Genomic DNA, 72,089 nt, shown 5'->3' on the forward strand with positions numbered 1-72,089 from the left:
TTGCTCGTTTATCGGAATCAGGCCATTCAAGAGCCTGGAGTTTCGTCTCGAAACCCTCTTTCCGGTTAATCAACTCAAACAAGTTTTTTCCACTATAAAATTTTACCTAAGTTCAGATTAGTAAACGAAGTGGTTTTCTTTCGCCGTTTGACTTTCGTTGCTTCGTTTGTTTTGATTCTTTTTGCGTACCGGAGTTCTTAAGTTGAACTTTCTGGTCAACCTCTCTTATTTGAGTTTTTCTTGTGCATCGTTGCCTATTACTTATGTATGTTATTGTTTGCTTGCGATAGAATTCCCGGAGTGCGAAGCGTGTTACTACGAGTCTCTAGGATTCACGGATCGTCAGCAAGGCAAGTACCACTTTGATCATATACCATTATTACCCAGTTTTTATGCATTAGTTCCAATCCTCAAACATTGCATGATTAGGATGTCATTAACTTGTGGGTTGGGAAGTAGTTGCTGGGGTAGAACCTATTGCCCTGTTATATTCAAACCCTTGGGAGTTACTTCTACGTATTGTTTATATTGCTATGCTATGCTCGTAGACGTGGTTTCGGTTTGAGTAAAATTCATGAAAAATGTGAGATTGTTACTTAATGGTTCAACTTAAGGTGGCAACTTAATCAAACAACTAGGTAGATTGAGGCACCTGGGGAACCCAGTGTTGTTTGTATTTTTTTGGAAATCCCGGGGTACCCGCGTGATCTTCCTATGGACCGCCACCCAGGCTCAAAGGGAACTAAGATGATTCATGCTAGAAACTTCCGTGTGCGGCCACAAGCTATTATGGGCTCTAGCTTAGTTGAGTAAGTTACGTGAAGCTCTTGAAGAGGTAGATCAGCAGGTAGTGGGTTTGGTAGGTTTGGTATGGTCTACCATGATAGCATGCCAAGTTTAATGAATTTCAGACGAGTTTTGAATTTACTAGAATTTAAAAACCAGGTATCTCGATGTTTGCGGCCGAGTGACGGTGGCACGGTGCTTGACATTCATTCCCATTTCTTGCATGGGACCTAAGCATGCACACAAGGACCAAAGATTTGATTTTTCCACCAATTTATATGCACCGGAGCATGTGCATGTAGTTCAAATTTGAATTATGCACATAAATGCACTGAAAAATCACTTAATGCATAAAAATGTCCAAACGAAGCCTGAAAAATCACAAAAAATAACACAACACTCCTGTTCTTCTATGTTGACACGAGAAATTTTTTGAAAGCAATTAGAGGCAATGGATACCGTTTCGCCCCAAAGTTGGGGCATTCCCTACCAAACCATCATGCTTGTTGTGAGAAGCTCCGGTTTGTGAGAAGCATATACCTAAACCTGCCTCAAATGGGACAAAAACTTTACCACGGCATGTCGATGCCGCTTAATGATAGCATGCCAAGTTTCATGAATTTTAGACGAGTTTTGGCTTTACTAGAATTTAAAAATCAGGTATATCAATGTTTGCGGCCTAGTGACGGTGGCACGGTGCTTGACATTCATTCCCATTTCTTGCATGGGACCTAAGTATGCACCCAAGGACAAAGATTTGATTTTTTAACCAATTTTAAGCACTGGAACATGTGCATGTAGTTCAAATTTGAATTATGCACATAAATGCATTGAAAACTCACTTAATGCATAAAAATGTCCAAACGAACCCCGAAAAATCACAAAAAATAACACAACACTCTTGTCGTTCTATGTTGACCCGAGAAAAAATTTGAAAGCAATTAGAGGCAATGGATATCATTTCGCCCCCAAAGTTGGGGCATGCCCTACCGAAACCATCATGCTTGTTGTGAGAAGCATATACCCAAACCTGCCCCAAATGGGACAAAAACTTTACCACACCATGTTGATGCTGCTCCATGATAGCATGCCAAGTTTCATGAATTTCAGACGAGTTTTGGATTTAGTTGAATTTAAAAATCAGGTATCTCAATGTTTGCGGCCGAGTGACAGTGGCACGGTGATTGACATTCATTCCCATTTATTGCATGGGACCTAAGCATGCACGCAAGGACCAAATATTTGTTTTTTCAACCAATTTATATGCACCAGACCATGTGCATGTAGTTCAAATTTGAATTATGCACATAAATGCATTAACACTCACTTAATGCATAAAAATGTCCAAATGAACCCCGAAAAATCACAAAAAATAACACAACACTCCTGTTGTTCTATGCTGACACGAGAAATTTTTCTGAAAGCAATTAGAGGCAATGGATACCATTTCGCCCCCAAAGTTGGGGCATTCCCTACCGAAACCATCATGCTTGTTGTGAGAAGCTCTGGTTTCTGAGAAGCATATACCCAAACCTGCCCCAAATGGGAAAAAAACTTTACCACGACATGTTGATGCCGCTCCATGATAGCATGCCAAGTTTCATGAATTTTAGACGTGTTTTGGATTTACTAGAATTTAAAAACCAGGTATCTCGATGTTTGCGGCCGAGTGACGGTGGCACGGTGCTTGACATTCATTCCCATTTCTTGCATGGGACCTAAGCATGCACCCAAGGACCAAAGATTTGATTTTTCCACCAATTTATATGCACCGGAGCATGTGCATGTAGTTCAAATTTTAATTATGCACATAAATGCATTGAAAACTCACTTAATGCATAAAAATGTCCAAACGAACCCTGAAAAATCACAAAAAATAACACAACACTCCTGTTCTTCTATGTTGGCACGAGAAATTTTTTGAAAGCAATTACAGGCAATGGATACCGTTTCGCCCCCAAAGTTGGGGCGTTCCCTACCAAACCAGCATGCTTGTTGTGTGAAGCTCCGGTTTTTGAGAAGCATATACCTAAACCTGCCCCAAATGGGACAAAAACTTTACCACGGCATGTCGATGCCGCTCCATGATAGCATGCCAAGTTTCATGAATCTCACACGAGTTTTCGATTTAGTTGAATTTAAAAACCAGGTATCTCAATATTTGCAGCCGAGTGACAGTGGCACGGTGATTGACATTCATTCCCATTTCTTGCATGGGGCCTAAGCATGCACCCAAGGACCAAATATTTGTTTTTTCAACCAATTTATATGCACCGGAGCATGTGGATGTAGTTCAAATTTGAATTATGCACATAAATGCATTCAAAACTCACTTAATGCATAAAAATGTCCAAACGAACCCCGAAAAATCACAAAAAATAACACAACACTCCTGTTGTTCTATGTTGACACGAGAAAAAAATTGAAAGCAATTAGAGGCAATGGATATCGTTTCGCCCCCAAATTTGGGGCGTTCCCTACCGAAACCATCATGCTTGTTGTGAGAAGCTCTGGTTTGTGAGAAGCATATACCCAAACCTGCCCCAAATGGGAAAAAAACTTTACCACGACATGTTGATGCCGCTCCATGATAGCATGCCAAGTTTCATGAATTTCAGACGAGTTTTGGATTTACTAGAATTTAAAAACCAGGTATCTCGATGTTTGCGGCCGAGTGACGGTGGCACGGTGCTTGACATTCATTCCCATTTCTTGCAAGGGACCTAAGCATGCACACAAGGACCAAAGATTTGATTTTCCATGAATTTATATGCACCGGAGCATGTGCATGTAGTTCAAATTTTAATTATGCACATAAATGCACTGAAAACTCACTTAATGCATAAAAATGTCCAAACGAACCCTGAAAAATCACAAAAAATAACACAACACTCCTGGTCTTCTATGTTGACACGAGAAATTTTTGAAAGCAATTAGAGGCAATGGATACCGTTTCGCCCCCAAAGTTGGGGCGTTCCCTACCGAAACCATTATGCTTGTTGTGAGAAGCTCTGGTTTGTGAGAAGCATATACCCAAACCTGCCCCAAATGGGACACAAACTTTACCACGAGGTGTTGATGCCGCTCCATGATAGCATGCCAAGTTTCATGAATTTCAGACGAGTTTTGGATTTACTAGAATTTAAAAAGCAGGTATCTCGATGTATGCGGCAGAGTGACGGTGGCACGGTGCTTGACATTCATTCGCATTTCTTGCATGGGACCTAAGCATGCACCCAAGGACCAAAGATTTGATTTTTCCAACAATTTATATGCCCCGTAGCATGTGCATGTAGTTCAAATTTGAATTATGCACATAAATGCATTGAAAACTCACTTAATGCATAAAAATGTCCAAACGAACCCCGAAAAATCACAAAAAATAACACAACACTCTTGTCGTTCTATGTTGTCCCAAGAAAAAATTTGAAAGCAATTAGAGGCAATGGATATCGTTTCGGCCCCAAAGTTGGGGCATGCCCTACCGAAACTATCATGCTTGTTGTGAGAAGCATATACCCAAACCTGCCCCAAATGGGACAAAAACTTTACCACGCCATGTTGATGCTGCTCCATGATAGCATGCCAAGTTTCATGAATTTCAGACGAGTTTTGGATTTAGTTGAATTTAAAAACCAGGTATCTCAATGTTTGCGGCCGAGTGACAGTGGCACGGTGATTGACATTCATTCCCATTTATTGCATGGGACCTAAGCATGCACGCAAGGACCAAATATTTGTTTTTTCAACCAATTTATATGCACCAGACCATGTGCATGTAGTTCAAATTTGAATTATGCACATAAATGCATTAACACTCACTTAATGCATAAAAATGTCCAAACGAACCCCGAAAAATCACAAAAAATAACACAACACTCCTGTTGTTCTATGCTGACACGAGAAATTTTTTTGAAAGCAATTAGAGGCAATGGATACCATTTCGCCCCCAAAGTTAGGGCGTTCCCTACCGAAACCATCATGCTTGTTGTGAGAAGCTCTGGTTTGTGAGAAGCATATATCCAAACCTGCCCCAAATGGGACAAAAACTTTACCACGAGATGTTGATGCCGCTCCATGATAGCATGCCAAGTTTCATGAATTTCAGACGAGTTTTGGATTTACTAGAATTTAAAAACCAGGTATCTCGATGTATGCGGCAGAGTGACGGTGGCACGGTGCTTGACATTCATTCGCATTTCTTGCATGGGACCTAAGCATGCACCCAAGGACCAAAGATTTGATTTTTCCAACAATTTATATGCCCCGTAGCATGTGCATGTAGTTCAAAATTTGAATTATGCACATAAATGCATTGAAAACTCACTTAATGCATAAAAATGTCCAAACGAACCCCGAAAAATCACAAAAAATAACACAAAACTCCTGTTCTTCTATGTTGACACGAGAAATTTTTTGAAAGCAATTAGAGGCAATGGATACCATTTCGCCCCCAAAGTTGGGGCGTTCCCTACCGAAACCATCATGCTTGTTGTGAGAAGCTCTGGTTTGTGAGGAGCATATACCCAAACCTGCCCCAAATGGGACAAAAACTTTACCACGCCATGTTGATGCTGCTCCATGATAGCATGCCAAGTTTCATGAATTTCAGACGAGTTTTGGATTTAGTTGAATTTAAAAACCAGGTATCTCAATGTTTGCGGCCGAGTGACAGTGGCACGGTGATTGACATTCATTCCCATTTATTGCATGGGACCTAAGCATGCACGCAAGGACCAAATATTTGTTTTTTCAACCAATTTATATGCACCAGACCATGTGCATGTAGTTCAAATTTGAATTATGCACATAAATGCATTAACACTCACTTAATGCATAAAAATGTCCAAACGAACCCCGAAAAATCACAAAAAATAACACAACACTCCTGTTGTTCTATGCTGACACGAGAAATTTTTTTGAAAGCAATTAGAGGCAATGGATACCATTTCGCCCCCAAAGTTAGGGCGTTCCCTACCGAAACCATCATGCTTGTTGTGAGAAGCTCTGGTTTGTGAGAAGCATATATCCAAACCTGCCCCAAATGGGACAAAAACTTTACCACGAGATGTTGATGCCGCTCCATGATAGCATGCCAAGTTTCATGAATTTCAGACGAGTTTTGGATTTACTAGAATTTAAAAACCAGGTATCTCGATGTATGCGGCAGAGTGACGGTGGCACGGTGCTTGACATTCATTCGCATTTCTTGCATGGGACCTAAGCATGCACCCAAGGACCAAAGATTTGATTTTTCCAACAATTTATATGCCCCGTAGCATGTGCATGTAGTTCAAAATTTGAATTATGCACATAAATGCATTGAAAACTCACTTAATGCATAAAAATGTCCAAACGAACCCCGAAAAATCACAAAAAATAACACAAAACTCCTGTTCTTCTATGTTGACACGAGAAATTTTTTGAAAGCAATTAGAGGCAATGGATACCATTTCGCCCCCAAAGTTGGGGCGTTCCCTACCGAAACCATCATGCTTGTTGTGAGAAGCTCTGGTTTGTGAGGAGCATATACCCAAACCTGCCCCAAATGGGACAAAAACTTTACCACGCCATGTTGATGCTGCTCCATGATAGCATGCCAAGTTTCATGAATTTCAGACGAGTTTTGGATTTAGTTGAATTTAAAAACCAGGTATCTCAATGTTTGCGGCCGAGTGACAGTGGCACGGTGATTGACATTCATTCCCATTTATTGCATGGGACCTAAGCATGCACGCAAGGACCAAATATTTGTTTTTTCAACCAATTTATATGCACCAGACCATGTGCATGTAGTTCAAATTTGAATTATGCACATAAATGCATTAACACTCACTTAATGCATAAAAATGTCCAAACGAACCCCGAAAAATCACAAAAAATAACACAACACTCCTGTTGTTCTATGCTGACACGAGAAATTTTTTTGAAAGCAATTAGAGGCAATGGATACCATTTCGCCCCCAAAGTTAGGGCGTTCCCTACCGAAACCATCATGCTTGTTGTGAGAAGCTCTGGTTTGTGAGAAGCATATATCCAAACCTGCCCCAAATGGGACAAAAACTTTACCACGAGATGTTGATGCCGCTCCATGATAGCATGCCAAGTTTCATGAATTTCAGACGAGTTTTGGATTTACTAGAATTTAAAAACCAGGTATCTCGATGTATGCGGCAGAGTGACGGTGGCACGGTGCTTGACATTCATTCGCATTTCTTGCATGGGACCTAAGCATGCACCCAAGGACCAAAGATTTGATTTTTCCAACAATTTATATGCCCCGTAGCATGTGCATGTAGTTCAAAATTTGAATTATGCACATAAATGCATTGAAAACTCACTTAATGCATAAAAATGTCCAAACGAACCCCGAAAAATCACAAAAAATAACACAAAACTCCTGTTCTTCTATGTTGACACGAGAAATTTTTTGAAAGCAATTAGAGGCAATGGATACCATTTCGCCCCCAAAGTTGGGGCGTTCCCTACCGAAACCATCATGCTTGTTGTGAGAAGCTCTGGTTTGTGAGGAGCATATACCCAAACCTGCCCCAAATGGGACAAAAACTTTACCACGGCATGTCGATGTCGCTCCATGATAGCATGCCAAGTTTCATGAATTTCAGATGAGTTTTGGCTTTACTAGAATTTAAAGATCAATTATATCAATGTTTGCCGCCTAGTGACGGTGGCACGGTGCTTGACATTCATTCCCATTTCTTGCACGGGACCTAAGCATGCACCCAAGGACAAAGATTTGATTTTTCAACCAATTTTAAGCACCGGAGCATGTGCATGTAGTTCAAATTTGAATTATGCACATAAATGCATTGAAAACTTACTTAATGCATAAAAATGTCCAAACGAACCCCGAAAAATCACAAAACATAACACAACACTCCTGTTGTTCTATGTCGACACTAGAAAAAATTTGAAAGCAATTAGAGGCAATGGATATCATTTCGTCCCCAAAGTTGGGGCGTTCTCTACCGAAACCATCATGCTTGTTGTGAGAAGCTCTGATTTGTGAGAAGCATATACCCAAACCTACACCAAACGGGACAAAACCTTTACCACACCATGTTGATGACGCTCTAGGATAGCATGCCAAGTTTCATGAATTTCAGACGAGTTTTGGATTTACTAGAATTCAAAAACCAAGATATCTTAATGTTTGCGGCCGAGTGACGATGGCGCGGTGCTTGACATTCATTCCCATTTCTAGCATGGGACCTAAGCATGCGCCCAAGGACCAAAGATTTGATTTTTCAACCAATTTATATGCACGGGAGCATGTGCATGTAGTTCAAATTTGAATTATGCACATAAATGCATTGAAAACTCGCTTAATGCATAAAAAATGTCCAAATAAACCTCGAAAAATCACAAAAGAATAACACAACACTCCTGTTGTTCTATGTTGACACGAGAATTTTTTTGAAAGCAATTAGAGGCAATGGATACCGTTTCGCCCCCAAAGTTGGAGCGTTCCCTATCGAAACCATCATGCTTGTTGTGAGAAGCTCTGTTTGTGAGAATCATATACCCAAACCTGCCCCAAATGGGACAAAAACTTTACCACGGCATGTCGATGCCGCTCCATGATAGCATGCCAAGTTTCATGAATTTCAGACGAGTTTTTGATTTACTAGAATTTAAAAACTAGGTATATCCATGTTTGCGGCCGAGTGACGGTGGCACGGTGCTTGACATTCATTCCCATTTCTTGCATGGGACATAAGCATGCACCCAAGGACCAAAGATTTGATTTTTCCACCAATTTATAAGCACTGGAGCATGTGCATGTAGTTCAAATTTGAATTATGCACATAAATGCATTGAAAACTCACTTAATGCATAAAAATGTCCAAACGAACCCCGAGAATTCACAAAAAATAACACAACACTCTTGTTGTTCTATGTTGACACGAGAAATTTTTTGAAAGAAATTAGGGGCAATGGATATCGTTTCGCCCCCAAAGTTGGGGCGTTCCCTACCGAAACCATCATGCTTATTGTGAGAAGCTCTGGTTTGTGAGAAGGATATACCCAAACCAGCCCCAAATGGGACAAAAACTTTACCACGCCGTGTTGATGCCGCTCCATGATAGCATGCCTAGTTTCATGAATTTTAGATGAGTTTTGGATTTAGTAGAATTTAAAAACCAGGTATCTCAATGTTTGCGGCCGAGTGACAGTGGCACGGTGATTGACATTCATTCCCATTTATTGCATGGGACCTAAGCATGCACCCAAGGACCAAATATTTGATTTTCAACCAATTTATATGCACCGGAGCGTGTGCATGTAGTTCAAATTTAAAGTATGCACATAAATATATTGAAAACTCACTTAATGCATAAAAATGTCCAAATGAACCCCAAAAAATCACAAAAAATAACACACACTCCTGTTGTTCTATGTTGACACATAAAAAATTTGAAAGCAACAAGAGGCAATGGATATTATTTCGCCCCCAAAGTTGGGGCGTTCACTACCGAAACCATCATGCTTGTTGTGAGAAGCTCTGGTTTGTGAGAAGCATATACCCAAACCTGCCCCAAATGGGATAAAAACTTTACCATGGCATGTTGATGCCGCTCCATGATAGCATGCCAAGTTTCATGAATTTCAGACGAGTTTTGGATTTACTAGAATTTAAAAACCAGGTATCTCAATGTTTGCGGCCGAGTGACGGTGGCACAGTGCCTGACATTCATTCCCATTTCTTGCATGGGACCTAAGCATGCACCCAACGACCAAATATTTGATTTTTCAACCAATTTATATGCACCGGAGCATGTGCATGTAGTTCAAATTTGAATTATGCACATAAATGCATTCAAAACTCACTTAATGCATAAAAATGTCCAAACGAACCCTGAAAAATCACAAAAAATAACAAAACACTCTTGTTGTTCTATGTTGACATGAGAAAAAAAATTGAAAGCAATTAGAGGCAATGGATATCGTTTCGCCCCCAAAGTTGGGGCGTTCCCTACCGAAACCATCATGCTTCTTGTTAGAAGCTCCGGTTTGTGAGAAGCATATACCCAAACCTACCCCAAATGGGACAAAAACTTTAGCACGACATGTTGATGCCGCTCCATGATAGCATGCCAAGTTTCATGAATTTCAGACGAGTTTTGGATTTACTAGAATTTAAAAACCAGGTATCTCGATGTTTGCGGCCGAGTGACGGTGGCACAGTGCTTGACATTCATTCCCATTTCTTGCATGGGACCTAAGCATGCACCCAAGGACCAAAGATTTGATTTTTTTTCCCACCAATTTATATGCACCGGAGCATGTTCATGTAGTTCTAATTTGAATTGTGCACATAAATGCATTGAAAACTCACTTAATGCATAAAAATGTCCAAACGAATCCCAAAAAATCACAAAAAATAACACAACACTCCCATTGTTCTATGTTGACACGAGAAAAAATTTGAAAGTAATTAGAGGCAATGGATATCGTTTCGTCCCCAAAGTTGGGGCGTTCCCTACCGAAACCATCATGCTTGTTGTGAGAAGCTCTGGTTTGTGAGAAGCATATACCCAAACCTACCCCAAATGAGACAAAAACTTTACCATGCCATGTTGATGCCGCTCGAGGATAGCATGCGAAGTTTCATGTATTTCAGACGAGTTTTGGATTTAGTAGAATTTAAAAACCAGGTATCTCAATGTTTGCGGCCGAGTGACGGTGGAATAGTGATTGACATTTATTCCCTTTTCTTCCATGGGACCTAAGCATGCACCCAAGGACCAAAGATTTGATATTTCAACCAATTTATATGCACCGAAGCATGTGCATGTAGTTCATATTTGAATTATGCACATAAATGCATTGAAAACTCACTTAATGCATAAAAAATGTCCAAACGAACCCCGAAAAATCACAAAAAATAAGACAACACTCCTGTTGTTCTATGTTGACACGATAAAAAATTTGAAACCAATTAGAGGCAATGGATATCGTTTCGCCCCCAAAGTTGGGGCGTTCCCTACCGAAACCATCATGCTTGTTGTGAGAAGCTCTGGTTTGTGAGAAGGATATACCCAAACCTGCCCCAAATGGGACAAAATTTTTACCATGACATGTTGATGCCGCTCCATGATAGCATGCCACGTTTGATGAATTTCAGACGAGTTTTAGATTTACTAGAATTTAAAAACCAAATATCTCAATGTTTGCGGCCGAGTGACGGTGGCACGGTGCTTGACATTCATTCCCATTTCTTGCATGGGACCTAAGCACGCACCCAAGGACCAAAGATTTGATTTTTCAACCAATTTATATGCACCGGAGCATTTGGATGTAGTTCAAATTTGAATTATGCACATAAATGCATTGAAAACACTCTTGATGCATAAAAAAAGTCCAAACGGACCCCGAAAAATCACAAAAAATAACACAAACTCATGTTGTTCTATGTTGACACGAGAAAAAATTGAAAGCAATTAGAGGCAATGGATATCGTTTCGTCCCCAAAGTTGGGGCGTTCCCTACCGAAACCATCATTATTGTTGTGAGAAGCTCTGGTTTGTGAGAAGCATATACCCAAACCTACCCCAAACGGGACAAAAACTTTAGCACTCCATGTTGATGCCGCTCGAGGATAGCATGCCAAGTTTCATGAATTTCAGACGAGTTTTGGATTTACTAGAATTTAAAAACCAGGTATCTCAATGTTTGCGGCCGAGTGACGGTGGCACGGTGCTTGACATTCATTCCCATTTCTTGCATGGGACCTAAGCATGCACCCAAGGACCAAAGATTTGATTTTTTTTAACCAATTTATATGCACCGGAGCATGTGCATGTAGTTCAAATTTGAGTTATGCACATAAATGCATTGAAAACTCACTTAATGCATAAAAATGTCCAAACAAACCCCGAAAAATCACAAAAAATAACACAACACTCCTGTTGTTCGATGTTGACACGAGAGAAAAATTTGAAACCAATTATAGGCAATGGATATCGTTTCGCCCCCAAAGTTGGGGCATTCCCTGCCGAAACCACCATTGTGCTTGTTGTGAGAAGCTCTGGTTTGTGAGAAGGATATACCCAAACTTGCCCCAAATGGGACAAAAACTTTACCACGCAATGTTGATTCCCCTCCATGATAGCATGCCAAGTTTCATGAATACCAGACGAGTTTTGGATTTACTAGAATTTAAAAACCAGGTATCTCAATGTTTGCGGCCGAGTGACATTGGCACGGTGCTTGACATTCATTCCCATTTTTTGCATGGGACCTAAGCATGCACCCAAGGACCAAAGGTTTGATTTTTCAACCAATTTATATGCACCGGAGCATGTTCATGTAGTTCAAATTTGAATTATGCACATAAATGCATTGAAAACTCACTTGACACATAAAAATGTCCAAACGAACCCCGAAAAATCACAAAAAATAACACAACACTCCTGTTGTTCTATGTTGACACGAGAAAATTTTGAAAGCAATTAGAGGCAATGGATATCGTTTCGTCCCCAAAGTTGGGGCATTCCCTACCAAAACCATCATTCTTGTTGTGAGAAGCTATGGTTTGTGAGAGGCATATACGCAAACCTACCCCAAACGGGACAAAAACTTTACCACTCCATGTTGATGCCGCTCGAGGATAGCATGCCAAGTTTCATGAATTTTAGGCGAGTTTTGGATTTACTAGAATTTAAAAACCAGGTATCTCAATGTTTGCGGCCGAGTGACGGTGGGAAGGTGTTTGACATTCATTCCCATTTCTTGCATGGGACCTAAGCATGTACCCAAGGACAAAGATTTGATTTTTCAACCAATTTATATGCACTGGAGCATGTGCATGTAGTTCAAATTTGAATTATGCACATAAATGCATTGAGAATTCACTTAATGCATAAAAATGTCCAAACGAACCCTGAATAATTCCAATTCATTTATGATCACTGCAGATAAACGGTCTAGTAATTTAGACATTGTGCATGGCCGCTGTGACCCCATTATGTAATTCAAATCAAGATGAAAAATCAAGTAGATGCCACTAAGTTTATTATAACCAACCGTGTGAGATGCAACGCAAAATATCTTCGGACCGTGTCTGAATAAGGGACCGTGTCTGATGACCCTTTGCGCGCCTATTTTTTGGCTGAAGTGATTCCAAATTTTTGGCTTCCGCGGAAATATCTACCTCCCCGCCCCCTCCCCCTTACCAAAAGCCACATTTCCCCCTTTCTGCCTTCCTTTCCAAGTTGAAACCTTCACTCCTTGCTTGTAGCGTCGCCACCTCCTCGCCCGTGACCCTCCTTCATGCTGCTCGGCCTCGCCTACCCAGGCAGGTAATCCACACCCGACCCCATCCTGCTCCTCCTTCCACAACCCACATGCCCCGACCGCCGGCACGAGTGCGACACCTTCCACCCAAATCACCGACCCCTCCACCAAATAAGCGTCGGCCTAAGCCATGGTGCACGCAGTGTAGCCAAGACCTCAAGGAGCATTTGGCAGCGGAGAAGCAAATCACGGGCGCACGCGCGGATGAGGTCGCAATGGCTTCCATTCGTGCCAACCCCTAGATCTTGGAGGAGCACCTCGCTGTCGAGGCCACCGTTGACGTCTCACGCGCCGACGCCGTGATGCGGTTGGCTGCTTTAAACGACAGTTCGTGGCGTTTTCTTGAGGCCACCGTCGGTGCCTTCGACAAAGACTACGAGGTGTTTTCTCAGCGTGCACGTGATTACCTCATCACGAGAGCTAGCAGGTTGGTGCCCGGAGCGGCTCAGGCAACTCACCACTACAACAAGGGCACCCACGATGCGGAGGCCTCGCCCTCTTCCATGTCCAAGGAGCCAATCGTCATTGATATCTCCGACAATGAGGAGTAGCTTGTATTATTAGCTCACTATAAGGACGCATGCTAAGTTTGCTAGCTACTGCATTTCCTTAACAAATTCTAGTGAATTGTGCTATCTACTTTCACCATGCAATCTTCTGCTATAGTGTATATGTTCTATATGTCTTGCAATGTGGTGTTCAATTAACTGCTTGGTTCAATTCTGCAAATGTGATGTTCAATTCTTCAGGGTGCAATATTTCCAAGTTGTTAAGTATGCTTGGTTTGGTTAACTGTCTGATCTTCTATTAGGAGTATGTTATATTGATCAATTGGTATTTAGTTAACTGCTTGGTTCATTTGTTGTGGCTTGGTTCACTTGTTGCGGTGTTTAGTTAACTGCTTGGTTCAATTCTGCAATGCGATGTTCAATTGCTGAGGCTGCATTCTCTTATTGTATACCTTGTGAGGAATAAATCAAATTTTGTTGTACTGAATACATGAGAAACAAATACAATTGCTACATTTCCAAGTTGTTAAGCATGCTTGGTTTGGTTAACTGTCTGATCTTCTATTAGGAGTATGTTATATTGTGCAATGTGGTGCTCGTTAATGTTTGGTTCATTTGTTGTGGTGTTTAGTTAACTGCTTGGTTCAATTCTGCAATGCGATGTTCAATTGATGTGGTTGCATTCTCTTATTGTATACCATGTGAGAGGAATAAATCGAATTTGGCTGTACTAAATACATGAGAAACAAATACAATTGCTATATTTCCAAGTTGTTAAGCATGCTTGGTTTGGTTAAATGTCTGATCTTCTATTAGGAGTATGTTATATTGTGCAATGTGGTGCTCAGTTAACATTCGGTTCATTTGTTGTGGTGTTTAGTTAACTGCTTGGTTCAATTTTGCAATGTGATGTTCAATTGTTGTGGCTGCATTCTCTTATTGTATACCATGTGAGACATAAATCAAATTTGGATGCACTTAATACATGAGAAACATATACAAGTGCTATATTTCCTAGTTCTTAATCATGCTTGGTTTGGATAAATGGGTTTTCCATGTGGCTTAAATTAATCTGATGAATCTGAAATGTGCTTATTTTTTATCAACATATTTTATTGATAGCATGCGAACCCTTACTTAACCTGATGACTAACTACCTTATATGTGTTGGAAGGAAACAATGGGAAGCACTGAGGTTTACAAGATGGTACTAACTATTATACCTTGCCTTTTTTATTCCTTTGCCCCGTTTCCAATATAGAGAAGATATTTATGCACATCCTCATTTTCAGGGTTCACTGATGATTACCTCTCAAACCACCTCTGTGGTCAGGATGCGAGGAAAGTTTTCATACAACACCCACAGTTCAATATTGAAGTGTTCCTGAAGAGATCGAAGGACGGACGGTCAATCATCCACGGGCACTGGCCTAAAGTTGCAAAGACCTTCAACATGAATGAAGGCTCAATATTCTCCTTCCTCTTCAGCAGTTTTCCAGATGAGATGCTTCTCTCTATGTACCGTCTATGATGCTAATTTCGAAAGGTTCTAGATGTTGCATGTGAAACTTGCTGCTGGTGCAGTTGTGTAATGGGGTAGCTGAGTGCTGAAGCTATATCATGTTGTACTCCGATGTATTTCAATTATGAAATCATGCTTCCTTAATATGGAAAAGGAGTATATTATGTGCTTAATATGAATGTCAATTAGATTAGTAAATTGATTATTAATAATAGGCCAATTAGCCCACTAATTGGCAAATTAGCTTGCTAATTGGGTTTTCTTATTGCAAACGGTTAATGAGAAACCACCATGGGTGATGACCTAAGGCAACGCACACAATTTCTAGGAATAAACCATGTTGGATCAATGAACAATGACACACGACATTCTCTTCAAAATTGTTTGTGTTACGCCACCTTGCGCAAAGGTTTTCCTTGTAGTGACTGTGTGGGATGTATATACGAACGGAAATGTTTAGTGGTGACTGACTGTGTGGGATGTATATACAAACGGAAATGTTTAGTGGTGACTGACTGTGTGGGATGTACTTACGACCAGAAATGCGTTTGCCTGTATAATTGTATTTTTTAGCACTACTGTACGTATTTCCGTATTTGAGCGCTTGCCGGTCGCACACGACCTCATTTTGCCGAGCGTGTGTGCCAGGAGGGCTTATCACCAACGGTTTCTAGGTCGTGTGGGAAGGACCCCCTATCGCCCACACTCACTTGGCAACGGTTCCAAATGCCGTCGCGGAAAGGGGTAAAATACCCTTTTTTAGGACTGACGCATACCGGTGATCCGTAACTACGAAAGAAGAATTAAGGTAAACCTAACCATAGCATGAAACATATGGATCCAAATCAGCCCCTTACGAAGCAATGCATAAACTAGGGTTTAAGCTTGTGTCACTCTAGAAACCCATCATCTACTTATTACTTCCCAATGCCTTCCCCTAGGCCCAAACAATGGTGAAATGTCATGTAGTCGACGTTCACATAACACCACTAGAGGAAAGACAACATACATCTCATCAAAATATCGAACAAATACCAAATTCACATGACTACTTATAGCAAGACTTCTCCCATGTCCTTAGGAACAAACGTAACTACTCACAAATCATATTCATGTTCATAATAAGAGGGGTATTAATGTGCATAAAGGATCTGAACATATAATATTCCACCAAGAAAACCAACTAGCATCAACTACAAGGAGTAATCAACACTACTAGCAACCCACAGGTACCAATCTGAGGTCTTGAGACAAAGATCGGATACAAGAGATGAACTAGGGTTTGAGAGGGGATGGTGCTGGTGAAAAATGTTGATGGATATTGACCCCCTCCCGATGAGAGGATCGATGGTGATGACGATGGTGACGATTTCCCCCTCCCGGAGGGATGTTTCCCTGGCAGAACAGCTCCGCCGGAGCCCTAGATTGGTTCCGCCAAGGTTCCGCCTCGAGACGGCGGCGCTTCGTCCCGAAAGCTTCCTTCTTATTTTTTCCAGGGAAAAAGACACCTTATAGCAGAAGATGGGCATCGGGGGCCTTCCAGGTGGCCCACGAGGCAGGGGGCGCGCCCATGGGGTAGGGTGCGCCCCCACCCTCGTGGACGGTGGCTGGCTCCCCTCTGCTGCTTTCTTCGCCCAATATTTTTAATATATTCCAAAACTGACTTTCATGGAGTTTCATGACTTTTGGAGTTGTGCAGAATGGGTCTCTAATATTTGCTCCTTTTCCAGCCCAGAATTCCAGCTGTCGGCATTCTCCCTCTTCATGTAAACCTTGTAAAATAAGAGAGAAAAGGCATAAGGATTGTGACATAATGTGTAATAATAGCCAATAATACAATAAATGTCGATATAAAAGTATGATGCAAAATGAACATATCAATCGCATTAAGTCCAGGGCCTCGTTTAAAGGTGAGGTTTGGACAGAGAAACGAGAGTCTGTGGGGCTGTTCGGAGTCGAAGTCTCCTGGCGGCGCCCGCTTGACACGGACCTCGAGAGTTCGGACCTAGAGTCCGGCGGAGTGTCCTGTGCTTCTCCGGCAGCAAGCTCCATAAGTGCAAAGAGTCCTGCGGGCTCTAGACTCCCGTCTTCGGACCTGTTGGCCTGCTCCGGATCTAAGGCTAGAGTGGCAATTGGGGCCACGAACCCTTCGAAGATCAAATCTCCTCGGATATCAGCGACATAGTTTAAGTTCCCAAAACCGATCTGATGACCAGGGGCGTAGCTGTCGATCTGATCAAGGTGACCAATCAAGTTGCCTCGCAACACGAAGCCGCCGAACACGAACATTTTGCTCGGGGGGAAATCTCCCTCGAAACAGCATCATTGTAGATGATCGAATGAGCCATCGAATCCTTCATCGACGACACAGAGGAACTCTCAATGAAAGCACCAATGGCGGTGTCATAACCGGCAGATCTTGGGTAGGGGGTCCCAAACTGTGCGTCTAAGGATCAGAGGAAATAGGAGGCAGGGGACACGATGTTTACCTAGGTTCGGGCCCTCTTGATGGAGGTAAAACCCTACGTCCTGCTTGATTGACTTTGATGAGTATAGGGGTTACAAGAGTTGATCTACCACGAGATCATAATGGCCAAACCCTAGATGTCTAGCATGTATGATTATAACTGCCTCTATGGACTAAACCCTCCAGTTTATATAGATACCGGAGGGGGCTAGGGTTTGTATAGAGCCGGTTTACAGAGAAAGGAATCTTCATATCCGAACGCTAAGCTTTCCTTCCACTCCAAGGAGAGTCCCATCGGACCCCCTAATCCAGGAATCCCTCAAATAGGAAACTAAAATTATAGATCACAAACTTATATGATGGAAAAATAGACCCGGGGGCCATAGGTTTCACTAGAGGCTTCTCTCAAGATAGAAAATATTACGGTGGGTGAACAAATTACTACCGAGAAATTGATAGAAAAGTGCAATGTTATGACGATATCTAAGGCAATGATCATGAATATAGGCATCATGTCCGTATCAAGTAGACTGAAACGATTCTGCATCTACTACTATTACTCCACACATCAACCGACTCCTGCCTGCATCTAGAGTATTAAGTTCATAAGAACAGAGTAACGCATTAAGTAAGATGACATGATGTAGCGGGATAAACTCAGGGAATATCATGAAAACCCCATCTTGTTATCCTCGATGGCAACAATACAATACGTGTTGGTTCCCCTTCTTTCACTAGGATCGAGCACCGCAAGATTGAACCCAAAGCTAAGAACTTCTCCCATTGCAAGAAAAAACAATCTAATTGGCCAAACCAAATCGATAGTTTGTAGAGACTTGCAAAGATATCAAATCATGCATAAAAGAATTCAGAGGAGATTCAAATAATATTCATATATAAGTTGATCATAAATCCACAATTCATCGGATCTTGGCAAACACACCGCAAAAAAGTATTACATCGAATAGATCTCCAAGAACATCGAGGAGAACATGGTATTGAGAATCAAAGAGAGAGAAGAAGCCATCTAGCTACTAGCTATGGACCCGTAGGTTTGTGGTAAACTACTCACACTTCATCGGAGAGGCAATGGTGTTGATGTAGAAGCCCTCCATGATCAAATCCCCCTTCGGCGGGATGCCAAAAAAGGCCCCTAGATGGGATTTCACGGGTACAGAAGTTTGCGGCAGTGGAAACGTGCTTTCGTGGCTCCCCTGGATGGTTTTGGGGTATTTGAGAATATATATAGGCGGAAGAAATAGGTCGGTGGAGTCACGAGGGGCCCAGAAGGGTGGGGGCATGCCCTCCGTCCTTGCGGGTGCCTCGTGGCTTCCCTGGCGTGTACTCCAAGTCCTCTGGATGTCTTCTGGTCCAAGAAAAATCATCGCGAAAGTTTCATTCCATTTGGACTCCGTTTGGTATTCCTTTTCTGCGAAACTCTAAAACAAGGAATAGACACGAACTGGCACTAGGCTCTCGGTTAATAGGTTAGTCCCAAAAATCATATAAAATAGCATATTAATGCATATAAAACATCCAAAACAGATAATATAATAGCACGGAATAATCAAAAATTATAGATACGTTGGAGATGTATCAAGCATCCCCAAGCTTAATTTCGGCTCGTCCTCGAGTAGGTAAATGATAAAAATATAATTTTTGATGTGGAATGCTACCTAACATATTTATCAATGTCATTCCCTTTACTGTGGCATGAATGTTCAGACCCGTAGGATTCAAAACAAAAGTTTAATATTGACATAAAACAATAATACTTCAAGCATACTAACAAAATAATTATGTCTTCTCAAAATAACATGGTCAAAGAAAGCTTATCCCTACAAAATCATATAGTCTGGCTATCCTCCATCTTCATCACACAAAATATTTAAATCATCCACAACCCCGATGACAAGCCAAGCAACTGTTTCATACTTTTGATGTTCTCAAACTTTTTCAACTTTCATGCAATACATGAGCGTGAGCCATGGACATAGCACTATAGGTGGAATAGAAGGTGGTTGTGGAGAAGACAAAAATAAGGAGATAGTCTCACATCAACTAGGCGTATCAACGGGCTATGGAGATGCCCATCAATAGATATCAATGTGAGTGAGTAAGGATTGACATGTAGCGGATGCACTAGAGCTATAAGTTTATGAAAGATCAAAAAGAAAACTAAGTGGGTGTGCATCCAACTCGCTTGCTCACGAAGACCTAGGGAAATTTCAGGAAGCCCATCACTGGAATATACAAGACAAGTTCTATAATGAAAATTCCAACTAGTATATGAAAGCGACAACAGAGGAGACTCTCTATCATCAAGATCATGGTGCTACTTTGAAGCACAAGTGTGGTAAAAGGATAGTAGCATTGCCCCTTCTCTCTTCTCTCATTTTATATTTGGACTTCTCTCATTTTTTGCCTCTTATTATTATTATTATTTTTTGTTCGGAGTCTCATCCCGACTTGTGGGGGAATCATAGTCTCCATCATCCTTTCTTCACATGAGACAATGCTCTAATAATGAAGATCATCACACTTTTATTTACTTACAACTCAAGAATTACAAATCGATACTTAGAACAAAATATGACTCTATATGAATGCCTCCGGTGGTGTACCGGGATGTGCAATGAATAAAGAGTGACATGTCTGAAAGAATTTATGAACAATGGCTTTGCCACAAATACGATGTCAATTGCGTGATCATGCAAAGCAATATGACAATGATGGAGCGTGTCATATAAACGGAATGGTGGAAAGTTGCATGGCAATTTATCTCGGAATGGCTATGGAAATGCCATACTAGGTAGGTATGGTGGTTGTTTTGAGGAAGGTATATGGTGGGTTTATGGTACCGGCGAAAGTTGCGCGGTACAAGAGAGGCTAGCAATGGTGGAAACGTGAGAGTGCGTATAATCCATGGACTCAACATTAGTCATAAAGAACTCACATACTTATTGTAAAAATCTATTAGTCATCGAAACAAAGTACTACGCGCATGCTCCTAGGGGGGTAGATTGGTAGGAAAAGACCATCGCTCGTCCCCGACCGCCACTCATAAGGAAGACAATCAATAAATAAATCGTGCTCCGACTTCATCACATAACGGTTCACCATACGTGCATGCTACGGGACTCACAAACTTTAACACAAGTATTTCTCAAATTCACAACTACTCACTAGCATGACTCTAATATCACCATCTTTATATCTCAAAACAATCATAAGGAACCAAACTTCTCATAGTATTCAATGCATTTTATATGAAAGTTTTTATTACATCCCTCTTGGATGCCTATCATATTAGGACGAATTTTATAACCAAAGCAAATTACCATGTTGTTTTTAAAGACTCTCAAAATAATATAAGTGAAGTGCGAGAGATCATCAATTCCTATAAAATAAAACCACCGACGTGCTCTGAAAAGATATAAGTGAATCACTAGAGCACATTTTCCTAGCTCAAAAGATATAAGTGAAGCATGATATGTCCATTTTGCATCATGTTTTCTTACTGTTATTACAATGTTTTTATCCATAATAATGATTTTTGGAGTAATTATAATGCCTTTTTCTCTCATAATATGCAAGGTATACACAAAGAGGGAGAATTCCAGTAGCTGGAAATCTGGACCTCGAAAAGCTATGTCAGGCTACCTATTCTGCACAACTCCAAACAATATGAAACATCAGAGGGGGCCCACCAAGTAAGCACAACCCACCTGGGCACGCTAGGGAGCCCAGGCGCACCCTTGTGGGTTGTGCTCACCCAGACCCACCTCCGGTGCCCATCTTCTGGTATATAGGTCGTTTTGACCTAGAAAAAATGAAGAGAGGACTTTCGGGACGAAGCATCACCGTCTCGAGGCGGAATTTGGGCAGGAGCACTTTTGCCCTCCGGCGGAGCGATTCCGCCGGGGGAACTTCCCCCTCGGAGGGGGAAATCATCGTCATCATCATCACCAACAACGCTCCCGTCTTGGGGATGGCAATCTCCATCAACATCTTCAACAGCACCATCTCATCTCAAACCCTAGTTCATCTCTTGTGTTCAATATTGTTAGATTACTGCTTTTGGGTGACTAGTAGTGTTGATTACATCTTGTAGTTGATTACTATATGGTTTATTTGGTGGAAGATTATATGTTCAGATCCGATATGCTATTTAATACCCCTCTGATCTTGAGCATGATTCTCATTTGTGAGTAGTTACTTTTGTTCTTGAGGTCACGGGAGAAATCATGTTGCAAGTAATCATGTGAACTTGATATGTGTTCGATATTTTGATAGTATGTATGTTGTGATTCCCTTAGTGGTGTCATGTGAACGTCGACTACATGACACTTCACCATATTTGGGCCTAAGGGAATGCATTGTGGAGTAGCAATTAGATGATGGGTTGCGAGAGTAACAGAACCTTAAACCCCAATTTATGAGCTATTCCGCAAGGGACCGATTGGATCCAAAAGTTTAATGCTATAGTTAGAATTTATTCTTAATACTTTTCTCGTAGTTGAGGATGCTTGTGGGAGGGTTAATCATAAGTAGGAGGTTTGTTCAACTAAGAACAACACCTAAGCAGTGGTCCACCCACATATCAAATTATCAAAGTACCGAACACGAATTAAACCAACATGATGAAAGTGACTAGATGAAATTCCTGTGTACCGTCAAGAACGCTTTGCTCATCATAAGAGACTGTTTTAGCCCGTCCTTTGCCTCAAAAGGATTGGTCTGCCTTGCTACACTTTTGTTACTACTATCATTACTTTCCTGTTACAAATTATCTTGCTATCAAACTATTCTGCTACTTACAATTTCAGCACTTGCAGACATTACCTTGTTGAAAACCTCTTGTCATTTCCTTCTGCCCCTCATTGGGTTCGACACTCTTACTTATCGAAAAGAGCTACAATTGATCCCCTATACTTGTGGGTCATCAAGGCTATTTTCTGGCGCCATTGCCGTGGAGTGAAGCGCCTTTGGTAAGTGGAATTTGGTAAGGAAACATCTATATAGTGTGCTAAAATTTATTGTCACTTGTTACTATGGAAATCAATCCTTTGAGGGGTTTGTTCGGGGTATATTCACCTCAACTGGAACCACAATTAGCTACCCCTCAACCTACTGCACCTACTAAAATTTTTGAATATGAAATTCCTTCAGGTATGATAGAACAACTGCTAGCTAATCCTTATGCAGGAGTTTGAACCGAACATCCTGATATACACTTGATATATATAGAACAAATTTGTGGATTGTTCAAGCTTGCAGGTTTACCCGGAGATGAGGTTATGAAGAAGGTTTTCCCTTTATCTTTGAAGGGAAAAGCATTGGCATGGTATAAGCTATGTGATGATATTGGATCTTGGAATTGGAATCGTTTGAAATTGGAGTTCCACAAAAAAAATATCCTATGCATCTAGTTCATCGAGATCGGAATTATATATATATAATTTTTGGCCTCGTGAAGAAGAATTATTATGTCAAAGTTATAGCTTGGGGGAGGCTTAAGTCAAAGTTATATTCATGCCCCAATCATGAGCTCTCAAGACAAATTATTATCCAGAATTTTTATGCTCGGCTTTCTCGTAATGATCAAACCATGCTTGATACTTCTTGTGCTGGTTCTTTTATGAAGAAGACTATTGAATTCTGGTGGGATCTTTTGGAAAGAATTAAACGCAACTCTGAAGATTGGTAACTCGACAAAGGTAAAGAGTTAGGTATTAAACTTAAGTATGATTGTGTTAAATCTTTTATGGATACCGATGCTTTTCAAAAGTTTAGCACTAAATATGGACTTGACCCTGAGATAGTAGCTTCTTTCTGTGAATCATTTGCTACTCATGTTGATCTGCCTAAAGAGAAGTGGTTTAAATATCACCCACATATTAAAGAAGAAATTAAAGAACCAGTACCAGTTAAAGAACAAACTATACTTTACAATGCTGATCCAGTTGTTCCTTCTGCTTATATTGAGAAACCACCTTTCCCTGTTAGGATAAAGGAACATGCTAAAGTTTCAACCATGGTTAACAAAAGCTATATTAGAACACCTAAACCCGATGAACAAATTAAAGTAGAACCTAGTATTTCTATGGTTAAAGATCTCTTGGCAGAAGATATGGATGGGCATGTTATTTACTTCTGTGAAGAAGCTGCTAGAATTGCCAAACCAGATAAAAAGGATGAACATAGACTTGTTGCTGGCATGCCCGTTATCTTAGTTAAAATAGGAGATCACTGTTATCATGGTTATGTGACATAGGTGCTAGTGTGAGTGCTATTCCTTACACCTTATATCAAGAAATTATGAATGACATAGCACCCGCAGAGATAGAAGACGTAGATGTTACTATTAAACTTGCTAATAGAGACACTATTTCACCAATTGGGATTGTTAGAGATGTTGAAGTCTTGTGTGGGAAAATAAAATACGCTACTGATTTTCTTGTTCTTGGTTCCCCACAAGATGATTTTTGACCCATTATCTTTGGTAGACCTTTCTTGAACACCGTTAATGCCAAGATAGATTGTGAGAAACAAATTGTCGGTGTTAGTTTTGGTGATGAGTCTCATGAGTTTAATTTTTCCAAGTTTAGTAGAAAGCTTCATGAAAAAGAACTGCCTAGTAACGATGAATTAATTAGTCTTGCTTCTATTGTTGTACCACCTACTGATCCTTTAGAACAATATTTGCTAGACCATGAAAATGATTTACATATGCGTGAAAGAAATGAAATAGATAAGATTTTTTCTTTGAACAACGCCCCCTACTTAAACACTACTTTCCTACTAAACCTCTAGGAGGTCCTCCTCCACCTAAAGGTGATCATGTGTTTGAACTAAAAAAATTGTCAGACACTTTGAAATATGCTTATCTTGATGAAAAGAAGATATATCCTATAATTATTAGTGCTAACCTTTCAGAACATGAAGAAGAAAGATTATTGAAAGTTCTAAGGAAGCACTGGGCTTCTATTGGATATACTCTTGATGATTTAAAGGGCATTAGTCCCACTCTATGTCAGCACAAAATTAATATGGAACCTGATGCTAAACCTGTTGTTGATCACCAACATCGGTTAAATCCGAAAATGAAAGAAGTGGTAAGAACGGAAATATTAAAGCTTCTGGAAGCAGGTATAATCTATCCTGTAGCTGATAGTAGATGGGTAAGTCATGTTCATTGTGTCCCTAAGAAAGTAGGTATTGCTGTTGTTCCTAATGATAAGAATGAACTTATTCCATAAAGAATTGTTACAGGCTATAGAATGGTAATAGATTTTAGAAAATTAAACAGAGCAACTGGAAAAGGTCATTACCCTTTGCCTTTTATTGATCAATTTCTTGAAATATTATCTAAGCACACACAATGCTTCTTCCTTGATGGATATTCTTTTTTTTCACAAATACCTGTTTCTCAACCTGATCAAGAAAAGATCACTTTTACTTGTCCCTTGGGAACCTATGCTTATAGACGTATGCCTTTCGGTTTATGTAATGCACCTGCTACCTTTCAAATATGTATGACTGCTATATTCTCTGACTTTTGTGAAAAGATTGTTGAGTTTTTATGGATGAATTCTCTGTTTATGGGAAGTCTTTTGATGATTGTTTAAGCAATCTTGAGCGAGTTTTGTAGAGATGTGAACAAATCAATCTTGTCTTGAATTGGGAGAAGTGCCACTTTATGGTTAATGAAGGCATTGTCTTGGGTCATAAAATTTCTGAAAGAGGTATTGAAGTGGACCAAGCTAAGTTGATGCAATTGAGAAAATGCCATGTCCTAAAGATATAAAAGGTATTCGTAGTTTTTTAGGTCATCTTGGTTTCTATAGGAGATTTATCAAAGACTTTTCTAAAATTTCTAGGCCTCTTACGAATATTTTGCAAAAGGATATCCCTTTTGTTTTTGATGATGATTGTTTAGAAGCCTTTGTAACACTCAAGAATGCCTTAATTTCTGCACCTATTGTTCAACCACCTGATTGGAACTTGTCTTTTGAAATTATGTGTGATGCTAGTGATTATGCTGCTGGTGCTGTTCTAGGACAAAGAGTCGATAAGAAACTGAATGTTATTCATTATGCTAGTAAAACTCTAGACAGTGCTCAAAGAAATTATGCTACTACTGAAAAAGAATTCTTAGCAGTGGTGTTTGCTTGTGATAAATTTAGACCTTATATTGTTGATTCAAAAGTAACTGTTTACACAGACCATGCTGCTATTAAATATCATATGGAAAAGAAAGATGCTAAACCTAGACTTATTCGATGGGTTCTCTTGTTACAAGAATTTTATTTACATAACATTGATATAAAAGGAGATGAGAACCCCGTAGCTGGTAATTTATCTAGGCTTGAAAATGTGCTTGATGACCCACTACCTATTGATGATAGTTTTCCTGATGAGCAGTTAGCTGCAATAAATGTTGCTCACAGTACTCCTTGGTATGCTGATTATGCTAATTACATTGTTACTAAATATTTACCACCTAGCTTTACATACCAACAAAAGAAAAAAATCTTCTATGATTTAAGACATTACTTTTGGGATGACCCACATGTTTATAAAGAAAGAGTAGATGGTATTATTAGACATCGTGTACCTGAGCATGAACAAGGACAAAACCTACACAAATGTCATTCTAAAGCTTATGGAGGGCATCATGCTGGAGATAGAACTGCTCACAAGGTATTGCAATCTTGATTTTATTGGCCTACTCTCTTCAAGGATGCCCGTAAGTTCGTCTTATCTTGTGATTAATTCAAAGAATAGGTAATATCGGTAAGCGTCAAGAAATGCCTATGAATTACTCACTTGCCATTGAACCATTTGATGTTTGGGGATTTGATTACATGGGACCTTTTCCTTCCTCTAATGAGTATACACATATTTTGGTTGATGTTGATTATGTTACTAAATGGGTAGAAGCTATTCCAACCAGTACTGCTGATCACAACACCTCTATTAAAATGCTTAAGGAAGTTATTTTCCCAAGGTTTGGAGTCCCTTGATATTTAATGACTGATGGTGGTTCTCTCTTTATTCATGGTGCTTTCCGTAAAATGCTTGCCAAGTATGATGTTAACCATAGAATTGCATCACCTGATCATCCTTAGTCTAGTGGTCAACTTGAAGTTAGCAATAGAGAAATAAAATTAATTTTTTGCAAAAGACTGTCAAAAGGTCCAGGAAGAATTGGTCTAAGAAATTAGATGATGCACTTTGGGCTTATAGAACAACATATAAAAATCCTATGGGTATGTCTCCTTATAAAATGGTGTATGGAAAAGCTTGTCATTTGCCTCTTGAGTTAGAACATAAAGCATATTGGGCCACCAAAGACCTCAATTATGATTTCAAACTTGCCGGTGAAAAGAGGTTATTTGATATTAGCTCTTTAGATGAATGGAGAACCCAAGGCTATGAAAATGTAAAATTATTCAAAGAAAAAGTTAAAAGATGGCATGACAAAAGAATCCAAAAGCGTGAGTTTAAATTCAGAGAATATGTTCTTTTGTACAACTCTCGTTTCAGATTCTTTGCAGGAAAACTCCTCTCAAAATGGGAAGGTCCCTATGTTATCGAGGAGGTTTATCGGTCTCGAGCCATCAAAATAAATAACTCCGAAGGTACTAACCCGAAGGTTGTCAATGGGCAACGAATAAAGCATTATATCTCAGGTACGCCCATTAATGTTGAAAGTAATATTATTCAAACTTTGAGACTGGGAGAACGCATAAAAGAGTCCTTCCGGAACACTCCAGAATCGTGAAAATAAGGAGGTATGTGATACGGTAAGTAAACGGATTCTGAAAACTCTACAAAAATATTTTTATCAGTTTTCGAATATTTTAAAATTTAGGAAATAAAGAAACTTCTAGGAAGCGTACCCTGGTGGGCACAAGACACCAGGGTGCGCCAGGCTTGCCTGGCGTGCCCAGGTGGGTTGTGCCCACCTGGGATACCTTCCGGACTCCGTTTTTCTACAGCTTACTTATCCCGAAGATCAAAAATCTATATATACTTCCCGAACCTGTTGATCACCGTATCGCGGAGAAATCCTCTGTTCTCTTTTCTTGTTGTTTTTGGTCAGATTTATCAAGCCATGCATCATGTCTTCCTCCTCCTCCAACAACATGGAAGAAGATGATTGGTTGATGAAGAACGAGCTGAAGAGGGAGGAGCCCACGAACGTCGTCAAGAGAGACAAGGACAAGGAGGCTGCCGTAGATCCACCCTCGGTGGCCGAACAAGCACTGCCGGCCGAGGAAGAAGAAGAAGATATCCTTAAGCCTTACCTTGCTCATCTTACCCCTACTGAGATTGAAGCCTTTCGCATCATTGAAATAGTTTGCATACAAAATAAGTATCTTACTCGCGAAAATATTCTGTATCAAGAGCACAGTACGATCAGAGACCCTTTGACGAAACTGTGTGCGATTCCATAATCACAAACGATGGTGTAAAAATCCATCAAAAAAGGTGCAAAATGTTTGCGATGGAGGATGCATCAAACACGGTTCAGATTATAGTTGCGTGTGTGATTCAGGGCATACGGTTCAGCTCAATTAACCGTTTTCGATGATGAGGAACAAAAGAAACGGGCAGACAGATCAAGGCGTGTTTGATGTACAACATACGATTCACTCCGATGAACTGTTTATGATTAGGCAACACAAAAGAAACGGGCAGCCGGATGAAGGTGTGTGTGATATACAGCATACGGTTCACTCGGATGAACTGTTTGTGATTAGGCAACACAAAAGAAATGGTCAGCCAGATCAAGGTGTGTGTGATTGAGGGCGTACGCTTCAGAAGGATTAACTGTTTGCGATTAGGCAACATAACATAAACGGGTAATCCAGATCAAAGTGTCTGCGATTCATGGCATACACTTCACATGGATGAACTGTTTGTGATTAGCCACAACAAACTGAAACGGTTAGATAAATCAATGTGTGTGCGCTAGACGGGCACACCCATTCTAATTAAAAGAAGCGTACGCGATGGTAATAACGAGTGCGCACGATTGCTGGAACAAGACGTGTGCTGACATTGCCTATTGTGGTGCACCCTATGGTGCAAACGTTACGTACGCGGTCGAGAAGGCGTGCGTGCCCATGTTACGCCTTTCGGGAATAGTGCCGCACTTATAACCGTCAGTAAATTTTGAGCGTGCGTCCCGTCACATTTTTATTTAGAAGAACAAGGAGGCCGCGTCCCATCACATTCCGAATGGCAAACCTGTTCACACCGATCAAAACCTAAACGGTTTCCCACTTAGGAGTGTATTACTACGCGGTTATAAATACTACTACTCCAAGATGACTGCACATTCGTCCTCAACTCCTCATCCACAAAAAGTCAAAAACAAACAAGCCATTCATCATCGTTCCCTTGCGTCCGCCATGGCCAGCGTGAGTTCTGGGTCGAGAGATTGCCATCGGGGAGAGGCGAGCCTGGAAGCAGAAGCACGAGAGATGTCCCGCCTCACCGCGAAAGCAGCCAACATGACCCACCGCACGGCCGTAGCAGCAGAGAGGTCCCGCCGCGCCGCCAAAGCAGCACGGAGGACCCGCCACGCTGTCGATGTAGCAGACTAGTCCGGCCGCGCCGTGGAAGCAGAAGAGATGTCCCTCCACACTATGAATGCAACAGAGATGTCCTCCCATGCCGCAGCGGCTTGGGAAAATGTCTCACGGGCAGGTGACGACTCTTAAAGGCGCATGTGTGCCCTCATCCTTAGGCAGATGGATCAAATCTCCAGGTGGGCGAGGTTGCAGGATGACCTAAAAGCCTCGTTTGAACAATCTACCGACATGGGAGTAATGCGAAGCTCCGGGCCGAGCGCGACATGCTGAGGGCGAAGATCATCGGAAGTGCAGAGCAGCAGGAGCAGACCACAGCCTTGTTGAAGAGGATCGGCATCATCATCGAGAAACTTATGAACGAGAATGCCATGTTGCGCATCGAGCGCAGAAGGCTGGTGGAGGAATCCATGGATGCTCTCAAGCAGCATCTTAAGGACAAGAAAGAGCTCGTCGCTGCTTGCGGCGGAGACTAGTTCCCGCGGCCTGCAGCAACGCATCAAGAAACTAGAGATCATCGAGCCAGATCATTGTCTTCCTTCTTCTTTTGCCCTTGTGCATTCCGCGCGTTGCCGCATGTGGCTTTTTTAATTTATGTTTCTAAATATGTAAGACAATTATTATCCAATGACATCGTCCTTATATTCATCATGCTTGCTATAAGTCACAGTCGATGCTATATAGGTCCGTCGGATCTTACATCAAGATCCGTGCAAAACTTTCTTTTCAGATTTTCATTTTTCTCTCTTAAATCTCAGTCCAGTGAGACATATAGCCACGCCGTAGAACAGGTGCTCGGGCACCATTAATGGAGACGTTGGGAGGGAGGTGCGCGGCGGGTAGCGGTCAAAGGGCTCTCCTCCCGAATAGCACGCGCAGGGGTCTGATCGCACGCCTCCCGTCCTCAAATAGCTACCCCGCAAGGCACCTCCTAGCCAATAAAAAAGGGGATGTGTGGCCGCATGTAATTGGTAAGTCGAACGCCAATGGTTTCAATAATAATTGTGTTTCCGATTTGTAACGTGACAGCACTTGTTCCAAAATGACTTTGTTGATTGTTAATGTGTGCGCCTTCGCAAATCGGATAGAAAAATTACCATAGCATGTTGGTGCCATGTCATGAGACCATGCTAAGTTTCATGATTTTCAGGCGTGTTTTGGAATTACAGGAATTAAAAAACCAAGTTTCTCAATCTTTCCGGCCGAGCCACGGCGCCCAGATGTTTGAATTTCACTCACATCTCTTGCATGGGACCTAGAAATTCACCCAAGGACACACATGTGATTTTTCAAACAACTTTGGTGCACTGGAGCATGTGCTTGTAGTTCAAATTTGAATTATGCATATTAAATGCTCAGAAACTCAATTAATGTATAAAAAGGACAAACAAACATGAAATAATTCCAAAATTTAGCACGATACTTCTATTTGGTCTAATCTTCCAGTATACAAAAATTAAGGCGGGAGAAGGCAGTGTACGTACGTCGTTTCGCACACGGAGGTGACACGTTCCCTCTCGGAACCATGAGCCTTCTTGAGGGAAGCTCCGGTTTGTCAGAAGCTTACACCAAAGCTTGTCCCAATTCGGCGAAAGAAATTACCGCAACATGTTGGTGCCATGTTATGACACCATGCCAAGTTTCATGATTTTCAGGCGTGTTTTGGATTTTCAGGAATTAAAAAAACCAGGTTTCTCAATCTTTCCAGCCGAGCCACGGCGCCCAGATGTTTGAATTTCACTCCCATTGCTTGCAAGGGACCTAGACATTCACCCAAGGACACACATGTGATTTTTCAAACAAATTTGGTGCACTGGAGCACATGCTTGTAGTTCAAATTTGAATTATGCACATTAAATGTGCAGAAACTCAATTAATATATAGAAAAGGTTAAATAAACCAGAATAATTCCAAAACTTAGCATGGTACTTCTATTTGGTCTAATCTTCCTGTGTACAAAAATTAAGGCGGGAGAAGGTAGTGTACGTACGTCGTTTTGCACACGAAGGTAACACATTCCCTCTGAGAACCACGAGCTTTCTTGACGGAAGCTCCGGTTTGCAAGAAGCTTACACCAAAGCTTGTCCCAGTTCGGCCAAAGAAATTACCACAGCATGTTGGTGCCATGTCATGACACCATGCCAAGTTTCATGATTTTCATACGTCTTTTGGAATTATAGGAATTAAAAAACCAAGTTTCTCAATCTTTCCGGCCGAGCCACGACGCCCACATGTTTAAATTTCACTCCCATCTCTTGCATGGGACCTAGAAATTCACCCAAGGACACACATGTGATTTTTCAAACAACTTTGGTGCACTGGAGCCTGGGGTTGTAGTTCAAATTTGAATTATGCACATTAAATGCCCAGAAACTCAATTGTTGTATTAAAAGGCCAAACGATTATGGAATAATTCTAAAATTTAGCACAATACTTCTATTGGCCTAATCTGCCAGTGTACAAAAATTAAGGCGGGAGAAGGCAGTGTACGTATGTCGTTTCGCACATGGAGGTGACACATTCCCTCTTGGAACCACAAGCCTTCTTAAGGGAAGCTCTGGTTTGCAAGAAGCTTACACCAAAGCATGTCCCAATTCGGCCAAAAAATTACCGCAGCATGTTGCTGCCATGTCATGACACCATGCCGAGTTTCATGATTTTCAGGCAAGTTTTGGATTTACAGGAATTAAAAAACCAAGTTTCTCAATCTTTCCGGCCAAGCCACGACGCCCAGATGTTTGAATTTCACTCCCATCTCTTGCATGGGACCTAGAAATTCACCCAAGGACACACATGTGATTTTTCAAACAACTTTGGTGCACTGGAGCACGTGCTTGTAGTTCAAATTTGAATTATGCACATTAAATGCGCAAAAACTCAATTAATGTATAAAAAGGCCAAACGAAACCGGAGTAATTCCAAAATTTAGCACGGTACTTCTATTTCGTCTAATCTGCCTGTGTAAAAAAATTAAGGCGGCGGAAGGCAGTGTACGTATGTCGTTTCGCACACGGAGGTGACACGTTCCCTCTCGAAACCACGAGCCTTCTTGAGGGAAGCTCCGGTTTGAGAAGCTTACACCAAAGCGTGTCCCAATTCGGCTAAAGAAATTACCGCAGCATGTTGGTGCCTTGTCATGACACCATGCGAAGTTTCATGATTTTTAGGCGTGTTTTGGAATTACAAGAATTAAAAAACCAAGTTTCTCAATCCTTCTGGCCGAGCCACGACGCCCAGATGTTTGAATTTCACTCCCATCTCTTGCATGGGACCTAGAAATTCACCCAAGGACACATATGTGATTTTCAAACAACTTTGGTGCACTGGAGCATGTGCTTGTAGTTCAAATTTGAATTATGCACATTAAATGCCTATAAACTCAATTAATGCATAAAAATGTCAAATGAACCCGGAATAATTCCAAATTTAAACACGACACTCATGTACTAGTTGCATGTTCACTGTATGTAAATGTTCTAGCAATTCAAACACCATCCTTTCCCTCCGTAACACCATTTTGTCTTTCAAAACATAATGAAAAATTCAGGTATACCACAAATAGTTTACTAGAAAGAATCGTGTGGGATGCGACATAAAATATCTTGGGGCACCGTCTTGTCTGGCTTACGCAGGAAGCTTTGTCGTCTACAGTCCACCGCCCCCACTTGAACCACAATTGCGCGCCAGTTTCCCGCCCCCTCCCTCCTACCAAAAGCCACATTTCCACTGTTCCTCCTTGCTTTCCAAGTTCAAACATTCACTGGTGCTTACTGGCATCTTAGCCACCTTGCCGGCGACCCTTCTTCTTATAGTGCCGCCTCCTCGCCGGCTACCCTTCTTCTTGCAGCGCCACCTCCTCACTGGCGACCCTTCTTCTTGTAGCGGCGCCTCCTCGCCGGCGACCCTTCTTCTTGCTGCGTGGCCTCCTCCCCGCCGACCCTTCTTCTTGCTGCGCGGCCTCATCGCCACCGACCCTTCTTCTTGCAGCGCAGCCTCGTCGATATGGTCAGGTAATCCATACCCCACCCACGCCATCCTCCTCCTTTCCCGTCCCACATGCCCTGACTGACGGAGCGACACCTTCCACCGAAATCACTGCCCCCTCTTCCAATTAAGCGCCGCCCACAGCCATTTTACACACAGTATAATGTGGAGCTGAGCAGCATGCGGCCGCATGCGCGAACGAGGTCGCTATGGCTGCCATGCGTGTTGACCGCCAGATCTTGGAGGAGCACCTCGTCTTTGAGGCCACCGTCGACATAGCCACGCGGTTGTCTACTTTAAAATACAGTTCATGATGTTTTCTCGAGGCCACCGCCAATGCCTTCTAGTGATTTGTCCTCTGTAGTTAATATGCAATCTAATGTTCAGTTAATAGTATGGTCCTCTGAAATGTAATGTTCAGTTACTTTGGTCCAACAATTGCTACACTTCATAGTACTATTCTCAAGCATTCTTGTTTTGTTAACTGTCTTATCTTCTAGTACATGTTTCTATTCTGCAATGTCGTGCTCAGTTAACTATTTTAGTTCATTTGGTCTGATGTCCATTTAACTGTTTGGTTCAGTTCTGCAATTTTCATTTGTTGTGGGTACAAATTTGTATTGTTATGAATGTGACACCAATCGAATTAGGTTGTACTCAATACATATTCTACTGAAAGTATGGCAACTCTTGGTTAACCTGATCAAGATCTTCCTTATGTGTGTTGCAGGGAAACAATGAGAGACACTGCGGTTTACCATCGAGGTTTGTTAGAGCAGGTTCCTTTGGCTAATAGCACATTATTGTGTAGTTGCAGGAATCATTCTAATATTTAGGTTTTGTTACAATTTGGTCTCGCACATGTAGGTCCTGCTTTGAGAGGATTAGACCCACTATTCGACCCATTTTGCATATGGGTAAATGAGATGTCCATGAATATCAGTCTAGTCAAGAAACTCAGAAAGATTGTTAGGATGAAGAAACTTGCGATGAATAACGGCAAGATCTTTGTTTGCACAATGAAGAAGACATTAGTCAACTATAGGATGGTACCAACTCTTTTACCTTGTTTTTACCCCTTGCGCCATTTCAAAATTTACAACAACGATTTATGCATAGCTTTGTTTTCAGTACTTTTCAAAGCAGTTCACCGATGATTACCTCTCAAACCACCTGCATGGTCAAGAGGCGAGGAAGGTATTCATTCAACACCAACGGTACAATATTGAAGTCTTGTTGAAGAGGACGAAGGTTGGGCAGGAAATTATCCATAGCCACTGGCCTAAAGTTGCAAGGACATTCAACATCACTGAAGGCTCAATATTTGCCTTCCGCTTATGCAGTTTCCCAGATGAGATTCATCTGTCTATTTACCGTGTATGATGCTACTTTCCAAAGGTTTTTTATGCTGCATGTGAAACTTGGTGCTATTGTGTAATGGCATAACTGAGTGCCGAAGCTATCTGATGTAATTCTATTATGAAATCCTGGTTGCTTTTATACAAATATGAAATATCTGGCATGTTTTACAAGAAATGCCAGTTTGATTAGTACATGGATTATCAATAATATGCTAATTACCCTTCTTATTGGGGTTTTCTAGTGCAAACGGTTACTCAGACAGCACCGTGGGTGATGAACTCAAACAACCCGCATGGTTTCTAGAAAGTAGGCGTGTTCGATCAACTAACAATCAGACACGGCTTCCGGCAACTAACTATTTGCGTTAGGCCACCTTGCACAAACGTTTGCACACAAAGAACTGTGTGATATACATACCTATGGAAATGTTTTTCTGGGATTCACCATGTGGATGTACATACCTACGGAAATGATTTTCTTTGATTCACCGTGTGGGATGTACATACCTACGGAAATGATTTTCTGGGATTCACTGTGTGGGATGTACATACCTACGGAAATAATTTTCTGGGATTCACCATGTGGGATGTACATACCTACGGAGATTATTTTCTGGGATTCACTGTGTGGGATGTACATACCTATGGAAATGGTTTTCTCGAATTACCGTGTGGGATGTACATACCTACGAAAATGATTGGGTTTCGATGCATCGCCCGATCGCAGATGGCCCTAGCCTAGGTCCCAGGAGGGCCTATCCCCAACGATTTCTAGGTCGTGTGGGAAGGACACCCTATCGCACACACTCACTTGGCGATGGTTCCAAATGCCGTCATGCAAAGGGGTTAAAATCATTTGTTTAGGACATCGCTGTACCAGTGGCATATCATCCATCTCCGGAGCGTTATCCATCGTTTGGAGAATCTCTTGATCCTTAAGGACATGATCGCTTCATCACCGCCATCATCTTCCTCACCACCAAAAGAGAATTGAGTATCGGGTATGGGCACTCCCCTTGGATTCTGCCAAGCTTGGGGGAGGTTCCCCGGTATCGTATCACCCCACTATCTTTTTGCATTTACTTATTTTAGTTCAATCTTTTTCTTTAGATGAATAAAAGTTTAGTTCGATCCTTTCTTCTTTGAGAGTTTGTTTAGTGATCTATCCTTGTAATCATGTGCAAGTTATATAATAAAGTTTAGTTTGAGTTTTTGTTTTCTTTACTTTCATGTTGCAAATAAAAGAAAAGAAATAAGAAAGAAAAGGAGAAAGGAAATAAATAAAAGAAAGAAAATAAAGGAAGAAAAGATCATATACTAATCTTATGGTAGGTAATGACACCACATAAGGAAAAGTATAAGTAGAAAATTTTATTAGAGATTGACAAACATAACATCAGTCAATGATGCAACTAATGAAAGAATTAATAAGGGAAGAGAAGATTTACATATAAATATACTATCCTAGAAATGTTTTGTGATTGTGAGCCCTCATCAATATATTATATGCCAAAATTGTTGACGTTGGACAAGGAAGACAACTTAATGGTTTATGTTTGTTTATATTCACATAGAAGTCATATTGTCATTGATCCTTTAACATGTGGTGCTTGCCCCCTATCTTTGCTAGCCAAAAATTCCTCACTAAGTAGGGATACTACTTGTGCATCCAAAAACCCTTAAACCCAAATCTTATTTTCAAGTGTCCACCATACCTACCTAGGGATTGAGCAAGATCCCTCAAGTAAGTTGTCATCATTGCAAAAAGGCAATAAGAATTCCTTCTAAAATGTGAGATCATTTAGTGTAAGAGAAAATTGAGTGTTGCACGAACTTGTGACGGTGAAGAATAAAAGCGACAGACTGCATAATAAAGGTCGCTATCACAAGGGGCAATGCAATGTGACGTTCTTTTGCACTAAGGGGTTGAGCATATAGACAAATAATTGCATGGCAACCTCTGTTTCCCTCTGCGAAGGGCCTATCTTTTACTTTTATATATTTACTTTTATGCAAAGAGTCAAAGTTTTCCTTCCATTCCTTTTTATTTTTCTCCTTTGGCAAGCATCATGTGGTGAGGAAAGATCTAGGCACATATGTCCAGTTGAATATAGATAGCATGAGTTATTATTGTTCACATCACCCTTGAGGTGAATACATTGGGTGGCAAAACTATAAGCCCCTATCTTTATATGTGTCCGGTTGAAACGTTTTGCTCATGTGTACGAGGTGACTGTTAGCAATCATAGAAGACTATATGATGGTTGAGTATGTGGACTTGCCTAAAGGCTCCGATACATGACCCTGTTGGGGAACGTAGTAATTTCAAAATTTTCCTACGCACACGCAAGATCATGGTGATGCATAGCAACGAGGGGAGAGTATGATCTACGTACCCTTGTGGATCGCAACGGAAGCGTTGACACAACGTAGAGGAAGTAGTCATACGTCTTCTTCCCGATCCGACCGATCCAAGCACCGTTACTCCGGCACCTCCGAGTTCTTAGCACACGTACAGCTCGATGACGATCCCCGAGCTCCGATCCAGCAAAGCTTCGGGGAGGAGTTCCGTCAGCACGACGGTGTGGTGACGATCTTGATGTTCTACCGTCGCAGGGCTTCGCCTAAGCACCGCTACGATATGACCGAGGTGGAATATGGTGGAGGGGGGCACCGCACACGGCTAAGGAATGATCACAAAGATCAACTTGTGTGTCTATGGGGTGCCCCCTGCCCCTGTATATAAAGGATGGAGGAGGAGGAGGCCGGCCCTAGGAGAGGCGCGCCAGGTGTGGAGTCCTACTAGGACTCCAAGTCCTAGTAGGAGTCCACCAAGAGGGGAGGAAGGGAGAAGGAAGTGGAGGAGTAGGAAAGGTGGCCGGCCCCCTTTTCCCTAGTCCAATTCGGACTAGAGGGGAGGGGGGGCGCAGCAGCCTTTTTCCTCTTCCCACTAAAGCCCATCAAGGCCCATTACTTCTCCCGTAACTACCCGGTACTCCGAAAAATACCCGAATCACTTGGAACCTTTCCGATGTCCGAATATAGTCGTCCAATATATCGATCTTTACGTCTCGACCATTTCGAGACTCCTCGTCATGTCCCCGATCTCATCCGGGACTCCGAACTCCTTCGGTACATCAAAACTCATAAACTCATAATATAACTGTCATCGAATCCTTAAGCGTGCGGACCCTACGGTTCGAGAACAATGTAGACATGACTGAGACACGTCTCCGGTCAATAACCAATAGCGGGACCTGGATGCCCATATTGGCTCCTACATATTCTACGAAGATCTTTATCGGTCAGACCGCATAACAACATACGTTGTTCCCTTTGTCATCGGTATGTTACTTGCCCGAGATTCGATCGTCGGTATCCAATACCTAGTTCAATCTCGTTACCAGCAAGTCTCTTTACTCATTCCGTAATACATCATCTCACACTAACATATTAGTTGTAATGCTTGCAAGGCTTTATGTGATGTGCATTACCGAGAGGGCCCAGAGATACCTCTCCGACAATCGGAGTGACAAATCCTAATCTCGAAATACGCCAACCCAACATGTACCTTTGGAGACACCTGTAGTGCTCCTTTATAATCACCCAGTTACGTTGTGACGTTTGGTAGCACCCAAAGTGTTCCTCCGGCAAACGGGAGTTGCATAATCTCATAGTCATAGGAACATGTATAAGTCATGAAGAAAGCAATAGCAACATACTAAACGATCGGGTGCTAAGCTAATGGAATGGGTCATGTCAATCAGATCATTCAACTAATGATGTGACCTCGTTAATCAAATAACAACTCTTTGTCTATGGTTAGGAAACATAACCATCTTTGATTAACGAGCTAGTCAAGTAGAGGCATACTAGTGACACTCTGTTTGTCTATGTATTCACACATGTATTATGTTTCCGATTAATACAATTCTAGCATGAATTATAAACATTTATCATGAAATAAGGAAATAAATAATAACTTTATTATTGCCTCTAGGGCATATTTCCTTCAGACCCTTCCTGAAAAGATGATGAATTGTAGTTCCAAACTTGACTAAGAACATAGTTTGTTGATTTTTAATAGAGTTTTTGCTTTATACTCCAATTGTGTGATGAATTGTTACTTATTCATGAGAAGTATATGATAGAAGTTCTATGATAAAATTCTTATGTTTAATTTTGTTATTGTTATAGTAATCAACATGATGCTTCTATGTCTGTATTTTGTTTTTATCGACACCTCTCTCTCTCAAAGCATGTGGACATATTTTCGATTTCGGTTTTCGCTTGAGGACAAGCAAGGTCTAAGCTGGGGGGAGTTGATACGTCCATTTTGCATCATGTTTTCTTACTGTTATTTATAATGTTTTTATCCATAATAATGCTTTTTGGAGTAATTCTAATGCCTTTTCTCTCATAATATGCAAGGTATAAACAAAGAGGGAGAATTCTGGCAGCTGGAAATCTGGACCTGGAAAAGCTACGCCAGGCTACCTTTTCTGCACAACTCCAAACAAGCTGAAACTTCACGGAGAATTTTTATGGAATATTTGAGGAATATTTGAGCAAATAACTACCAGAGGGGCCCCACCAGATGGGCACAACCCACCTGGGTGCGCCAGGGAGCCCAGGCGCGCCCTGGTGGATTGTGCTCACCCAGGCCCACCTCCGGTGCCCATCTTATGGTATATAGGTTGTTGTGACCTAGAAAAAATGAAGAGAGGACTTTCGGGACGGAGCACCACTGTGTCGAGGCAGAACTTGGGCAGGAGAACTTTTGTCCTCCGGTGGAGCGATTTCGCCGGGGAAACTTCCCTCCCGGAAGGGGAAATCATCGTCATCATCATCACCAACAACTCTCCCATCTTGGGGAGGGCAATCTCCATCAACATCTTCAACAACACCATCTCATATCAAACCCTGGTTCATCTCTTGTGTTCAATCTTGTTACCGGAACTATAGATTGGTGCTTGTGGGTGACTAGTAGTGTTGATTACATCTTGTAGTTGATTACTATATGGTTTATTTGGTGTAAGATTATATGTTCAGATCCAATATGCTATTTAATACCCCTCTGATCTTGAGCATGATTATCACTTGTGAGTAGTTACTTTTGTTCTTGAGGTCACGGGAGAAATCATGTTGCAAGTAATCATGTGAACTTGATATGTGTTCGACATTTTGATAGTATGTATGTTGCGATTCCCTTAGTGGTGTCATGTGAACATTGACTACATGACACTTCACCATATTTGGGCCGAAGGGAATGCATTGTGGAGTAGAAATTAGATGATGGGTTGCGAGAGTGACAGAAGCTTAAACCCCAGTTTATGCGCTATTCCGTAAGGGACCGATTGGATCCAAAAGTTTAATGCTATGGTTAGAATTTATTCTTAATACTTATCTCGTAGTTGCGGATGCTTGCGGGAGGGTTGATCATAAGTAGGAGGTTTGTTCAAGTAAGAACAACACCTAAGCTCCGGTCCACCCACATATCAAATTATCAAAGTACCGAACACGAATTAAACCAACATGGTGAAAGTGACTACAACAAATTCCCGTGTGTCCTCAAGAACGCTTTGCTTATCATAAGAGACCGTTTTGGCATGTCCTTTGCCTCAAAAGGATTGGGCTACCTTGCTACACTTTTCTTACTACTATCGTTACTTGCTTGTCACAAATTATCTTGCTATCAAACTATTCCACTACTTACAATTTCAGCACTTGCAGACAATACCTTGCTGAAAACCACATGTCATTTCCTTCTGCTCCTCGTTGGGTTCGACACTCTTACTTATCGAAAAGAGCCAATTGATCCCCTATACTTGTGGGTCATCAAAGCACATAGACTATTCTAATAAATCACGATTCATGCTTCTCTCTCTCAAAATGTGTGTACAACAAGGATGATTGTGGCAAACTATAAGGCAAAGACTCAAATCATACAAGACGCTCCAAGCAAAACACATATCATGTGGTGAATAAAAATATAGCCTCAAGTAAATTTACCGATAGACGAAGAGGAAAGAGGGGATGCCTTCTGGGGCATCCCCAAGCTTAGGCTCTTGGTTGTCCTTGAATATTACATTGGGGTGCCTTGAGCATCCCCAAACTTAGGCTCTTGCCACTCCTTATTCCATAGTCCATCAAATCCTTACCCAAAACTTGAAAACTTCACAACACAAAACTCAATAGAATATCTCATAAGCTTCGTTAGTATAAGAAAATAAATCACCACTTTTGGTACTGTTGTGAACTTATTATTTTATTTATATTGTGTAATATCTAATGTATTCCAACTTTTCCATGGTTCATACCCCCCCCCCCCCCCCCCGCCCCCGATACTAGCCATAGATGCATCAAAATAAGCAAACAACGCGCGAAAAACAGAATTTGTCAAAAACAGAACAATTTGTAGCAATCTAGAGATTTCGAATACTTATATAACTCCAAAAATCATAAACAATTAGGAAGACCTAAGAAATTTATTTATTAATCTTCTGCAAAAAGAATCAATATTTTATAGCACTTCTGCTAAAAATGGAAACTAATCTCCTGAGCGCAAAAGTTTCTGTTTTTCAGCAAGATCAAATCAACTATCACCCCAAAGGTATTACTTGGCACAAACACTAAATAAAACATAAAGACCACCTCTAGCCAGAAGCTAGATAAATTATTTAATGCAAAACAGGACCTAAAAAGCAAGAACAAAAATAAAATTGTGTTGCCTCCCAACAAGTGCTATTGTTTAACGCCCTTAGCTAGGCATAAAAACACGAATAGATCTAAGTATTATCATCTTTGGCATGAAATCCATAAGTGGATCTCATAATAGATTCATAAGGCAATTTAATTTTGTTTCTTGGAAAGTGCTCCATGCCTTTCCTTAACGGAAATTGAAATCTAATGTTTCCTTCTTTCATATCAATAATTGCACCAATCGTTCTAAGGAAAGGTCTACCAAGAATAATAGGACATGTAAGATTGCAATCTATATCAAGAACAATGAAATCTACGGGCACATAATTCCTATTTGCAACAATAAGAACATCATTAATCCTCCCCATAGATTTCTTAATAGTGGAATCCACAAGATGCAAATTTAAGGAACAATTATCAAGTTCACGGAAACCTAACACGTCACATAAAGTTTTTGGAATCGTGGAAACACTAGCACCCAAATCACACAAAGCATGGCATTCATAATCTTTAATCTTAATCTTAATAGTAGGTTCCCACTCATCATAAAGTTTTCTAGGGATAGAAACTTCCAATTCAAGCTTTTCTTTAAAAGATTTCATCGTAGCATCAATGATTTCAATACTGCAGGATGCTGCTAACGCGACACTACAATTAGGGACCCTTCGAGAAACTGTGTGCGGTGCAATAATTGCAACCGGTGCTGTATGAAAACCGTCAGAAATGTGTAAAACGTTTGCGATGGCAGATGCATCAAACATGGTTCAGGATTTATTTGTGTGTGCGATGAAGGGCATATGGTTCAGTTCAATGAACTGTTTGCGATGAGGAGGAACAAAAGAAATAGGCAGCAGATGAAGGCGTGTGCGATACACAGCATACGGTTCACTCGGATGAACTGTTTGTGATTAGGAAACACAAAAGAAATGGTCAGCCAGATCAAGGTGTGTGTGATTGAGGGCATACGCTTCAGAAGGATTAACTGTTTGCGATTAGGCAATAGAACGGAAACGGGTTAGCCAGATCAAAGTGTCTGCGATTGATGGCATACACTTCACATGGATGAACTGTTTGTGATTAGCCACAACAAACTGAAACAGTTAGATAGATCAACGTGTGTGCGCTAGACGGGCACACACATTCTAATTAAAAGAACTGTGCGCGATGGTGCTGACATTGCCTATTGCGGTGCACCCTATGGTGCAAATGCCATGTACGCGGCCGAGAAGGCGTACGTGCCCATGTTACGCCTTCCGGGAATAGTGTCGCACTTATAACCATCAGTAAATTTTGAGCATGCGTCCCGTCACATTCCAAATTGCAAACCTGTTCACACTGATCAAAACCTAAACGGTTTCCCACTTAGGAGTGTATTACTACGCGGTTATAAATATTACTACTCCAAGATGACTGCACATTCCTCCTCAACTCATCCACAAAAAGTCAAAAACAAACAAGTCATTCATCATCGTTTCCTTGCGCCCCCCATGGCCAGTGTGAGTTCTGGGTCGAGAGATTGTCACCAGGGAGAGGCGAGCCTGGAAGCGAGAGCACGAGAGATGTCCCGCCTCGCCGTGAAAGCAGCCAGCATGTCCCGCCGCACGGCCATAGCAGCAGAGAGGTCCCGCCGCGCCGCCGAAGCAGCACGGAGGACCCGCCGCGCCGCCGATGCAGCAGACTGGTCCGGCCGTGCCGCGGAAGCAGAAGAGATGTCTCGCCGCGCCGCGAATGCAGCATAGATGTCCTCCCACACCGCGGCGGCCTGGGAAATTGCCTCGCGGGCAGGCGAGGACTCTTACAGGTGCATGTGTGCCCTCGTCCTCAGGCAGATGGATCAGATCTCCAGGTGGGCGAGGTTGCAGGATGACCTGCAAGCCTCATTTGAACAGTCTACCGATGTCATCCGGCAACTAAATGAGAGCAATGTGAAGCTCTGGGCTGAGCGCGACCTCCTGAGGGCGAAGATCGTCGGAAGTGCAGAGCAGTAGGAGCAGACCACTGCCTTGTTGAAGAGGACCGACGTCATCGTCGAGAAACTTATGGACGAGAATGCCATGCTGCACATCGAGCGCAGAAGGCTGTTGGAGGAATCCGTGGATGCTCTCAACCAGCATCTTGAGGACAAGAAAGAGTTCGTCGCCGCCCGCCGTAGAGATTACTTCCTGCTGTGGCTTCCTTCTTATTTTGCCCCTTTGTATATCCGGTGTTGCCGCATGTGGCTTTTTTTAATTCTGTTTTTAAATATGTAAGACAATTATTATCCAATGTCATCATCCTTATATTCATCATGCTTGCTATAAGTCGCAGTCGATGCTATATAGGTCTGTCGGATCTTACATCAAGATCCGTGCAAAACTTTCTTTTCAGATTTTCATTTTTCTCTCTTAAACCTCAGTCCAGTGAGACATATAGCCACGCGCATAGAACAAGTGCTTCGGCGCCATTAATGGAGATGTTGGGAGGGAGGTGCGCGGCGGGTAGAGGTCAAAAGGGCTCTCCTCCCGATGAGCATGCACAGGGGTCTGATCGCACGCCTCCCGTACTCAAATAGCTACCCCGCACGGCACCTCCTAGCCAATAAAAAAGGGGACGCGTGGACGCACGTAATTGGTAAGTCGAACACCCACGGTTTCAATAATACTTGCGTTTCCGATTTGTAACATGACAGCAGTTGTTCCAAAATGACTTTATTGATTGTTAATGTGTGCGCCTTCGCAAATCGGACAAAAAAATTACCACAGCATGTTGGTGCCATGTCATGAGACCATGCCAAGTTTCATGATTTTTAGGCGTGTTTTGGAATTACAGGAATTAAAAATACAAGTTTCCCAATCTTTCCGTCTGAGCCACGACGCCCAGATGTTTGAATTTCACTCCCGGCTCTTGCATGGGACCTAGAAATTCACCCAAGGACACACATGTGATTTTTCAAACAACTTTGGTGCACTGGAGCATGTGTTTGTAGTTCAAATTTGAATTATGCACATTAAATACGCAGAAACTCAATTAATGTATAAAAAGGCCAAACGAACCCGGAATAATTTGAAATTTTAGCACGGTACTTCTATTTGGTCTAATCTGGCTGTGTAAAAAAATTAAGACGGGAGAATGTAGTGTACGTATGTTGTTTCGCACACGGAGGTGACACGTTCCCTCTCGGAACCACGAGCCTTCTAGTGGGAAGCTCCGGTTTGCAAGAAGCTTACATCAAAGCTTGTCCCAAATCTAGCAAAAAATTACCGCAGCATGTTGGCGCCATGTCATGACACCATGCCAAGTTTCATGATTTTCAGACGTGTTTTGGAATTACACGAATTGAAAAACGAAGTTTCTCAATCTTTCCGGCCGAGCCACGATGCCTAGATGTTTGAATTTCACTCACATCTCTTGCATGGGACCTAGAAATTCACCCAAGGACACATATGTGATTTTTCGAACAACTTTGGTGCACTGGAGCACGTGCTTGTAGTTCAAATTTGAATTCTGCATATTAAATGGCCAGAAACTGAATTAATGTATAAGAAGGCAAAACGAGCCTGGAATAATTCCAAAATTTAGCACGGTACTTCTATTTGTTCTAATCTGGCTGTGTAAGAAAATTAAGGCGGGAGAAGGCAGTGTACGTATGTCGTTTCGCACACAGAGGTGACATGTTCCCTCTCGGAACCACGAGTCTTCTTGAGGGAAGCTCCGGTTTGCAAGAAGCCTACACCAAAGCTTGTCCCAATTTAGCCAAAAAAATTACCACAGCATGTTGGTGCCATGTCATGAGACCATGCCAAGTTTCATGATTTTCAGGCGTGTTTTGGAATTACAGGAATTAAAAAACCAAGTTTCTCAATCTTTCTGCCCGAGCCACGACGCCCAGATGTTTGAATTTCACTCCCATCTCTTGCATGGGACCTAGAAATTCACCCAAGGACACACATGTGATTTTTCAAACAACTTCGGTGCACTGGAGCACATGCTTGTAGTTCAAATTTGAATTATACACATTAAATGCGCAGAAACTCAATTAATGTATAAAAAGGCCAAACGAACACGGAATAATTCCAAAATTTAGCCTCATACTTCTATTTGGTCTAATCTGCATGGGTAAAAAAATTAAGGCGGGAGAAGGCAGTGTCCGTACGACGTTTCACACACGGAGGTGACACGTTCCCTCTCGGAACCAGGAGCCTTCTTGAGGGAAGCTCTAGTTTGCAAGAAGCTTACACCAAAGCTTGTCCCAATTCGACCAAAAAAATTACTGCAGCATGTTGGTGCCATGTCATGACACCATGCCAAGTTTCAAGATTTTCAGTCGTGTTTTGGATTTACTGGAATTAAAAAACCAAGTTTCTCAATCATTTCGGCCGAGCCACGACACCCAGATGTTTGAATTTTATTCCCATTTCTTGCATGGGACCTATAAATTCACCCAAAGACACACATGTGATTTTTCAGCAAACTTTGGTGCATTGGAGCATGTGCATGTAGATCAAATTTGAATTATGCACATTAAATGCCCAAAAACTCAATTAATGCATAAAAATGCCAAACAAACCCGGAATAATTCCAAATTTAAACACGACACTCATGTACTAGTTGCATGTTCACTATACGTAAATGTTCTAGCAATTCAAACACCATCCTTTCCCTCTGTAACAGTATTTTGTCTTTCAAAACATAATGAAAAAATCAGGTATACCACAAAAAGTTTACTAGAAAGAATCGTGTGGGATGCGATATAAAATATCTTGGCGCACCGTCTTGTCTGGCTTACGCAGGAAGCTTCGTCGTCTACAGTCCACCGCCAATGCTTGAACCACACTTGCGCGCCAGTTTCTCGCGGCACCGAGCGAAATTTTTTTGCCACTGCAGAAATATTTATCTCCCCGCCCCCTCCCTCCTACCAAAAGCCACATTTCCACTGTTCCTCCTTGCTTTCCAAGTTCAAACCTTCACTGCTGTTACTGGCAGTTTAGCCTCCTCGCCGGCGACCCTTCTTCTTGCAGCGCCGCCTCCTCGCCAGCGACCCTTCTTCTTGCTGCGTGGCCTCCTCGCCGGTGACCCTTCTTCTTGCTGCGCAGCCTCCTCGCCGCCGACCCTTCTTCTTGCTGTGCGGCCTCGTTGAAATGGTCAGGTAATCGATATTATTAGGATGAATAAACTTGCGACGAATAATGGCAAGATCTTTGTTTGCACAATGAAGAAGACATTAGTCAACTATAGGATGGTACCAACTCTTTTACCTTGTTTTTACCCCTTGCGCCATTTCAAAATTTACAACAGCGATTTATGCATAGCTTTGTTTTCGGTACTTCTCAAAGCAGTTCACCGATGATTACCTCTCAAACCACCTACATGGTCAAGAGGCGAGGAAGGTATTCATTCAACACCCACGGTACAATATTGAAGTCCTGCTGAAGAGGACGAAGGTTGGGCGGGCAATTATCCATAGCCACTGGCCTAAAGTTGCAAGGACATTCAACATCACTGAAGGCTCAATATTTGCCTTCCGCTTCTGCAGTTTCCCAGATGAGATTCATCTGTCTATTTATCTTGTATGATGCTACTTTCCAAAGATTTTTGATGCTGCATATGAAACTTGATGCTGTTGTGTAATGGCGTAACTGAGTGCCAAAGCTATCTGATGTAATTTGATTATGAAATCTTGGTTGCTTTTCTACGAATATGAAATATATGGCGTGTTTTATAAGAAATATCAGTTTGATTAGTACATGGATTATCAATAATAGGCTAATTACCCTGCTTATTGGGGTTTTCTACTACAAACGGTTACTCAGACAGCACCGTGGGCGATGAACTCAAACAACCCGCACGGTTTCCAGAAAGTAGGCATTTTCGATCAACTAACAATCACACACGGCTTCCGGCAATGAACTGTTTGCGTTAGGCCACCTTGCACAAATGTTTCCACACAAAGAACTGTGTGGGATGTACATACCTACGGAAATGATTTTCTGGGATTCACCGTGTGGGATGTACATACCTACGGAAATGATTTCTGGGATTCACCGTGTGGAATGTACATACCTACGGAAATGATTTCTGGGATTCACCGTGTGGGATGTACATACCTATGGAAATGATTTCTGGGATTCACCGTGTGGGATGTACATACCTATGGAAATGATTTCTGGGATTCACCGTGTGGGATGTACATACCAACGGAAATGATTGGGTTTTGATGCCTCGCCCGATCGCACACGGCCCTAGCCTGGGTCCCAGGAGGGCCTATCCCCGACGATTTCTAGGTCGTGTGGGAAGGACACAATATCGCACACACTCACTTGGCGACGGTTCCAAATGTCGTCGTGGAAAGGGGTTTTAAACCGTTTGTTTAGGATGTCGTTGTACCAGTGTGTGTTTAGTAAAAGCTTTGAGAATTCAACATGGATTGCAACAAGGAAATACAATCTATTAAATAACAATTATCATAATTAAATTCCTTGAAATCCAAAAGAGTGGGTTCATTGCTACTTAAAGTTTTGACCTCTTCAATCCCACTTTTATCAATTTTTTCATCAAGATCTAAAAACTCTGAATTATTGGGACACCTTCTAACTAAAGTTTACTCATCTCCAGTCCCATCTTTATTAAGATTTATATTAGAAAACAAAGATTCAATAGGAGTCACATCAATGACTTTAAGATCTTCATCCTTATTTTCACGGAAACTAGAAGAACATGCTTTTATAAACCAATCTTTTTTACACGCATCTTAGCGGTTCTTTCTTTGCACTCATCAATGGAAATTCTCATGGCTTTGAGAGACTCGTTGATATCATGCTTAGGTGGAATAGATCTAAGTTTCAAGGAATGAACATCAAGAGAAATTCTATCCACGTTCCTAGACAAATCATCAATCTTAAGAAATTTTTCTTCAATCAAAGCATTGAAATTCTTTTGCGAACTTATAAATTCTTTAACACTATTCTCAAATTCAGAGGGCATATTTTTATAATTTCCATTAGAATTGCTGTAGGAATTACCATAATTATTATAGAAATTATTAGGGAACGGCCTAGGATTAAAATTACCTCTATGCGCATTATTACCGAAATTGTTCCTACCAACAAAATTCACATCCATAGATTCATTATTATTCTCAATCAAAGTAGACAAAGGCATATCATTAGGATCAGTAGGAGCACTCTTGATAGGAAATAATTTCATAATCTCGTCCATCTTTCCACTCAAAACATTAATCTCTTCTATAGCATGCACTTTTTTTACTAGTGGAAGATCTTTTGGTATGCCATTGAGAATAATTGACCATAATATTATCTAGGAGTTTAGTAGCTTCTCCTAAAGTAATTGCCATAAAAGTACCTCCCGCAGCCGAATCTAAAAGATTTCTAGAAGCAAAATTCAATCCGGCATAAAAATTTGTATAATCATCCACAAATTCAAACCATGAGTAGACCAATTTCGTATCATACTCTCCCAAGATTGTGCAACATGTTCATGATCATGTTGCTTAAAATTCATAATATCATTCCTAAGGGAGATGATCTCAGCGGGAGGAAAATACTTGGAAATAAAAGCATCTTTACACTTATTCCATGAATCAATACTATTTTTAGGCAAAGATGAAAACCAAGTTTTAGCACGATCTCGAAGTGAGAACAAAAATAGCTTTAATTTGACAATCTCATTATCCACATATTTTTTCTTTTGCATATCACACAAATCAATGAAATTATTAAGATGGGATGCGGCATCTTCACATGGAAGGTCGGAAAATTGATCTTTCATAACAAGATTCAGCAAAGCGGCATTAATTTCACAAGATTCCGCATTAGTAGCGGGAGCAATCGGAGTACTAATAAAATCATTGTTGTTGGTATTGGAAAAGTCACACAATTTGGTATTATCTTGAGATATCATGACAAAGCAAGCAATCCAACACACAAGCACACAAAAAGCAAGCGGAGAAGAAGGACAGAAGAGGGGCTAAGAAAAGGCAAATCTTTTCGAAAATCATTTTAGAAGTGGGGGAGAGGAAAACGAGAGGCGAATGGCAAATAATGTAATGTGAGGGATGAGAGTTTATGATGGGTACTTGGTATGTCTCGGCTTGGCATAGATCTCCCCGGCAACGGCGCCAAAAATTGGCAAGTTGACGGGAGACAAAATCTTGACTTGACTTGGCATAAATCTCCTCGGCAACAGCACCAGAAATTCTTCCTGCTACCTCTTGAGCTTGTGTTGGTATTTACCTTGAAAAGGAAAGGGTGATGCAGCAAACTAGAGTAAGTATTTCCCTCAGCTTTTGAGAACCAAGATATCAATCCAGTAGGAGACAACACACAAGCCATCGAACACCTGCACAAACAAACACCAACTTGCACCCAACGCGGCAAAGGGGTTGTCAATCCCTTCATGGTTATTTGCAAAGTGAGATCTGATATAGATGGATAAATGGTAAAGTAATATTTTTGGTATTTTTGGGTTTATAGATCGAAAAGTAAAAGATTGCAAAAAATTGAATAGGAAACTAAAATTATAGATCGGAAACTTATATGATGGAAAAATTATAACCCTAGCCCTCGAAGGAAGTGTGAGATGAACACGATCCTCTCGCCAGATCTGGGGGTCAGGATAACCTGCCCTTGAGCAGGAAGCCTATGGTGGATTTCCGCGGTCAGGTATCTGGCCGCTCGAAGCTTCGCAATATCCTCTTCTGTAACGGAGGAAGCCACCCATCGGCCTTGAGGGCTGGGTCCGGACCTAACGGGGAAGCTCAGAGCAACGAAGTCGAAACCTTGGGTGCTAGAACTCGAGGTTGGAGAGGCTGAGGAGAAGTTTGGCGTCAAAAAGGACGGCCATTGGTTCCTTTATAAAGGCATCGGGGACTAAACGCATCCTCCTGAGCCTGAAAGCCTGCCTATTCCTAAGGAATCCTTCCAACGGAACGGTTGGGTTACCCACGCTCCTATTAATGAGAATCCCGCAATAAGGGGACACGATCTTTGCTTCAACATAACGTGCCAATAGAAACCGCACCTTGAAACGTGGAACGGCGGGACAGGAAACGGTTCGAAAAACCGGGCGAGCATGATGTCACGTTGTAAAAAGTTGTCAGCAGATTGGACTCCTGGAATATTATATTCTCTCTGCAGTTGTGTGTGGTGTGTGTGTGTTACAAGTCCGGACATGTTCAATACGTCCAAAGACTATCTTGGAGTTCGGAAGGAGGAACTGGAACCTGCCTTGCAATGCCGAAGACAGATCTACACGCCGGATATGTTGTCATTGAAGCCAGGTTCAGGGGCTACTGAGGGAGTCCTAGACTAAGGGGTCCTCAGGCGTCCGGCCTGTTAGCCATGGGCCGGACTGATGGGCAGTGAAGACACGAAGACCGAAGACTGCACTCATGTCCGGATGGGACTCTCCTTGGTGTGGAGGGCAAGCTTGGCGACCAAATATGTAGATTCCTTTGTAACTGACCTTGTGTAACCCTAGATCCTCCCGGTGTCTATATAAACCGGAGGACTTAGTCTGGGAGACACACATTATCATAACCATACAAACTAGACCTCTAGGGTTTAGCCATTACGATCTCGTGGTAGATCAACTCTTGTAATACTCATATTCATCCAGATCAATCAAGCAGGAATTAGGGTATTACTTTCATAGAGAGGGCCCGAACCTGGGTAAAACATTGTGTCCCCTGTCTCCTGTTACCATCGACCTTAGACACACAGTTTGGGACCCCCTACCCGAGATCCGCCAGTTTTGACACTGACATTGGTGCTTTCATTGAGAGTTCCACTTTGCCGTCATCAAGAGGTTCGATGGCTCCTTCGACCATCCACAACGATGCTGCCCAAGGGGGAGTTTTCCTCCCCGGACAAATCTTCATGTTCGGCGGCTTCGCTCTGCGGGCCAACTCGCTTGGCCATCTGGAGCAGATCGAATGCTACGCCCCTGGCCATCAGGTCAGATTTGGGAGCTTGAACTATGTTGCGGACATCCGTGGAGACTTGATCTTCACCAGATTTGAGACCACGGCTACCACTCCGGGTCACCCCGAGGGACATGACCTAAATATGTCATCGGACTGCATCTAGGAGACAGCTCCCATAACCGCTCTGGCCTTAGATCCAGAGCAGACTGCGCCATACAAGCACGGGAGGATAGACCCCACCACGGAGGCCATAGATTCCACGGTGTTGGAGCCGCACATAGACTTGATCTCACATGATACCCGTGCCCCCAGAACTCCGGCCATAAGTTCTGAACCATGTGAGCCTGCGGACGCCGAACTTGATCGTTTATCGATCTTTGAATTCAGCGCTGCAGACATCTTCCAGCACTCGCCTTTGGGCGACATGCTAAACTCATTAGAGAACTTGTCCTTGGCGGAGGACTCACAGCCGAACTATATCCGGTTCGAACCAGGGGCTGACGATGGAGAATTTTGCTCCCCACCCGCCACCCACTCCATAGCCACTGTCGACGACTTAACCGACATGCTCGATTACGGCTCCAAAGACTTCGACGGTATAGACGACGATGCCGAAGAAGAGCAGGGCCGAAACCCACCACTCACCGGATGCGGGACGGTCACTTCTTCATATGACGTATACACGGTGGATACACCTAAAGAAACTAACGACGATGACAAAGAAGATCCAGTTGAGGATAAGCCTCCTGAGACATAGCCCAGACGCTGGCGCCGCTCTAAGTCACGTCATGCAAAAGATAGTAATACCGGCACCAGAGAAAACAACACCCCGGACGATGCGGAAGACAATGAAGCCCCTGTTGGGGCAACATCCGAATAGGATGAACTGGAAGACGGGCACGATAGCCCGCATGAACAGGCCATACACGAAACTCGGAAGACAGTAATTATCTTCCGCTCTCCGAGGACGAGGAGAGCCTCGGCGACGAGGATTTCATCGTGCCTGAGGAACCTCTTGAGCAGGAGCGCTTTAAACTCCGGCTATTAGCCACTGCATAGAGCCTGAAAAAGAAACAACAGCAGCTTCAAACTGACCAAGACCTGCTCAACGATAGATGGACAGATATCCTAGTGGCCGAAGAATACATCCCCAGGCGCACAACCAAGGGTTACCCGCAGCACAGATTGCTACCTCAGTTCGATAAGGAAGCGTCGGAGCCTGTACCACGCGGTTGGGATAATGCGGCTAACCGACCACCATGCAGTCGGGATAAAGCGGCAGCTCAAGCCGAACAGCAGCCCGCCTCACCCCAAAGAAAAAAAATAGGGATAAAACAGCTCGGGGTCATACATACGACCCCCGGCAGGACCTGGATAGTAGAGCAGGACATGCCAGATCGATCTACAGATCGCAAGGACGTGCCTCGACACGTAACACCGGCTACCTATTCGGACGGGAAAAGTCTAGTCACGCCCGGGCCGAAAACCGCAGACGGACTCCATCTAAGCTACGTCGCGATGTGGCCCAATATAGAGGCGCCGCACACCCACTCTGCTTCATTGACGAAGTAATGGAGCATGAATTCCCAACATGGTTTAAACCCGTCAATATCAAATCATATGATGGAACAACTGACCCCGTGGTATGGATCGAGGACTTTCTTCTCCATATTCACATGGCTCGAGAAGATGACCTTCATGCCATCAAATACCTCCCACTAAAACTCAAAGGACTGGCAAGGTACTGGTTAAACAGTCTGCCTGAAAACTCTATCGGCAGCTGGGAAGATCTGGAAGATGCCTTCGGGGACAACTTCCAAGGTATATACATCCGTCCACCAGACGCCGATGACTTAAGTCACATCATCCAACAGCCCGGAGAGTCAGCCAGAAAGCTCTGTACTAGGTTCTTAGTTAAAAAGAACCAAATCGTAGACTGTCCGGACGCAGAAGCCCTAGCGGCCTTTAAACATAGTGTCCGGGACGAGTGGCTCGCCTGCCACCTCAGTCAGGAAAAACCAAAATCCTTGTCAGCCCTTACCGCTCTGATGACCCGCTTCTGCATGGCAGAAGACAGCTGGCTCGCTCGTAGAAGGAATAGTGCCAGCGACCCGGGCACTTCCGAAGTTTGAGACGGCAACGGAAAACCACCACGCAATAAGCACAAACGTGGAAATATTAATGAGGGAGCGCACGACACAGCGGCCAACGCCAGATGCAGCGGCCCCAAACCCGATCAACGGAAGAAGCCATTCAAGGCAAACAAAGACGGACTATCCAACTTGGATAAGATACTGGATAGGCCGTACCAGATTCATGGCCATCCCAATAAATCAGCTAACCACACCAACAGAAGTTGTTGGGTCTTCAAACAGGCCGGCAAGTTAAACTCCGAATACAAGGGGAAGAAGTCGCCCGGCGACAATGACGACGACAAAACTCGCCAACCAAACACCAGGGGTCAGAAGCAGTTTCCCCCGAAGTAAAGACAGTGAACATGGTACACATGACACAGTCCCCTACAGGGGAACGCATGGAGCGCTCTCTTCGTGTAGAGGATCACACTACGGCTATCTCAGTCGAATTACAAAGCGGGGGCATTACACCTGCATGCGCCCTAGCATCAGACACGTGGCAGCCTGCAGCTGGCCCAGACGGCGCATGCTTCGCCACCCAACTGGTGGTGTACAAGCGGCGCTGTGCGGTTCGCGCGGCAGGCCACGTGTACCCTATAAGCAGCAGCCGGCTACCACAGAAGATCCGCGCCACATCCAGCCAACATCGGACTCTGCTGCAGTTGCTAGCACGGGCGAATGCGCCTCAGCCCTCGGGATTGGGTGCAACTCTGTCTCCTGGCCAGCCCACAGGATCTTCTGTGCCACAAAATGATCTAGTTCTATTACCACGGCATACAAGACTATAAAAAGGGGGAATTGCACATGTTAATTATAAACACATATCCAAATATGATATGGTTTGTTCTACAGGTGTAACACCCCGGATATGACTTACCCAATTTGTACTCCAACTCTTGCCGTTTTCGGTGTTAAGTTATTTTTATTTTCTCGGGTTCGGGTTTTTTGTCTCCGTGTGTTGTTATCGTTGTCATGCATCTCATATCATGTCATCATGTGCATTGCATTTGCATACGTGTTCATCTCATGCATTCGAGCATTTTCCCCGTTGTCCGTTTTGCATTCCGGCGCTTCGTTCTCCTCCGGTGGTCTTTTCTACCTTTCTTTCGTGTGTGGGGTTTAAACATTTCCGGATTGGACCGAGACTTGCCAAGCGGCCTTGGTTTACTACCGGTAGACCGCCTGTCAAGTTTCGTATCATTTGGACTTCGTTTGATACTCCAACGGTAAACCGAGGGACCAAAAAGGCCTCGTGTGTGTTGCAGCCCAACACCCCTCCAATTTGGCCCAAAACCCACCTAACCCCTCTCCATCATCTAGAGCATTCGATCACGATCGCGTGGCCGAAAACCACGCCACATTTGGACTCTCCTAGCTCCTCCTATGCCTATTTAAAGACCCCCTCCATTTTCTTCTTCCTCTTCTCCCCGTCCAACCCTAAAAAAACGGATCTCCGCCGCCGACGGACAACGTCCGCGCCGAGCCAGACGTGTCCGGATCCACCCGTCGCTGCCACGTGGCGCCCATATCGCCTGTCCTCGCCGCCGCCGCGGCCCGGGAGCCCGAGGCCGGCCCTCCCGCCGCCGATCCGGGCCAGAGGCTCCGCCCCGCCGCCCGCGCCTTCTTCCCCGACCCCGTCGCCCGCTCCGCCCCGCCAACCGCGTCTCGCCGCCTCACGCCGCTGCTCCGCCGCCCGGCCGCCGTCCAAGCTCGTAGCCAGCCACCTCCGTCAGCACGCCCGACCTCGCCGCCGCCCTCACTCCTCACCGCCGTCGCCTCCCCGCGGCCGGAGGCCGGATCCGGCGACCCCGAACACGCCGGCCGCCGTCCTCTTCATCTCCGGCGTGAAATCCGGCGATCCTCGTTTTCCGTGCCCGGCCAGATCCAGATCTCAGATATTTTCTCGGTTGACTTTTTGCCCGAAACCCTAGCTCATATGCTCCTGTTCATCGCATCACAACTTTGCATCCGTAGCTCCGATTTGGGCATATAGCATATCAAAATGTTCATCTCAAAGAGTACATCATTTCATTCCATTGCATCATTTTCATTTGAGTTCATCTTGATGCCCGAAATGTTGTTAGAAGAGGGCTACTTGAGATAATTGTCAGATCTGATACTCCATTTGCATATTTGTCATTTTTTCCATGATTATTGTGTGCATGATATGCCCATGAGCTCTACATATGTTTTGTTAAGGGTTTTGCCATCTTTCCAGAGGTGCAACCCATGTATTTTTGTGATGTGTGTTGACTAGTACAAGCTTGCAAAGTAAGGCACTTGGTAATGCTGATTTCAGGGACTTAGCAATTTCCACTAAGTCCTTGGGCTGTTTATTTCATATGGCCATATGTTCAGGTTGTTTCCTAGTGATACGTGCCTCTTTTGAGGATGATCGGTAAGGATGTTTTGTTAATCTTGTAGTGCTCTATCCATCCATGTCTTTGTTTGCAATTATGGAGCACCCTAGCTTGAGTCAATCGAGCTCTACTTTTGCTACTTTGTGAATCTAGGCAGATTGTCTACTTGTTAGCGATTTTGCCGAGGATGTTATAGTTGATCCGTGCATGCTATGCTATTGTTCTTGCCATGTCTAGCTTTCATTTTGTGTATTCTTGATGGGTGTATGCTTAGATTGTCATGAATTGCTCCGTAGTGAGTGCGTCGAGCTCGTAAACATGCCTACTTGATATCTGTTTTCAGCATGCTCCAGTTTTCACTAAGTCTGAGATCTGATTATGTTTTTGCCATGTTCACATGCTTGCAATTGTATTTTCTGATCCCTTTTGGCTCAAGGTCACTAAGGGACTTTTGTTAAGCTCTTTGAGTAGCTCCACGACATGCTTTACTTTGCCATGTTCAGGTCCTGTAGCATATAGTTTTGTTGCTCCGAAGAGTGCTATCTGATCTGAAATTCCAGACAAGTGTTAATTTCACTAAGTCTGAGATCTGTTTACCATATGCATTTTTGCCATGCTTGTTTGAACCTGTTAATGGATGATTTGGCCGTAACTCAGTGCTAGACTTTTGTTAAGTATCTTGAATTCATCCCTGCCATGTACTTTGTTGCCATGTTTGGGTGCTATAGCATGTTCATCTCATTGCATTTAGATGGATACTTGCTGTAAATCGCAGACCGGTATCATATTTGAATCGCTTGCCATTTCCAAACCGTAACTCCGATTCCGGCGTTCTTTATATCGTTTTCAAGCGATTTCATCTCATCTTTCTAGTGGCACACTTGGATTTCCAAGTTGAGGCCAGGTTCATGTATCCCTTGTCAAATCTTGCATATGCATCCCACATCGCATCCCGCATAGCATATCATCTTTGCATCATGTTGTTTGAGCCTTGCACGTGGTTGATTGTGTCCTTGTTGCTTGTTTGTCTTGTTTGCGTAGAGCCGGGAGACGAGTTCGCTAATGAGGAGCCCGTTGAGTTTGCTTTCAAGGATCCAGTCAACTCTGACAACTTTGCAGGCAAGATGATCATACCCTCGAAATCACTACTATCTTTGCTATGCTAGATTGCTCGCTCTTTTTCTATGCCAATGCTACGATGCCTACCATTTGCTTTCAAGCCTCCCAAATTGCCATGTCAAACCTCTAACCCACCATGTCCTATGCAAACCGTTGATTGGCTATGTTACCGCTTTGCTCAGCCCCTCTTATAGCGTTGCTAGTTGCAGGTGAAGATTGGAGGCCGTTCCTTGTTGGAAAATTTATTTACTTGTTGGGATATCATTATATTATCTTGTTATCTTAATGCATCTATATACTTGGTAAAGGGTGGAAGGCTCGGCCTCTCGCCTAGTGTTTTGTTCCACTCTTGCCGCCCTAGTTTCCGTCATATCGGTGTTATGTTCCCGGATTTTGCGTTCCTTACGCGGTTGGGTTATAATGGGAACCCCTTGATAGTTCATCTTGATTAAAGCTTTTCCAGCAATGCCCAACCTTGGTTCTACCATTTGCCACCTAGCCTCTTTTTCCCTTGGGTTTTCGGAGCCCGAGGGTCATCTTATTTAAACCCCCCCCCCCCCGGGCCAGTGCTCCTCTGAGTGTTGGTCCGAACCGAGTAGACTGCGGGGCCACCTCAGGGCAACTTGAGGGTTGGTTTTACTCGTAGGATGTCTCATCTGAGTGTGCCCTGAGAACGAGATATGTGCAGCTCCTATCGGGATTTGTCGGCACATTCGGGCGGTGTTGCTGGTCTTGTTTTAACCTGTCGAAGTGTCTTGAAGAACCGAGGTACCGAGCCTGATTGGAACGTCTCGGGAGGAGGTCTATTCCTTCATTGACCGTGAGAGCTTTTCATGGGCTAAGTTGGGACTCCCCTGCAGGGATTTGAACTTTCGAAAGCCGTGCCCGCGGTTATGGGCAGATGGGAATTTGTTAATGTCCGGCTGTAGATAACTTGAACCTTAACTTAATTAAAATGAATCAACTGAGTGTGTTACCGTGATGGCCTCTTCTCGGCGGAGTCCGGGAAGTGGACACGGTGTTGGAGTAATGTTTGCGCAGGTTGCTCTCTAGTTTCTCGCTCGCGCTTTGCCTCCTCTTCTCGCTCTCTTTTGCGAACAGGATAGCCACCATATTTGCTAGTCGCTTGCTGCAGCTCCACATACTTACCTTGCCTTACCTATAAGCTTAAATAGTCTTGATCGCGAGGGTGCGAGATTGCTGAGTCCCTGTGGCTCACAGATTACTATTACACCAGATGCAGGGCCTCATGATTCCGCTCCAGGTGACGCGCTCGAGCTCAAGTGGGAGTTCGACGAGGACTCTCAACGTTACTATGTTTCCTTTCCTGATGATCAGTAGTGGTGCCCAGTTGGGGGTGATCGGGACCGTGTCGCATGTTGGGTTATCTTTTATTTTGGCGCCGTAGTCGGGCCATGAGTGTTTGGATGATGTAATGTTATTTATGTACCTTGATTGACGTGGCGAGTGTAAGCCAACTATGTTATCTCCCCTTTATTATATTATTACATGGGATGTTGTAAAGATTACCTTGCTTGCGACATATGCCTTCAATGCGATTATGTCTCTAAGTCGTGCCTCGACACGTGGGAGCTATAGTTGCATCGAGGGTGTTACAAGTTGGTAATCAGAGCCTTCCCCGACCTTAGGAGCCCCATTGCTTGATCGTTTTTAGCGGCCGACTTGTGTCTAGAAAAATGTTTTGAGTCATTTAGGAATTATATATCGGAGAGTTTAGGAATTCTTTTTACTTCCCAGTCTCCTCATCGCTCTGGTAAGGCATTCTGACGTAGAGTTTTGACTCTTCTCTTCTCAAATTTCACTAAAAAAAATTTAGGATCACGCGGGTATCTTGGAATTGTTCTAATGGTTTTATGATGAGAACATTGTCTTGGTGCCTCCTGTCAGGGGTTTTGTGGAAGTGTCCCGGGGAGTTGAGCTCTGAGGTGTTGTCGTCATAATTTTATCGTTGCGGTTCTAGAATACCTGAGTTTAGTACGCCGACATCGAAAATCTCTTTTATGCAGTTCGTTGGTGAGATAACCTCGACGCCACCCAGTACTGGGGCGGGAGTTCGGGAGTATCGCCATAACTTGTATAACAGATGCTTTTCGAAGGTTGAGGTAGATGGTTTCCGAAGTTTTTCTCGGTTATGTGTTGAAGGATGGATATAGCTGGATGTAGGATTTGCTAGATTTGGGTGAGATATTATGCTTCCCCTGTATCCCCAACACCTGATTGCATAACCGGAAAGGTTCGGGAGTTTCATAGGTGGGAATTCTCGTAGCTCTAGTTCTTCTTCCACGGATATTGGTTTGAGATTGGGATTTCTTACCAATTATTCGTTCTTGATCCATACCTTTGTTGATTTATTTCTCTACCTTAATTCTAAGTGGCTTCTCAATTTATGGATATGTGACCATTTCAAGAGGAATGCATTCGTTCATTTTGTTCGGATATGAAGACTATATGTTGCAATTTTCATTCCGTTGGATTTAGCTTCAATATTTGTCTATCAATGTGCTAATGGATGTCAACCTCTTCAGGATGGCTCCACCAACGCGCACGACTCCGAATCCAGATCCGCCACCACCTCCACCTCCTCCGGAGGCATGGCAAGCTGTGATGGCCGCAACCAATGCAAATACACAGTTGATCATGCAAATTCTTCAAGAGCGCAATCAAGGCAGTCATGGGAATCAAGGCAACAATCAGAGTCACTTTGCTACACTCAACCAGTTCCTTGCTAACGGGCCAAAGACTTTCAGCAATTGTGTTGAGGCAACCGATGCTGACAATTGGCTTGTGGATCTGTGTAAGCATTTCGAGTGCAGAAACGTCAGTCCTGAGGACTTTGTTAAGTTCGCTTCCTTCCAACTCAAAGATCAAGCTGCAGAATGGTTCCAGCAGTACAAGGACTCCAGAGGTGGACGTGTTATCACTTGGGATGATTTCCGTCGAGATTTCCGAGCTCATCATATTCCACAGAGCGTGGTTGAAAGCAAGCGTGAGGAATTCCGCAATCTGAAGCAAGGCTCTTTGTCTGTCTATGACTACAACAAGTTGTTTCAAAAGCTCGCCCGCTTTGCTAAGCAGGACGTCCCTGATGAGAAGAGCATGATATACCAGTTCAGGGGTGGTCTCAGAGAAGAAATTCAGCTCGCTCTTGTTCTCTTCGAGCCCTTGAGATACAATGAGTTCTACAACATGGCACTGAAGCAAGAGGCTGCTCAGTTGAGGTGTGATGCTTCCAAGAAGCGAGTCAGAGATGTTACTCCTTCTTCCTCTACTCAAGTGGCCAAGCAGCAGAAGTTTTGGCTTCCTCCTCCTCCGTTCCGTCAGCCGTATCAGCAGAAGAGCAAAGGTGGCAGTGGATCTTCCCACCCACCCAACCCTGGCTTTCAGAACAAGACTTCGTCTCAAGCTCCAAGATCGAGTGCTTCGTATCACTGTCCGCTTTCAGAGGTCACGTGCAACAAGTGCCAACAGAAGGGTCACTATGCCAACAAGTGTTTCAACCAGAGGCGTCTTCCTCCTCCTCCTGTCAGATCGGCAAGTACAGCTATGGTCAAGCATAACCCCAAGCACGCCAAGGTCAACTTGATGAATGCAGCTCAGGCAGAGGATTCATTAGATGTCATTATGGGTAACCTTCCTGTTAACGATGTTCCCGCAAAAGTACTTTTTGATACTGGTGCATCGCATTCTTTCTTGTCATGCCCGTTTGCATCGAAGCACAATGTTGATACTAAGATCATGCCCAAAGTCATGCAAGTTGTTTCTCCCGGCAAGCTTTTGAATTCTAGTTTGGTTGCTCCCGATATCTCTGTCACGTTGGGCGACTACAAGTTTCTCTCTTCTCCGGTGGTTCTTGGCAACTCGGATATTGATATTATTCTCGGAATGGATTGGCTTTCTAAGAACAAGGCGCATCTTGATTGTGCAGCCAGGCAGATTCAATTGACTCATTCGTCTGAGGATGTAATTGTCTTTGCCGCTCGTGATGATACCATCCGCCTGTTTTCTCTCAATGAGAAGGGTGAACTGGATGCCATCTCGCAAATTCCAGTCGTTTGCGAATAACAAGACGTCTTTCCAGAAGAGCTTCCAGGAATGCCTCCGCACCGGCCAGTTGAATTCGTTATTGATCTTGAGCCTGGCACGGAACCGGTGTGCAAGTGTCCTTACAAGCTCGGACCTGAAGAGTTGAAGGAGCTGAAGAAGCAACTCGATATTCAAGAGAAAATGGGTCTCATCCGGCCTAGTTCTTCTTCGTGGGGTTGTGGTGTTCTTTTTGTGAAGAAGAAGGATGGAACGGACCGACTTTGTGTTGGTTACCGTCCATTGAACAAGAAGACCATAAAGAACAAATACCCACTTCCCAACATCAACGAGCTGTTCGAACAACTCAAAGGTGCCCAAGTATTCTCCAAGCTTGATCTCCGTATGGGTTATCATCAGATTTCGAATCCGTGAGCAAGATATTCCCAAGACGGCTTTCAGAACAAGCTATGGTTCATACGAATACACTGTCATGTCTTTTGGCCTCGTCAACGCTCCTCCGACATTCTCTCGCATGATGAACTTCATCTTCAACGCCTACACCAATGACTTTGTTTTGGTCTATCTCGACGACATTCTGGTTTTCTCGAAGAACAAGGAAGATCATGCCAAGCACTTGCGTTTGGTTCTTGATAAGCTGAGGGAACATCAGTTCTACGCCAAGTTCTCCAAGTGTGAATTTTGGCTCGATGAGGTTCTTTATCTTGGTCATATCATCTCTGCCAAGGGCATTGCCGTGAATCCTGAGAAGGTGTCTGCAATTGTGAATTGGGAACCTCCTCAGAACGTGAAGCAACTCCGTAGCTTCCTCGGTCTCGCAAGCTACTGTCGAAGATTCGTTGAAAACTTTTCTAAGATTGTGGAGCCTCTCTCTAATCTCCTCCAGAAGCACGTCAAGTACGTTTGGTCTCCAGAGTGTGACATTGCTTTCAACACTTTGAAAGAGAAATTGATCACTGCTCCAGTTCTGACTCCGCCTGATGAATCCAAACCGTACGAGGTCTTTTGTGATGCCTCTCTCCAAGGCCTTGGCGTAGTGTTGATGCAAGAGAAGAAAGTTGTTGCTTATACCTCTCGCCAGTTGAAGCCTAATGAGAAGAACTACCCCACTCATGATCTCGAGTTGGCGGCAGTTGTGCATGCTCTTTTGACTTGGAGACATCTCTTATTGGGAAGAAAAGTGGACATTTTCACTGATCACAAGAGTCTCAAGTACATCTTCACTCAGCCTAATCTCAACCTCAGGCAAACTCGATGGGTCGAAATGATTCAAGAGTATAATCTGAGTATCAAGTATACTCCAGGCAAGGCCAATGTGATTGCTGGCGCATTGAGCAGAAAGGCTTACTGCAGCAGTCTGATTCTCAAGCCTTATCAACCCAAGCTTTGTGAAGCTTTCCGCAAACTTAATATGCAAGTTGTTCCTCAAGGTTTCCTCGCCAACCTTCAAGTCTCTCCTACCTTGGAAGACCAGATTCGCCAAGCCCAGCTTATTGATGCTATGGTGAAAAAGGTGAAGATTGGGATTGCCAAGAGTCAACCCAAGTACAAGTGCTATCGCCTTGACGACAAGGACACTTTCTTCTTCGAGGATCGTATTGTCGTGCCCAAAGGTGAACTTCGTAAAGTGATCATGAACGAGGCTCAAAATTCTCTCCTCTCCATCCACCCTGGGAGCACGAAGATGTATCAGGACCTCAAGCAGGCTTATTGGTGGACTCGAATGAAGCGCGAGATTGCTCAGTTCGTGAATGAATGTGATGTCTGCAGAAGAGTGAAGGCAGAACACCAAAGGCCAGCTGGTCTCCTCCAACCTCTTGCCATTCCAGAATGGAAGTTTGACCACATTGAGATGGACTTCGTGACTGGATTTCCAAAGTCCAAGCGTGGCAATGATGCTATATTCGTTGTCATCGACAAACTCACCAAAGTGGCTCACTTTCTGCCTATCAAAGAGTCAATCACTGCAGCTCAGTTGGCGGAACTCTATACCTCTCGGATTGTCTCTCTGCACGATATTCCTCAAGTGATCTCTTCAGACTGTGGCAGCATCTTTACCTCCAAGTTTTGGGATTCTTTTCAGAAGGCCATGGGCACCAACATCGGCTTCAGCACAGCTTTCCATCCTCAAACTAGCGGTCAAGTCAAGCGTGTCAACCAGATTCTTGAAGATATGCTCAGGGCTTGTGTGATCTCCTTCGGCATGAAGTGGGAGGATTGTCTTCCTTATGCTGAATTCTCCTACAACAACAGTTTTCAAGCAAGTTCGGGCAAGGCCCCATTTGAAATTCTGTATGGCAGGAAGTGTCGTACCCCTCTCAACTGGTCAGAAACCGGTGAACGTCAGCTTTTGGGAAATGACTTAATCACAGAGGCAGGAGAAATGTGCAAAGTCATTCGTGATAACCTCAAAGCAGCCCAATCCCGTCGGAAGAGCTACTATGATAGTAAGCACCGTGATTTGGCTTTCGAGATCGGAGATCATGTTTACCTCCGCGTCTCTCTTATGAAAGGTACTCGTCGCTTCGGTATCAAAGGGAAGCTTGCCCCTAGATACGTGGGACCTTTCAAGATTGTCAGCAAGAGAGGCGATCTCGCCTATCAACTCGAGCTTCCTTCAAACTTTGCAAATGTTCATGATGTGTTCCATGTCTCTCAGCTCCGAAAGTGCTTCAAGACTCCTGACCGCACCGTCAACTTCGAGGACATTGAGCTCCAAGAAGATCTTTCCTATCATGAGCACCCCATTGCTATTCTTGAAGAGACAGAACGCAAGACTCGCAATAAGTCAATCAAATTCCTCAAAGTCAAGTGGTCACACCATTCCGACCGTGAAGCTACCTGGGAACGCGAGGATCACCTCCGTTCTGAGTTCTCGGCGTTCTTTCAGTCCTAGATCTCGGGACGAGATCCTTTCGTAGTGGTGGAGTGTTGTAACACCCCGGATATGACTTACCCAATTTGTACTCCAACTCTTGCCGTTTCCGGCGTTAAGTTATTTTTATTTTCTCGGGTTCGGGTTTTTTGTCTCCGTGTGTTGTTATCGTTTTCATGCATCTCATATCATGTCATCATGTGCATTGCATTTGCATACGTGTTCATCTCATGAATTCGAGCATTTTCCCTGTTGTCCATTTTGCATTACGGCGCTTCGTTCTCCTCCGGTGGTCTTTTCTAGCTTTCTTTCATGTGTGGGGTTTAAACATTTCCGGATTGGACCGAGACTTGCCAAGCGGCCTTGGTTTACTACCGGTAGACCGTCTGTCAAGTTTCGTATCATTTGGACTTCGTTTGATACTCCAAGGGTTAACCGAGGGACCGAAAAGGCATCGTGTGTGTTACAGCCCAACACCCCTCCAATTTGGCCCAAAACCCACCTAACCCCTCTCCATCATCTAGACCGTTCGATCACGATCGCGTGGCCGAAAACCGCACCTCATTTGGACTCTCCTAGCTCCTCCTATGCCTATTTAAAGACCCCCTCCGTTTTCTTCTTCCTCTTCTCCCCGTCCAACCCTAAAAAAACGGATCTCCGCCGCCGCCGGACAACGTCCGCGCCGAGCCGGACGTGTCCGGATCCACCCGCCGCCGCCACGTGGCGCCCACATCGCCTGTCCCTGCCGCCGCCACGGCCCGGGAACCTGAGGCCGGCCCTCCCGCCGCCGATCCGGGCCAGAGGCTCCGCCCCGCCGCCCGCGCCTTCTTCCCCGACCCCGCCGCCCGCGCCTCGCCGCCGCACGCCGCTGCTCCGCCGCCCCGCCGCCGTCCAAGCTCGTCGCCGGCCACCTCCGCCACCATGCCCGACCTCGCCGCCGCCCTCACTCCTCGCCGTTGTCGCCTCCCCGCGGCCCGAGGCCGGATCCGGCGACCCCGAACACGCCGGCCGCCGTCCTCTTCATCTCTGGCGTGAAATCCGGCGATCCTCGTCTTCCGCGCCCGGCCAGATCCAGATCTGAGATATTTTCTCGGTTGACTTTTTGCCCGAAACCCTAGCTCATATGCTCATGTTCATCGCATCATAACTTTGCATCCGTAGCTCCGATTTGGGCATATAGCATATCAAAATGTTTATCTCAGAGAGCACATCATTTCATTCCATTGCATCATTTTCATTTGAGTTCATCTTGATGCCCGAAATGCTGTTAGAAGTGGGCTACTTGAGATAATTGTCAGATCTGATACTCCATTTGCATATTTGTCATTTTTGCCATGATTATTGTGTGCATGATATGCCCATGAGCTCTACATATGTTTTGTTAAGGGTTTTGCCATCTTTCCAGAGGTGCAACCCATGTATTTTTGTGATGTGTGTGGTGACTAGTACAAGCTTGCAAAGTAAGGCACTTGGTAATGCTGATTTCAGGGACTTAGCAATTTCCACTAAGTCCTTGGGCTGTTTATTTCATATGGCCATATGTTCAGGTTGTTTCCTAGTGATCCATGCCTCTTTTGAGGATGATCGGTAAGGATGTTTTGTTAATCTTCTAGTGCTCTATCCATCCATGTCTTTGTTTGCAATTATGGAGCACCCTAGCTTGAGTCAATCCATCTCAATTTTGCTACTTTGTGAATCTAGGCAGATTGTCTACTTGTTAGCGATTTTGCCGAGGATGTTATAGTTGATCCGTGCATGCTATGCTATTGTTCTTGCCATGTCTAGCTTGCATTTTGTGTATTCTTGATGGGTGTATGCTTAGATTGTCATGACTTGCTCCGTAGTGAGTGCATCGAGCTCGTAAACATGCTTACTTGATATCTGTTTTCAGCATGCTCCAGTTTTTACTAAGTCTGAGATCTGATTATGTTTTTGCCATGTTCACATGCTTGCAATTGTATTTTCTGATCCCTTTTGGCTCAAGGTCACTAAGGGACTTTTGTTAAGCTCTTTGAGTAGCTCCATGCCATGCTTTACTTTGCCATGTTCAGGTCCTGTAGCATGTAGTTTTGTTGCTCCGAAGAGTGCTATCTGATCTGAAATTCCAGACAAGTGTTAATTTCACTAAGTCTGAGATCTGTTTACCATATGCATTTTTGCCATGCTTGTTTGAACCTGTTAATGGATGATTTGCCCATAGATCAATGCTACACTTTTGTTAAGTATCTTGAATGCATCCCTGCCATGTATTTTGTTGCCATGTTTGGGTGCTGTAGCATTTTCATCTCATTGCATTTAGATGGATACTTGCTGTAAATCGCAGACCGGTATCATATTTGAATCGCTTGCCATTTCCAAACCGTAACTCCGATTCCGGCGTTCTTTATATCGTTTTCAAGCGATTTCATCTCATCTTTCCAGTGGCACACTTGGATTTCCAAGTTGAGGCCAGTTTCATGCATCCCTTGTCAAATCTTGCATATGCATCCCACATCGCATCCCGCATAGCATATCATCTTTGCATCATGTTGTTTGAGCCTTGCACGTGGTTGATTGTGTCCTTGTTGCTTGTTTGTCTTGTTTGGGTAGAGCCGGGAGACGAGTTCTCTAACGAGGAGCCTGTTGAGTTTGCTTTCGAGGATCCAGTCAACTCTGACAACTTTGCAGGCAAGATGATCATACCCTCGAAATCACTACTATCTTTGCTATGCTAGATTGCTCGCTCTTTTGCTATGCCAATGCTACAATGCCTACCATTTGCTTTCAAGCCTCCCAACTTGCCATGTCAAACCTCTAACCCACCATGTCCTATGCAAACCGTTGATTGGCTATGTTACCGCTTTGCTCAGCCCCTCTTATAGCGTTGCTAGTTGCAGGTGAAGATTGGAGGCTGTTCCTTGTTGGAAAATTTATTTACTTGTTGGGATATCATTATATTATCTTGTTATATTAATGCATCTATATACTTGGTAAAGGGTGGAAGGCTCGGCCTCTCGCCTAGTGTTTTGTTCCACTCTTGCCGCCCTAGTTTCCGTCATATCGGTGTTATGTTCTCGGATTTTGCGTTCCTTACGTGGTTGGGTTATAATGGGAACCCTTGATAGTTCATCTTGATTAAAGCTTTTCCAATAATGCCCAACCTTGGTTCTACCATTTGCCACCTAGCCTCTTTTTCCCTTGGGTTTCCGGAGCCCGAGGGTCATCTTATTTAAACCCCCCCCCCCCCCCGGGGCCAGTGCTCCTCTGAGTGTTGGTCCGAACCGAGTAGACTGCGGGGCCACCTCAGGGCAACTTGAGGGTTGGTTTTACTCGTAGGATGTCTCATCTGAGTGTGCCCTGAGAATGAGATATGTGCAGCTCCTATCGGGATTTGTCGGCACATTCGGGCGGTGTTGCTGGTCTTGTTTTAACCTGTCGAAGTGTCTTGAAGAACCAAGGTACCGAGCCTGATCGGAACGTCTCGGGAGGAGGTCTATTCCTTTGTTGACCGTGAGAGCTTGTCATGGGCTAAGTTGGGACTCCCCTGCAGGGATTTGAACTTTCGAAAGCCGTGCCCGCGGTTATGTGCAGATGGGAATTTGTTAATGTCCGGTTGTAGATAACTTGAACCTTAACTTAATTAAAATGAATCAACTGAGTGTGTTACCGTGATGGCCTCTTCTCAGCGGAGTCCGGGAAGTGGACACAGTGTTGGAGTAATGTTTGCGCAGGTTGCTCTCGAGTTTCTCGCTCGCGCTTTGCCTCCTCTTCTCGCTCTCTTTTGCGAACAGGATAGCCACCATATTTGCTAGTCGCTTGCTGCAGCTCCACATACTTACCTTGCCTTACCTATAAGCTTAAATAGTCTTGATCGCAAGGGTGCGAGATTGCTGAGTCCCTGTGGCTCACAGATTACTATTACACCAGATGCAGGGCCTGATGATTCCTCTCCAGGTGACGCGCTCGAGCTCAAGTGGGAGTTCGATGAGGACTCTCAACATTACTATGTTTCCTTTCCTGATGATCAGTAGTGGTGCCCAGTTGGGGGTGATCGGGACCGTGTCGCATGTTGGGTTATCTTTTATTTTGGCGCCGTAGTCGGGCCATGAGTGTTTGGATGATGTAATGTTATTTATGTACCTTGATTGACGTGGCGAGTGTAAGCCAACTATGTTATCTCCCCTTTATTATATTATTACATGGGATGTTGTAAAGATTACCTTGCTTGCGACATATGCCTTCAATGCGATTATGTCTCTAAGTCGTGCCTCGACACGTGGGAGCTATAGTCGCATCGAGGGTGTTACAACAGGTGAGCCTCATACACTTGAGGAAGCCCTTGGTGATGAAAAATGGTGGAAGGCAATGCATGAAGAATATGTGGCAGTACAGAAAAATAAGACATAGCACTTGGTTCATCCACAGCAAGGTAAAAATCTCATTGACTGCAAGTAGGTCTTTAGGATCAAAAGAAAATATGATGGAACAATTGATCGCTACAAGGCCGGGCTAGTTGCAAAAGGTTTTAAACAATGGTATGGCATATGTCGGCGTCCTGGGAACGGGCGTCCCCAGACTTGCCTGCTTGCGGCCCACGGCGTGGCTCCACCAGCGGCCCCGTATGACCCATCCTCATCAGCGAACACTCAAGACACTCGCGAGGGGCCAAGCCTCGCGAGACGGACGACACAAGACCTTCTCGGGGGTGGCCTCACCAGGCTGGCTCACGAGGGGCAGAGAGATCAATGCGAGGGGCACCTCGCGAGGTCCCTGTGACGCAAGCCATGATGACCAAGGCCAGGCGGGCGCCAGTGCGCAGTGTACTCGTTTCCTCCTTGGTTCTAAGGAGGCAAGAGCAGGCGAGGAATCCGAGGCATCAGGCAAAGATTTCCATATCGATGCAACAAGACAAAGACCAGCAGGATGGCAGGACAGAGGTCACCATGGAGCCCAGGACGGCGTCACCACCGGAGCCTTTGGCAGGCGAAGACCACCTTTTGTCAGGATAACTTGTACTGGTTGTCTCCCTTCAAATTTGACCGTTGTTGGATCCCTTCCTGCCTATATTTGGGAAGAGGACCAAGGCCTCTATAAATAGGACTAGCTACCACAGTGGGACAGACGAACGGAGGGAGAGAGAGACCGTTCAGATCGTCCTCAACCACACAATCTCTCCGAGCTCAAGGACGCCTCTCCTCAGGAGGTTGTTTTTCCCTTGTACTTGTTCATCCTCAGCCCAAGAGGCAATCCACCATACCACACTAGAGTAGGGTATTACACCACATCGGTGGCCCGAACCAGTATAAACCCCGTGTTGAGCTTTGAGATTGCGGTGAGAGCGTGAGCTAGGGGGAGGAGAGATCTTTGTGTGCACCCTAGAGTTCGAACCTCAAGGGTTTTGCCGGAACCCGAAATCCGACATTTGGCGCGCTAGGTAAGGGGTGCGCCGAAGCCTCTCTTCCATCAGTAGACCCGCCAATGCTCTACAGTGCTGATGTACGGCGACCCAAGGGCCGACGCTGACCACTGGGCAACTTGGCCAGCCCGGGCAGCATCGTCCACCCAAGAAGACCTCAACTCCGCGCTCTAGGCGGCACGCGCACTGCCAAACGCCGCGGGGCGCGGGCGGCGTGCTCCGACGCATTCCACCCTTACCCCGCGACGCGCGTGGGCTGCCGCAAGGGCCTCAAGCTACACCGCGGCGATGATGCCACACACCCGACCGGAACAAGCGAACATGAGAGTCGCGCTCACAGTGGCGCGGGAGCTGCTGCGGTGCCGACTGATGGAGAACGGCCGAGATGCATTGCTGGAGCGTGCTGCCGAGCTGTTGGACACCGCAGCCAGGGGTACGACGCCTTTCTGCTCCTTGCTTACGCCTCAGGCTGCGGTTGTCGTGGATCTAAGACTGACAGTAGAATGGGGGTAGGTATGAGGAGGCAAGAACCTAGCTATGTCGAAGTTGTACACACGAGTTTTACGAGTTCAGGCCCTTCGTGGAGGAAGTAACAGCCCTACGTCTCGGTGCCCTGAGGCGGTCGACTGGATTATGTATGTGTGTGTGTTTACAGGGGTGCGAACCCTTGTGCCAGTGGAGGGGGTGGCTTATATAGAGTGCGACAGGACCCCAGCCAGCCCACGTTACAAAGGGTTTAAAGTACATTAAGAAGGGGGCGTTATTGGTAACGCTAGTAATTAAGTGACATAAATGCCTATTAAGTCTATGCAGTAAACGTCCGACCGTTGTCGTGCAGAGTGACTTTAGGTCTTCTGTTCGTCGAGTGATAATTGTTGCGGTCGAGTGACCTTGAATCTTCCGACTGGAACGACTTGTAGTTGAGTGGATGATGCTATCCCTTGAATGCTTCTGGTTTTAAGATGGCGTCCTAGCGAAGGGTATCTAGGTCAGGCCTATGACCCTACCCTAGGTACATAGCTTCATCATTAGCCCCCGAATGGTTCAGGGCTTGAGTGGAGAAGGAGTTGAGAACACCTCCGATTCAATTTTCGCGCTTCGGAAGCGCCTTATTGGGACCAAATGAACAATCATGATGACTCCAACTTCTTTTTCAGTCGCCTTGATCCATTCTTGGTTCTGCCGAGTGAACTTTTACTGCGATGTTTTGAGTACTGATATGGAAAAAATCTTCCATCTGACAGGTTGCCCTGCTGCTCGCAGATATCTTGGGATTCGAATTTTGGGGAAGCGCACGGGACGGAGGAGGCCGCAATAATTGGACGGGATTAGGCAAGGCCGCCTCGATCACCTCACCACCTTTTTCGCCACGTACCTCGCGCGCGACTATTGCGGGATTTGATAGGATCGTCCGGACCCACAGGTCAGCCACTCGGAAGCGTCCTAATATAAGGTGCCGGATTGGGGTTTTCTGCATAGTGCATTCCCATTCTCCTTCTTTCTCCTCTGCTTTCTTCGCCACATCCACCTCTACTCCCGGCGTCACTTCTCTGTTCGAGGTTCGCCCGCGGCCATGGGGAAGGAGAAGACGGTGGCTCTGGCGCGCGCGAAGAAGGCGACGGCGAAGGGGAAGGGGAAGAAGTCCAGTCGGGGCGGATCTTCGTCGAGGTCCGGCCTTCCGCACGGCTGGATCTAGGGCGACTGGATTCGGTCGACGATTTGTTAGGACGACATTGATGATCTGGTCGAGGGGGGCTGATTTCCCACGAATCGGCGCGGCTCCCGAAAGACGAGACCGAACCACATCCGCGAGAGGGTGAGTGAGTTCTCCTCGCCACCCATGTTGACCGTGGATTTTCTTTGCCTCCCCATCCTTTTTTCCATGGATTCCTGAACTTCTTTGGAGCACAACTCCACCACTTTACTCCCAACACCATCGTATATCTCGCTGCCTATGTGTCCATGTGCGGGAACTTCTTAGGTTGTAGGCCACACTGGGGTCTTTTCAAGCACATTTTCACATGTCATTCCCAGTCGGTCAAGAAGGCCAACCCGAGTGATGAGAGGACGCATGTGATTTAGATGTGCGGGGGTATTGGGATTCAAATGAGGGGTAAAAGCACTTTCCCAGCCATGATCCTTCCTGAGTCGGTCCGAGGATGGCAGTCGACCTGGTTTTATTGCAAAGACCAGCCAACTCTAGGTCAGTCGACCGGACTTCCTCCTTTCTCCATGGCTCAGGTCGAGAAGCCCTACGCCTTGAAAGTGATCCTGGAGGAGAAAGTGTAGGTGAAGGTGTTGGTCGAGCGGGTGGTGCATCTCGTCCGGGACGGCGTGACCAGTATGGATCTGTTGGAGGTCTTCCTTAAACGACGCATCCAGCCTCTGAAGGCCGTGACCATCTGATGTGGATGTATTCGGGTATTGAGGATTCCACTCGGATCCACCCGGAGGAGGTCGACAAGGACACGGTGGAGAGTTGGCTGAAGAGCATTACTGGCAACAAGGATAACCCCAGGGGGTCCAGGAGAGTCCCTCCATTCGACAACTCACGCCAGCCAGACAAGGTCTGACTCTAAATTGCCGAGTGTTCTCTTGATTCATCATGTAATTGCTTGTTGACAACCGACTGATTTTTGCTTCGCTTGTTATCTTTCAGACTCTTACTGAGATGTAGTCAATGCCCAACGGGGAGCAGGAGCAGGACCCAGAGGGGGAGGCGAGCAGAGGCGAGAGCGGCGAGTGGCACTCTGATGAAGAGGAGGACGAGGAGAGTGATGACCCGAGTGATGAAGAATAGGTCGACTCACCTCCTCGTAGAGAAAAACGATCCAAGCACGCTCACGACCCGACAAGCATCCACGACAAAGCGACTGTACCGAATGGACAGTCATCGAAGCGCCCTCGGACGTCTTCTCTAGTGCCGACTGAGAGGGCACCGAAGCAACCGAAAGCTGCACCGTCTC

This window comes from Triticum urartu, chromosome 2A (genome assembly GCF_056163025.1).
Source record: "Triticum urartu cultivar PI428250 chromosome 2A, HENAU_Tu73, whole genome shotgun sequence".
Taxonomy (NCBI): Eukaryota; Viridiplantae; Streptophyta; class Magnoliopsida; order Poales; family Poaceae; genus Triticum; species Triticum urartu.